Source organism: Amyelois transitella, chromosome 20 (assembly GCF_032362555.1).
Source record: "Amyelois transitella isolate CPQ chromosome 20, ilAmyTran1.1, whole genome shotgun sequence".
In the NCBI taxonomy this organism is placed as follows: domain Eukaryota; kingdom Metazoa; phylum Arthropoda; class Insecta; order Lepidoptera; family Pyralidae; genus Amyelois; species Amyelois transitella.
The window spans coordinates 4,283,371-4,344,625 of NC_083523.1; the positions used below are offsets into that span (position 1 = coordinate 4,283,371).

The 61,255-nt window shown below is 34.9% G+C and overlaps 2 protein-coding genes and 1 non-coding gene across 4 annotated transcripts; 2 read left to right on the plus strand and 1 right to left on the minus strand.

The window, feature by feature from the left end:
* Positions 1-9,215: 9,215 nt before the first annotated feature.
* Positions 9,216-50,470, plus strand: LOC106131644 (semaphorin-5A). The gene is made up of 20 exons (XM_013330805.2): positions 9,216-9,642; positions 17,028-17,135; positions 20,280-20,382; positions 26,823-27,030; positions 28,080-28,234; positions 28,703-28,862; positions 29,193-29,392; positions 29,838-29,999; positions 30,970-31,252; positions 31,481-31,691; positions 31,879-32,037; positions 32,456-32,659; positions 33,079-33,327; positions 33,706-33,782; positions 34,259-34,472; positions 37,382-37,543; positions 37,975-38,121; positions 45,446-45,568; positions 46,632-46,777; positions 47,537-50,470. Exons 2-20 carry the CDS (start codon positions 17,036-17,038, stop codon positions 47,771-47,773), a joined length of 3,300 nt encoding a protein of 1,099 aa, XP_013186259.2. The 5' UTR covers positions 9,216-9,642; positions 17,028-17,035; the 3' UTR covers positions 47,774-50,470.
* LOC132902977 (piggyBac transposable element-derived protein 4-like) lies at positions 40,348-45,136 on the minus strand. 2 transcript variants are annotated; one of them, XM_060950091.1, is made up of 4 exons: positions 44,845-45,136; positions 43,350-43,484; positions 43,184-43,270; positions 40,348-42,991 (listed from the first exon to the last, which is right to left on the minus strand). In XM_060950091.1, the coding sequence occupies exon 4, from the start codon at positions 42,375-42,377 to the stop codon at positions 40,791-40,793; it is 1,587 nt and encodes a 528-aa protein (XP_060806074.1). In that variant the 5' UTR covers positions 42,378-42,991; positions 43,184-43,270; positions 43,350-43,484; positions 44,845-45,136; the 3' UTR covers positions 40,348-40,790. The 2 variants fall into 2 exon arrangements, with proteins under 2 accessions (XP_060806074.1, XP_060806075.1); XM_060950092.1 differs by lacking the exon at positions 44,845-45,136 and having other exon boundaries at positions 43,350-43,696.
* Positions 46,365-46,454, plus strand: LOC132903010 (U6atac minor spliceosomal RNA). The gene has a single exon (XR_009657299.1). It is a non-coding gene; the product is annotated as a U6atac minor spliceosomal RNA (small nuclear RNA).
* Positions 50,471-61,255: the final 10,785 nt, after the last annotated feature.

Here is a 61,255-nt window from a genome sequence, read left to right on the forward strand (position 1 = left end):
CTATTTATATATTTATTGGATAGATATGTGAACAAGACTATTACCATTTTCAATGTCCAAGATTAAATAAGTATAATTTTAATTAAATAAAATTATTTTTGGCAACCTCATCAGTAAATGAGAATTTAACTATGTACTAAATATATAACACTTTCACAAAACGCATTAGATTTATTACAAGTACACGTAAGAAAAATTCATTCGAATGATGATGATCTCGATGTTTTTGGAGTGGATAATAACTATAAATTTGGTCCATTATAATGGTCATATCACGAACATAATTTAAATCTAAGGGTCATTTAAATAACTTTCAAATTCAAAATAATGGCATCCATTTTGGAAACTTATTAATTCGCTTTGCCTATGAAAAAATTAATAAAATATATTTTAAAAACTTCTTTGTATTTAAACCTACTCTATAAATTGAGACAGTTATATGTAACTTAGCCGGGATGATCTTAAAGATTATAGTTCTGTATTTTTTTTTCTAAAACGTTGTGTATGCACATCGTAAAAAATACTGGCTGAATTGAGAACCTTTTTCCTTTTTTAAATCGGTTAATTAGATTTATTTGCAATAAGGTCCATCCGTTAGGCCACGGGCTAGCAACTGGTCACTTTATCTGAATCCCAATTCAGCTTAATTGGCCTTCGAATCTTCTGTCCATTGACTCTTCTACCCTGTAAGGGATAAATAGTTGTTATACTTATAAAGTAGTCCGTATAATGAGTACCTACACATATTTACATACACAAATGATTGCAGATTATAAATAAAATTTGACTCATTTTAATTCATATTTACAACCAATTAAAATTCCCCATAGTGGTCAGTAGTCATAATCACATAATTATTTTTAATTTATCATATTTAGGCGCCGTTTTAACGATATGCTCCACACAGTATAAAATATTTAATGAGCTACTGGACACGAGACGCCATGCCAGCGTGATATGGTAACCTCGCTACTTTCTATTACCAATTAAAACCAACATACTCTGAACCAAAATTAAGGATTACCACAAACATATTATCACTGATAGGCTACGTCCAGCCGTATGGTTTAATCGTTGAATTGAGATTCAAAAAGAGACAGGTTGTCGACCCATCACTTAAAAAATAATCCGAAGAAGCATTTAAGTACACACTTAATTAGTTGCATATAAAAAGCAAATATGTAATTGATCTCATGAATTAAATTCTGCACTTTGGCTAATAAAATCATATCGTCTTGAATGTGAGATAATAGTTTGTAGGATAATATCTGCGAACCTTCGTTCTTTTTATTTCATTTAAAAAAAAAATTAGGTACATGCGATTGTTACCCAGCTGGGAAGTGAGAGATAATTTGTTTGACCGTGACTCTTGAAGTAAATTACTTGTATGTTTCCGTTCACTAATTGATTTCATATAACCAGTTCAGTAACAAGAAATATTAAAACATACGTTCCCGTGGGATTCTCAATAAACGACGTGCGGGAAGGTCATGACGAACGTCCCTTGATCAAATCGGGGATGTTTTGGTAGAAGTTTGTGTCAAGAGTTCCCTAAACCGACCCGGAAAAGATCGATGTATGTGGATGACTTGAATGAAGAAGTATGCAAGGATCATGGCAAGTGGAATACATCTGTATTTGCGTACTCCTTCCGAAAATAGATGTGGATGTGATTTCAGACATTACATGGATGCATAGAATAGTAAATAAGTAATCTACATTCTTACCTACCAATACTCACCCGCCACCGGCTAAACGGTTGTGTTTGCAGTTAGACATGTTTTGAATTGTAAGGATGAATCGTAATCAATAGAAGAACATCATATAATAAAATGTGGTGTGGGTTGTAAATCACCATTGTTCAAAGTGCAGCTGTTGCACATTTCTTGTAAATTGTATACGAATATCGTAATTCCTACATTTCCTACTGATATTATTAATTTGAAAACTTATATAAGTACAGTACTCAAAGTACGCCCACGCCTAAATCAAAAATTCCGTTAATCTTCTTTCCCGTCAAGGGGGAGAAGACAATACCGAGACTAAAATAAAAAATATGTTAGTTTTCTAATTGACTTTTTTAATGAAATGAGTAACTGTACAATACTTTTTAAAAGTCCTTAATACCTACTTTTATATTAATTAAATTGAATCATTAAAATTATTCTTTTTCTGCCTGATTTTAGTCCCGGTTGCATCCTCACCAATCTGAAGAGTCGCACGGGTGTGCCTTTGACAGTGGATCCTGGATTGGGTGGATTAGGTTTTTACACGAAGCGACTCCCGTCTGACCTCCGCAACCTTTTGCAGGTAGACCTAACCCGTATTGGATCGATCATGGTTACACATCCAGTTGCCTGAATGTGCAGATTTCCTAACGATGTTTTCTTTCACCGTAAGAGATCGTTAAAATAATTCCCTTGCGATTAAAAAAAATATCTCGCTGCCTACCCAAATAAATTACAAGAAAACTATAATTCCATTGCCAAATAATTTACGAGTTTAGTTGAGACAGACGATAAATCTTTAGATTACAAAGACTGGCGACCTGTCGGCGTCCAAAATTGAGTACCTACGAGGAAATGGTTTTATTTTATTTAAATTTATTTCTACACCTACTTAACGATATGAATCACTTTAAAGCGAAATTGGTTGAAGCTTACCACACATCAGACCATTTATTAAGTAGTGGCACAGAACTATGATAACAAATAGCTACCTATGGATTCTTCAAGTTCACGGATTACTCGACCAATTTAAAAAAGTATCTCTATTTAGTTTGTGTGTGGGGCACGTGGAAAAAGTAAACTTCTTTCAAATTATATGACATTTCAAAGGTGCACTTTTTCGCACTCAAAAAGCAGAGGCCTATCGACATTTCTCACGACTTTTTTCGGTTCAGCTCAGTTAACGTAAATATACAATGGTCAGTAGAATTTAAATTTTCACTTGACCACCGATTCTCAACTTTACGATTAGTTTAAGGATCTTAAGTATATGGGTTAGGTTCCGCTGCAACGGTTGTGGCGGTCAGATTGGTCTCCCTCGGGCTGTAGGTATAAAACTGGCTTTTATTCAAGGAGGTGAGGATGTGAACGGAATTAACGCCAGAAGGAAGAATTTGTCTTTATGAAACTTGTTTGCAATATCATATCATACTGGTATACAGTAAGTCAAAATGAGATCATTGTTTACATTCTATGTTTGTTCTGCAGTTCCTGGTATATATCAGGCAAGCCATGCATGTTATCACAATCTTATGCTTGAGTACATTATTGTACATATGTTGTAGTCGCAAAACTGATAACAATATTATTGTTCGACGGCCTTGTTCGACGGCCTCGATTACTTTGCTAATTAAGAGGTTCAATTGCATTGGAAGACATTCTTTTAGATCCTGACAGAAGTATCAAAAGATTATAAGGTACGAGTATATTGTGGAATGACATAAAAATCAAACATGTATGATTTCTTCATTTTGAAAAATTTTATGGCTTTTATGAGTGATCCATCGAATCCAATTTATTCGGTACTTAATACGGATTATTCCTTACATAAAAATTTTATTTTACCATAGGTAATTCGCTTTAAAGTACTTCTCTATTAATAAGGTATGAATTCGTCAGATTCTAAACACACTGAAGGTTCCAAACCATCAATCAAATAGAATCCGTTGTTTTAAGTAGCCAATTAACTCCATCGGAAGAGGCACATAACGTCAATGCTATGTGAATGATGTGAATGCCATTCAACCAGAATCTAGGCTTCGGAATTTCTAGTTCGTGTACGTGACCCTATGTTTTCTATACTTTGATGCTAGAAAATGGCGAACGGATGTTGACTAACCGAGACAAACGCCTTTTAAAGTGGACGCAAAAACTAAATCTCCAATATCCTGTAGGTCATTGGACAAGTCGTATTTATTTAGTGGGGTAATTAGGTATCTACAAATTTTTTTTAGCGCCGCCTTTTATATTTTCATTAGAATTCCTGCTTTGGATCTTTTTGGGGGGTGACAGGACGGACGGACAGAAGAGGAGTGGTTGTAAGGTTTTTACTCGAACCGACTCCCGTCTTATTGATCACTGTAACTGCAGAGAAACATAAACCTAACTGGGCATTGTTTGCATTGTTTGTTTATTCATTCTTTCACCGTAAGAGCATCTTTTTGTTTTCAGACTAGGAAATCTATTACCAATAATTATGTTCTAGTTCTAAGCTATGCAGTTTTTAATTTTACTCTTCAATAATATGTTCGTGTGAGTTCTCCGTGACTTAACTATTGTACTGATGAGTTTTAACCTTTGGCTTTGCCTAGCATCACAATTAGAAGGCAGCCTTGGCTTCCCTCTTGTTGGAAATATACTATGCACGATGCAATGAGTATTTATATACAAGTCGTCAATGTTACTATACATAAAATTCTCAAAGATATCTTAAACAATTATTTCAACAATCAGTATTTTCAAACATTTGCCAGCATACATTCCAACTTTTAGTAGTTTTTTTTTTAATTTTATGGTCGATGACAGACTTTTTAACTGTAAACACATTCGTTATTTTGCAAACACATAAAGATTTGCTCTCTTTTCATGTTTGTAGTCAATAATGACTCAATTACTAAGTTTATTATATATCAGAATAAGCAGGTAATATTTAGGTAAGTACTTGTTTCTAAGAGTAATCTAAGACTTATTCTGTGTCATTATAGTCATAAGCAACAACGTTGCAACTGTTGCAGATGCAAAAATAGGTGCTTACATTTTTATCGTCGTCTCTGCGATAAACACAAAAGGCTGTTGTGTTCAAAACCGGCGCACGCGCTGAGTGACGACTGCCCACGTACAGTCCCGTTATTTATGAAGCTCACAAACCTGTCTGATTAGATTGGCGTTCTGGATCATTTCTATTTCGTGCGCTTTTTGTTCTTTTTTTGTATCATAATGTTAAAAGGAAAAAAAAAAACTATTTTTTGGGCTCTTAGTTAGTAAACTTCGTAATGAAAGGAGGGTTTGAAGGCCCTGATGGTGTGTATAATGATCACTTGATACACAAAGCAAAAGCACTGGAGGACTCCACATCCCATGATTATAAAATCATCCTCCTAACCGTAGTAAAACCGAGATAGGTTCTCTTGGACTCGTATCTCTTAACGTTCACTATAATTCATGTGGTCCCGTGGTCCATTTTTCGAAATTCTTCATTTTATTTTGTCCGATCTTCAAAGATTGTGGTTACTAATGGTACCTACCTTCTGTAATATTAGTTTTCGTTATTTTTATGACAATATAAAAAAAATCATAATTAAGCCATCAGCTGAACGTAGCCTTCATAAGATTGTTGGCTCTGTCTAAACTGTAAGGGATAAAGAAGTGTGTCAATATGCCTTATGAGTACATAGGTTTAAACAAAAGAACGTTAAAACCGAATGTTACAAGATCGTTAAACATTCTTATTAAAATGCGATGCGCATGATCGCCCATCGAAAACATAAATTTTGTTCCAACAAATTGGTCAGTGCCTCACAATTATCTCTCAATCTTATCGTATCAAAATGTCAGCCTCGTTGATTGTACTGAGCGCGAGACCTTGATATGGTTTTGAATGTTAAGTATACAGTAGTTAAGTACCTAAGTAATAAAGCTTGAATTCCTTTATGCCAGCAAATGACAATGACAATAAAAACCAATATCCTGAATACCTAAGTTTGCACATTTGTCTAAAAATGACGGAGTGATTTTAGAGACAGTTGCTGTTAGTTATAAACAAGAATTTCTTCCGCAACCTTGCGGGGAACCAAATCCTTGGGACATGGACAAGTGTGCTGTTCCCTAACATTATTTCCCTCATTGTGACAGCTTCGGTTTACTATGTAATTAATGATCGTATATGAAAACGCTGTAGCGTGGTTGGTTCCGCCGCTTCTGCTTCATATTTGCTTTGTTTAGTCTGATTGTTGTATCCTATTTAGAAATGACGTCATCAATTTCAAACGACCTACTTAAATCCAAAAAGTCATTGGTAGTTTTGAACTTGCGACAATCAAACGGCTACCACCAATGCTCACATTGATCGCAATGTCCCTCAAAACAATATACTTATATATAATCTAAGAAACATTTTAGAAATCCGTGTGCATGGGCCAGCGCCATACAGTCTGTTGTAAGTTCATAATCTAGGATAAGTTGACCGGTGCGTGATAAGATATGGATGTACCGTGTATGGCCCTGGCTGGCGGAACTCTGTAATCTAATCAGCACCAATAAAGTACCTACTACTTAGTTACCTAATAGCCACTCCTCATATCTCATTGTCGTCATCCATCCATAATAGAACCATAATATATTTTATTTATATCAGTTAGTTAAACGACAAAGCTAAGCTTCTTTAGGTAGAATTCCTCATCTGAAACCTAATAAAGAGTTAGAGCTGTTCTAATTTAACTCTTTAAATGAACTTTATCTAAACATTAACGACGATAGTCCCCGACTTCCAACGATGTTTGAAGCCGAAGTTTAAAAGAAGTATTGACACGTTAGTACAGACAAAAGAGACGATTTCATTTTCTATGGACCCACTGATAAAATAATAGTCACACAACTCAATAGTCATAAGACTCACATTTAGCTACATGTTTTAATTGGAATTGAGATGTTAAAATGACAAGGTACCAAACCTATTGTTTAAATGAAAAATCCTAACTTTGCCATCCTTTCTCGAGACTTTTACGATAAGCAGTGAAAAAAGTGAGATACTTTTCGCTATCGGAATAAGTAGGTTATATATTACGCTGAGCACCTTGAAAGCTGTCCAGACTACTATCATGGCGCCGCTCATTAATTAAAAATTTGTTAAAATGTGGCATGTTGCAAACAAGCCTAATCTTAAACTGATAACCCAGCCTTGATCGTTCCCTGTAAATTTTTGGACCACCGGCAAACGCATCACGTATCACACAGTATATTATTGATAAAATAGAGTTATCTACGAAATAGATACTAATTGCGAACTTATGTTTTTTATTGGAATTAGACCACCCAAATTTTGCCAAATTATTCAACTTTGTAAATCTCCCTATTTATTTGTACAGAGTTAAATGTAGCTCTGACCAAGGTCTGTTATCGACATACGATATGCCATCTTACATTAGTGTAAAACAAAGCCCTAGGTTGAGGTTGTGCTTGTGGCCATGTTCAGCTTTTATGCAAGGTTTAATTATTTTATAATCAATACTTTGCATAAATACTGTATGCTGTAAATAGTATATTAATTTGTTACATCGCAGAATTCAATATACAGGATATCAAAATTTATTATGGGTAAGTTAAGTACCTCAATTCTATGGTGCGTTTTATACTTAGAATTAAATTTAAATTTACGTTAGTAGGTAAACATCGGTTCATTACGTCAAGTGAAATAAAGGAAAGTCTTACAATTTATCTGCAGAGGGATTATAGTACACTAGTTGTGCCCGCGACTTTGTCCGCGTGAAATAGTTATTTTGGGTATCATTGAAGCTCTCAAGTATGAATAATTTTCCCCGTTTTTATTTTCACATTTTCCATTATTTCTTCGCTCAGTTACAGTGTGATAACTCGATAAATGGTAATTTAACACAAAAATAATTTTTCAATTCGTACCAGTAGTTTCTGAGATTAGCGCGTTCAAACAAACAAACTCATCAACTTTATAATATTAGTACCTATAGATTGAAATAATACTAGAAATTCTATTTATACTAACTCATTTTGACATGATAGTAAAAATATAGGATAGGAACCAAGCAGCCAACGCCAGCAATCATAATTTGCATACATTTGCAGGAATTCGATGTGTAGGCATTAAAAAATGTAAAACGTGCATAATTTTGCATATTTCATGAACCCACGTGGAAATATTTTAAAACACTAGGTATAGATGATTTTAATTTGATAAAATCCTTTGCTAATCATTTCTGGTAGGTATACTACGACTCCGAGTCGCATAAAGTGAAAGTTAGGGTTTAGTTTGATTAAACATCTCGGAACGCCCTCAAAATACCTACAACAAAGTATGAAACATTATATTGGATCGAAGATTCTTGATTCTGGAACAGTGAATAGTTGAAGAAGGAATTTTAATAGGTTTCTTTCATTTTATTGGCAGCATTTTAAATAATGGTCACTTTAGTTTAACTTGTAACAATTGCAAAGTAAAGACGATTAAAATTTTTGGACAAGATTTTGGGCTTTTGGATCTTGTCCACAAAATCTTACGAAACAACTAATGTAGGTACGTAATTCAATATATTTCCAATGTGTGAACAAATAAAATTACATAATTAGGTACAAAACAGCTCCCTGTGACCTGCGGCTTTGTTGTTTTTTTTTTTACAATAGTCAAGCAGGTAACCATAACTTCGTCGTCTTGCGGTCGGTGGCCCGTGGCCGCAAGGACGTTGGTGCGCGGGTGGAAGCGGTTTTCGACGACTTTTGGGCCAATAGGATCGCCCATATCGATGTTTGCGTGATTTGTTTGTGTACATACAAAATGAAGTACTGTGTTGCCTGTAATTATAATTACCCATTTTAAGACAAAAATCTACATGTGCCTGTACTAGGCCCCGTCTTTACATTTTAACAATATGAATAAGGCTACGAGAAAGAAATATTTAACTCCGAACTTATAATGTCAAATTGTATGTTATGAATGAATATTTAAAGTAGAGACAAGACATCTGGAAACGGTTTTATTTGTCATGTGGAAATAGTAATGCTCTAGGTAGGTAGGTATTTGACAAACCGTATAATTGTTACCTGACTGCTAATTTTATACCTTAATAAGTTTACTTATGTAAAAATAAATAAAACTCATAAACTTTTCATGTCTGTGATTCATGTGAATTAAATTCCGTTTCCCAATGAAAAAACATTACATACAAATCTGCATATAAGTAAGGTTCTTCAAAACAACTTTTTGGTGTTTATAAGTAAGTATGTGACCGTTTGATTTTTCATATGAGTGACTTGGTTCCATGGAATCTTTTCTTGGTGGAAACTTAATGTTGTTCTTCATTCAATTTTGGAAAAAATTAATAAATATGTACTCTGAGTGTATTTGTTTCTCTTACTTGATAAACAAGAAAAAAGTAAGTAGGTAGAAATGAAAAGTATTACTGGCAACATTAAAATTGCTGTCACTTCGCCCTGCCGCCCGCAGCTGCCGCTTCATTTTCTTTCATTCACGCACACTGATGCGTTAATCGTAGTAGTTGAACGTGTTCGGCTAAACTTTTTATTTTTTTCGTCTTGTGTTACGCCAAGCTCTAACCTTATACCACTTGATTTTCTACCCAGTTGCCCACCGCTTAGCTACAACTTGAAACTGAACATTTTATCAGACACTGTAGGTATATTTGTTGCAAAGTGTGAAGTGAAATCTCTGTCATCTAAAGTCCAGATGCTGCACCGAATGACAATAACCTCGGTTAGTGTCAACAAATCATAATAAACAGTGATCAGACGAGTTTGCTAGTGGTTTTGTATACAAAAAGTTATGTGATGAATAAAACAAAGCCCTAAACTGGATGTCTAGAAGGATAATGGGCTTCGTGCGATCTCAGAACTTGAATTTTGTTGCGACTTCACCCACATAACATTTATGGTAAGTAAAAAGTTTCAAGTTTTGTTTCGTAACTTACTGCTTTTTGAGGCGTCTGTAGAATATTGGCTCGTGCCTTTTTTGTATTAATTTGCCGATAATTATGAGTGATAATCTCCGTTCTGTGCTGAGAAACTTTAACAGAAATTAAAAATACAAATCCCAAATTATTTTAGTTCTTAGCGCGCCAAGCAAGCAGTGGGCGCCGATATTAACAAATACATAGCCTTCACTTATTTAATAGTGCCCACATTGTTACGAAATATGATTATTACAGATAAAACACCTTAATTAGAAGTTTCTCAGTGCTACAAAACTTGTGGAAGTATGTAGTTTGTTAATAAGAAACCTAGGTACCTACTTACCTAGTTAAGTTTAAGGTTTTAAAAATCTTACAGATTTTTTTTTATTATGTATCTTTAGGACCTTTCTTTAGTCTTTGAAATACATCTTTTTTGAGACATTCATATGATATGGTAATGCAATCAGTATTCAAATGCACAGGTGCATAGATCTTCTCTGTTATTTTCATAATTTAAATAATTTTAATTATTATGAAGGTACCTTTGCAGAAACATGACTTTGGTCATAGAAATAAAAAAAACAAAACTATGGAAACTTTGTTGGCAGGAGCCAAGAAACTTAACGTCTATGACTACTACCGACCTAGTTTTTAACCAAAAAGCACTTACTAAGAAGTTTTGCATTAAAACTCCTCATATAGTAGGGTAGAGAATGTGTAAAGTAATACAAACTACATAGCTTTTAAGTCAGTGGCTGAGAATCCATTAAGATTTATACTAGGTGAGTCTCACAAGGAAGATAAATCATTATATATTTTAAAATAATTAACAACACTCATCTTCAAAATCTGCATGTAATTACTTCATCATCACACGGAATTACAGTTTATGTTGCCTTAAAAATTCAAATGTCTGGAATTAATGTAAATTGCTGAGCATTGACTACAATGCCGAAGCAATCTGGCAGTGTTGCAATGCAATTTAGACGAGGCCAAACTAATCATTGATATTGCTGTGATTGTTGCCAATGGTGGCTATGAAGCACTTTCTTTTGTCTCGTGTGCTTTGTCGGATGACATTCATTAATAAGCATAATCATATCTTTAATGCATGCTGTGTGGATGCCGGCACTGCGATGTGTGGTTCCCTGCACTTTAGAATAGGGCTACTCCATAGCTTTTCCATGGATGTTGTATTAGGCGAATAAGGGAAAGGTTGATGAACTTACACAGTAGGTTAATTATTGTTTGAATATAAATTCCATCATTAAGCCATACAGCTAAATGTGGCCTTCTTTTCAAGACTTGGCTCTATCTACCTTGCGAGGGATATACAGTATATATATATGTGTTGAAACATGTTGTAGGTAGATACAATAAATAAGAGTCGAACACTATTTATTTATCTATTAGACTGCTCAGAGCTTCATTCTTTAAGGAATTTCCAGAAATAAATGTATGTGACAGTTTTTCTGTGTCTAATTTCATCAAAAAGCTTATTTATTATAAACAAAGATACAAGAAAAATATTCTTTATTATCATGTTTCAAATATTGTAATGTTGTTGGTATTGGCTCCTAGACAGTAGCCTTAGTTTTTAAACAGTATTATTTAGAGGTAGTATGTAACATTAGTTCTAGTAGTAACCAAGGTTGCAAAGGGCAGACACTACTAATGCTAATAGTAAATTAAAATAGAATTAATAATTTTAGCATTTTTTCTGCCAATCACGAGAACAAGAATTTTTTATTTTACGCAACTATTGAAACAAATACATATAGCTACTACAGAAATGGTTTTGCATAAGCCTAGTTAACTACTATATAAAATTGTTTACATGCAAATTATATTCATTAATGTAGGAATGCATTTATTGAGTGGGTGTAAGATCAACTGATACTTGAATACCTAGGGGCTTTAAGTTGTTGTCCCAGTGGCCGTCTGGGGTTTGTGTCGTAAGAACTAGGTACTCTACATTAGTGCCCTTGATTTGGTATTGATTCAAAGCTCTAACACCATAAAGCTCATTATCAAAGCCTTCCTCCTAATGTTTAAGGACAAAAAGTCTTTTGTTATCTCTTGTTATACTACTCCAATGGACCTTAAAGCTCTAGACAAAAGGCGACCATATTGCTATTCAAGTTCGTGAAAAAATCCCCAGCGGGGTAACATGGCTCGCACGATGACTTTTTTGTCGCGCGATAAAAACGGCGATATGCATATGCATTCGGTAGAAAAAGAATTACTGTAATGATAAAATGAAGATGCAGTAAAAATGTGTAACACAGTAATAAATTAATGCTTGGATAGTGTGCAAAATTTTAGTCTTGACGATTCGAACCTACGTCTATACCTCACTTTTCTTCTAACTTTTTGACATATACCTAACACAGAAATTGTTGTAACTTCACCTGTCCCGCTGTCTGTTTGTTACGATCGCTTGTACATAAATTATATTCTGGGGCGTTGTAAGTTGGGTGATAATACAATGTTAAGAGCTTGAGGCTGGTTAAATATAAATTGTTGGTCAGAACCTTTCTTTTAGTCTTAAGAAACTTTAGTTTACGTCGTTTTCTCAGCATTGCGATCTTGTAAAATCTTATACTAAACTCATCGTTCTACAGTAAAGGGTTTGTGGGTTTTGAGTATTTATTGACCTTGCATTGTGTGCGTGTGATGTATGGGTCTCATATCGCTCGGGTTGCGTGATGCGAACCAGTCCCACTCCGACACAGTGGGTTCATTGCTTGATATTCTGAGAAACAGGAGCTTGTTGTGCCCGCTGCACTCAGACGGCCTTTGTTTCCATTTGTTTACATAATAATAAATAGTTATGCCTCAGTGTGTACAAGCATACTGAAAGCCTACATGCGTTCAGGCACGTAGCCCTAAACGGTAACACTAAGTCGGACTTATCGGTACAATCGCGATAAAATTGACGGCCTCTGTGGCGCAGCGGTAGTACGCTTGCCTGTGACACCGGGGGTCCCGGGTTCGAATCCCGGCCAGGGCATGATGAGAAAAGAACTTTTTCTGATTGGCCTGGGTCTTGGATGTTTATCTATATAAGTATTTATTATAAAATATAGTATCGTTGAGTTAGTATCTCGTAACACAAGTGTCAAACTTACTTCGAGGCTAACTCAATCTGTGTAATTTGTCCCGTAAAAAAAAAAAAAAAAAAAAAAAAAAAAAAAAAAAAAAAAAAAAAAAAAAAAAAAAGTTGTTTACATGCGATATTTTCGCTTAATTTACTTGCCGACCTTAGATAAATTTACTTGTTTCGCAAACCCTCGCGTAGCTTGTGATATAAATTAAATTGTATTTTATTTATTTGTCCGTTTAAATCATTGAAGTATTTTTGTACCTATTAAATATTTTATACTAAATTAGTCTTCAATTAAGGAAATGTTGTCTGCCTTGTTATCTAGATAAAGGTACGTAAAATTGTAAATGTAAAATTTATCTCGTTGACTGTACTAGGTATTTTATTCCTATCCTACTTATATTATTAATGCGAATGTTTGTCAAGATGGGTGTGTGTGTTTGTTAGTCTTTCACACAAAAACTGTAGAACGGATTTTCATTAAACTTTGCAGTAATATAGCTAAAACATTGGAATAAAATAGTAAGTTAAAATTTATTTAGATATATGTACATTAACGAATTATAACTTGGTCGGTAGCATCTTAGCTATAAGCTATCACACGTGAATTTGCCTAATAGCTCTCCAACGACAAGTAATTTTTTACCCGACGGTAGATAATTACTAAAGCGTCTGTTATCTAAAGAGTTTCACTACCATGTGAGTAAACATATGTTATCAAACCAGGTCAATCGATTCAAGTCACCTATCAGTCGTAAACGACTTAAAATTATTTACTATGTACGTGTCGATATCTGGAAGTTATCAGGTACAAGTACTTAAAGGTTTACAATAACGTTTGCTTGAAATATACGAGTAGGTGTAGTAAGTAGTTAAAGTGACGCCGCGTTAAATTAGAAATCTCAATGGAAACACATTTCATAAACGAAAATTTAGTTTATGTTGTCTTGTTTAAAAATTGCAAATATACCCATTTCAAACAATATATGGACAAATTATACTGTTTGTCAATATATATTTAAACTTTAGAACCCTAATTCTTTCCTCGCTGTCGGTAAAATTAGAATTGCTCATTTTATTAAGACATTTTAGATGGAGAATTTTGTGCTTAAAAAAAATGTTGTCTACACGTTTTACGCTATGAACAATTCGTCTTAATAGGACTGATTTAATTTGAATACTCAATTGGAGGCAGAGGTTGATAAACCCCCTATATTGTTCGTTTATATATAATGGATAACATACATCTAGATAAGATTAAAGATAAACTAGTCATTCTGAGAGCTCGACTATATAAAGCCTAAAAAGAGCCTGTAACCCTATTAACCACGCCAGTAACTGATAGTTTTAAAATTTTTTGAAGCAATTTAAAAGAGGTGCAAAGTAACCAATTTACTTAAACGGTTTTTAAGTTTAATTTAAAGGGAACTTAACAACATAATTATCAGAACCTTGGTAGGTATATGGTACGATTGCAATGATTTTTTATCTTTATTTGTACGAACGATTAATATTTTTGTAAATATAGGTGTGATATAGTGTACGCCACGCCTAGGTACATGCTTGATTTGTGTTCGATAAAAAATTAAGACGGGTATGTTTGTTTGTTCGAAATTAACTCACTTGAAATGTAGGGCGGGCTAGTTGAGCCTACTTGAGTTATTTTCGAACGATAATTCAACATTCAGGAGGTTCTTATGTGAGGTGCATGTGTTTAAATCGAGAGTTAGCTCAGTCTATCTTATATGAAGTTTCCACCTAGATGTAGTATAATAATCGTAATAAATATTATATTGAACTTAATCGGAAAGTTAACCCTTTACTAAACATTGACTCATTTTTTATTTAGATAGAACTTCGCGCTATGGATGTTATAAGTTTTTGTATTATATCAAATAATAACCTAACCAAATTTTCTAAAAATTCGCTTCTATGACCGGGCCATAGAGATCCATACTGAGTAACTTTGTATGCGGTTGAGTGTACATTACATTGCGCATAGTTAATAGATAACCTGGATAATTTATGCTACACTAATATAATGTTCAGCATAAAACTACATTAAAATTGTTGAAAAAGAAAGTTAGCAAGAGTTGAAACAATTTGTTGATATTATTTATTTATTATGATTAAAGACAAACCAGTAACTAACAGACTTAAATTTATAATGAACCTACAGAGTTCATCTAGACATCATAACTGCGTGTGGTCCCGACGACAAGATGAAATGTTTATTATAATTTCATTACTTAATTGATACTTTATCGTACATTATTAACGAAGGAAGTTAACTTCGACCATGGTTGTATGACTTGTTCCCAGTTGTTCATGGCCAAGGGCATTTTGGTGAATGTAGATATTGAAAATTGTACTTATAGTAGTCCATTATATGCAGCAGCTTAAATTTAAAATACTGGGAAGGCATCAAACAATGAGCATAGAAAAAAGAATTAGACAGGATTATTTTTAAGGCAATAAGACTGAATAATCAGTGTCTTAATAGCTGGTGTGTGTTGAAGTTCTTGCATGATTAAATCGCCCCGAATGTTATTGATGTATGAATCAATAACTAACTTGCAGGGTTAGAAGCTATGCGCTCATATAGAATGCTTGCTTTATTGCAATTGAAATGGAATAAGAATTGAATAATGCAATTTTATTACTTGCCATAACTATAAAATTTCCGAAATATTTGTAGTTAAGTAACGTCTATAATTACTCTCTTTTAACTGTTCTGAGATAACGGCAGGTGACATGCCGCAAGTCAATACTGGGGTCTTTAATGTGACGAGAAACCCCGGCGATGGCCTTTAAATGGTCGTCGTGCCTATTTACGGAATGTAGGAATAGGTCTCATCAATGCTCATTCCGTTTTGTTTTACCGCTAAAATTCCAGACCTAATACGAGAAGCTTCAATGAAATAATAATTCGATGTATGACATGAAGTTATTTTCCGTGAGGATCCCGACCCCATGACCCCAAAAATTCTGAACCTACATAGACATGCGCATGCAATTTTTAGGACCTGTGGTGGTTAGTAATATGAAACAATCTGACTCTCCAAGTACTGAGAAACTCCGCTGTAACCCACCCGGTCTCTTAATACGCCGAAGTTCCCGGCACGTTTTAATAATATAATCTCTTATCTCGTGGATGTTATAAGAGGCGAATAAGTGGAAAAGCACTTATACCTAGGGTTAGAACCATGATTAAAGCTTCTTTACCTTCTTTTTGCTTACTGTCTCCTCGATCGTTAGCAAAGGCGGCCCGTGGGCCTCTTCGAAAACGTTGCAACAGGGACAAACGCTAGAAATAAGAAAATCTGTCGGCACTACATACTTACTAAATACGAACCGATAATAAATGTTAAGTAAAATGTCATTATGAAATTCAATAGGTTATTTCAACCGGTAAAGTAGGTGTAAACATAGCTTCTAGTGTGAAATTCCCTCGTATTTCTCGCCGCAACCGCGGTTATAAGTAGCGATGTGGTTGCGTACGTGAATATTAAGTTTGCCATCAATATGCAATGCCTGTGGGAAAAATCGTAATTATAATTAACTGTTAATTATACATAGGCTCTTGGGGAACCATGATCCTGCGTTAGGTTAACCTTTAGGTTATATCTTATTTTATTTTATTGTTATTGTATTTTTGATTGATATTATTGGAAGAATTTGTTACAGTGAAGCTGTGGAATTGAAGGCTAGTTTTTGCTGAAGTAGCAAATATTTGAGATTTAAGATTGAAATTTTTATATTGTCGGAAGCTGAATAGCAAAATGCAATTAGGTGATTCAAATAGATAAAAATAATTAAGATTGCGTTTGATTTATGGCGGGAAATGACAGTTTAGTCGTATTTACTTATCATAATTTTTCCCTTACGCAAATTGGATCCGGTGCATTAAAGCTTGAATGTCTCATAAACTATGATTATTAAAAGCTGTATATTTAAAGCTACCTAGCAAAGGTTGACTTGGTATGAATTGCACGATAGCATTTTGGTTAACGTTTTCGTCCAAGTTAACTTGACCGCTAACAATAATGGTGACCCATGGTGACCAAAGTATGGAAAACAAAAATCATGTAAAACAAGTTTGACCCGCTTGACCAGAGATATGAGAGCTTCCCTAAGAAGTTATTTAGCTTCTGAAATGTGTAGTATTTCCTTATTCCTTTGTCAAAAAGAGGTACTTAGGTTCTTTTATTTGAATGTCTAACTTCATGTTTTTCATCTGTTATTATGTATTTGTTGCAGTTGTAAACATGCTGTGGCACATATACAGAGTCGCTGCCCTGGTTTTGCTCAGTGCTCTCAGCAAAGGAGAATTACCGGAAGATGACTTCAGGATAATACACAGACAAGGTAAATCTGCAGTAGAAAATGGCGCTATGACCGGTATATTAGGTATAAGTGGAAAAGTTTGAGAGTATGTTTATTAAAAACTTCTAATCATAATAAGATGAAACTTAGATCAATATAAAAATCTGACATCTTTCCACTTATTACGATCTATTCATACTGCTTTCTCTTCAAACAAGCTAGTCGATTAGTGTATACGATGAAACTTGATCTTAGAACATAGGATTTTTCATATTACAAATGCAATTTTATTAAAATTTGAAAACAAACTCAACGATATTTCTTATATAATAAAAACGTTAATAGATAAAGATCCATGACCAGGCCAATCAGGAAAAGGTCTATTTCCATCATGATCTGACCGGGGATCTAACCCGGGACTTTCGGTGCAGAGACGAGAATCCGACAACTGCGCCAAACAGACATTTTATCTTGTTTTACAATTTTCCCCGAAACGTAAGACAATCATGAATAATGTTAATTTTATTTTTACATTCGTTCTTTAGTCTTACACCATAAACAGTCATGGCATGGTCACGACTACCGACGCTCAATGCTTTTCCAAAACATTGAGTCGGACATAATACGACCTCGTTACCATATTTGTAGAAATCATTTATTTCTCATATTAATTAAATGTATCAACTGATCAAGGGTAACCGTGGGTATTGCACGATTGTATAAAACAGTGGATCACATAGGTATCTACTATTCTTGAAGCTACTTATAATTGCAATCAATTAATTTACTTACTTTGCTGAAATTTTATCTAAATACATATAATGTTTCATTTGAAAAAAAAAATATAAAGGTACATTTGTGTGAACTTAGCGTACATGGGATTCTTTAGCTGAGTAGAACTTCATTGAAACATTCTGCTCAACCTACGATCTTTTAAAATATGCTTTGTGTTAGAATATAATAGGTAGATAATAACAAAAATGTAAACACAATGTTTTTGCCTATTGAGTACAAATCGAGGAAGTGACGATATTACTTAAATAGTTTTAACTAAGTTGCATAGAAGGAATTTGTGCTGATAGGGAGCAATGTTGTAAATGTTGTAATCACATTTTCAGCCCGAACTATTCCACCAACGTAATTTGTCGAATAATTTACATTACAAATAAACAAGCTTTGGTGTTCTTTCATGTTCAAAGGTACATGATATTTAAGAAAAAATCTGGTAATAACAAAAATTTAACAGATCGGAATATACCTATATTTTTTTCAGAGGGATATTTATTATATTGGCTTATAATCGATGCTTAAAACGTTCTTAGTTGTAATGTAAAGCTTAACTGCAACGTTATGTCATAATCCTTTCATACAAACTTATCTCGAAGTAATGTTGCTAAACACCACCGTTCTCTTAGGAAAAACAAAGATATGTATGAAAAGGATTACAATTATAAGACAATTTTTAAATGAGAATCAAGGTTTAAAGAAAGGCATCAGAAATACTTAGTTTGTGATGTCACCTTTTTTTTTTAAAATCATCGATGTACTACGCCTTTTGTTTAAACTATTTTATGGGGTTAGCATCCAAACAATCGTTTTGAACCCAGAATGTCTCGTTAATCTTATCTATAAACAAGTTCCTTCCTTTGAAAGTAGCAGTGAAATCATTTGACTCTGGTTGACTAAATAAATAAGTATCTCTCGACTCGGGCTCTTGCAATGGTAAGATAACATTTATCAATGTGATGATAAATCAATGTGTTACGCCTATAGTTTTATCGAAAAGACAGATATGCGTTACTTTTGCAAGTACACTCATGCTTAGGATAAGATATTCCACCTTATTATACAGTTTCACTAATATTAACGAAATTAGTACTTACCAAGCAGTATTTTAACTTTGTAATTTGTTTTACTTATTTATACTCCAATCAGTTTAAGGTTTTACGTTCAGCAATTACCACATACGTTTATGAACGTAGTTGAGAATTAATTAACAATCATAAAGACATTAAATATTTACCGCAAAATGGCCGTTGAACAATATTGTAATGTTTGCCCAGCTAACAAAAAGTTTGCTCAGGGCGTCCGTCTGAGCTTTAAAAACATATTCGTATAAGTGACATCGGGTTTTCAAGAAATGACAGTGAAATGCAAATTTTGAGCGCGTGTGCAATAAAGGAGAACTTATTACTTTTCTTATTAATTTTACATTACGAGAGATGCTTTTCAGTTGCATACTTCCATTATTATAATTTGAAGTTTTTGTTACTATGTCAATTATCATACTCAGTTTTTAAATTGTGGTCTAAATGAAATTACTTTGTATTCGCTTTATCTCATGGAAAAACTTTCTTTATAAAATCGGTAATACTAAAAGAAATATTTACTTAACGCTGCTTGGCGTGCTGAGGAATTAAAAAAAAGTAATTACGGAGATATGATAATGAGACGTAGAAAGTTAAGAGATTGTAAACACTTATGGAAGAATCCTCAGTAAAATCGATTTGTTTGGGTTACCCTAAGTGTTTATAGTTAAAGCAATTTTCGCTTTCCTTTTTTATGTTTTACAAAAAACTTGTTCTTGCAAAGACAATACTAGCTCACTTAAATCTGCAATTAATTGAAAAACTAATCATCGAATTAAACCTTTTTGTGGCGCCAGTTGTCATAAACAAAGCATCTGTAGAAATGCATAATAACAAGCGGCATTCAGAATGTATACAAGCCTTTGTTTCTATGAGAATTGGTTACTTCCTAATAAGTACGTGATAACTAAGTGTTATTTCCCTATAAATAATAGTTTACTACAATAAGTAGAGTTTGAGCTATGAAACAACAGAGCTCAGAATGTATTCGTGAACACACCCAGATGATGCAGAAATCTTTTAGCTACTACCGAAAATCAAAATATAAATAACTGACAACTCAATGGGTTCCAGAAGGGTGTAGACCTAGAGCAAGACCTCAGAGGAGATGGTGGTAATTTCATCGAATTTTCCCCAGTCAATGTCAAATTATGCTTTTAATAATAAATGGAAAGAGCAAAGGCAGACACTTGCTCAGAAATGGACACAAAAAAAAGCAAAGATACTTCCACTAATCATATAGCCATAATAATATGTATCCAATGTAATAATTTCACTCGTCTACATGTAATTACAATAATATTTCTCGTTTTTACAGATCTGTTGGAGACAAACACCGACGTTTTCGAGGATAACACCAGCATATCATTCTCGCAACTGTCTTTCGACGTTGCGCGGGACCAAGTCATTGTGGGCGCGAGGTGAGTGCCTTCACACAAAATAATTACATCGTGGATGTACATCGTATACGCGGCAGGCATGGAAAGTAGTACTCTGTATTCTGGGGTATCAATAACCTGATTATACTGTTCTTGAACAGAATACGAAATCATATTTGTTTAAGAACATCTGTAAATTTTACAGATGTTACGTTTGACATAAGCATGAGCTTAGTATATTTTTTGAATATTAAATTCTCGAAATTCTTATAAGTGCCTCGAGAATGTAACATATTGCATGTGACACTTCTGTACTAATTTTCTTTTGTGGTGTAGCTATTTATATCTCCAGCTCGGTGTTTTGTAATATAGGTATGGCAGAACTACTTCCCTTGTTTAAGGTTCTGTTTACTTTTCACATTTGGGGGGGAAGAATTTAGCTTATATTTGATAATACCAGAAAAAAAATTACACCCGCTAATTGAGGTTTTGGATCCACAGAAGTTAAGCACCGGAAAATGTATCAAAAATTTATATACTTACTGACTGAAATCCACCGTCTATGGTTTTTGGCTATGCATTTTATGGGACTGATAAAATGAAAGCAAACCGAACAGGTTTAAAATATGCTGTTTTGTGTACAGTCGGCACATCCAACTAGTACATACAAATAAGTGACATCTATCTTTATCTGCGGCGCCATGCTACATAATAATATGCTCTTGACTGTACCTGTGTTGAGTAATGATGAAGTTGTTATTAAATACTTGTAGATGATGTACGAGAGCACTCGAATGCTCATTACTACCGCCTCGACGCGTATTGTATTTACTTTTACAGAAGTGTGGAAGGCGCTTTTGAATCAGGTTAAAGTCATAATAATCAGTTTATTGCACAATCATGATCATTATTTCGATCAATAATTATTATATTTCCATTTTAAAATCATTCGTATATTTCTTTTGCAATTTGTTAACTTAATTCCATAAGCGAAATGGGGTTTATTACTTACGATAAAGTTGGTTTATGTCTATAAAAAATCAGCTTTGCTTCCTTGATTGAAATTAAAATACAAAGTAGCCAGTCTTCCGTCAACATCTGCTTGTTTTATTACGTTAATGTTTACAAAGGCCACGTGATATGTAAGTAAATCATAAGTCATAAAAAAACGTCGTATGTAATCATAATAATTTTAATGGAGATAACAGTCGCAACGTCAGGGTTGTACAAGGACATTTTATAGGTACTTTGTTAAACTTGTTTTAGTAGTTTTTTTATAATTTTAAATAATACACGAGTAGTCCAGTATATTAAGAAAAATTATTTATTTTTAAGATTTGTTTTGATTAAAAGTAAAAGACGTAGGTAAATTGGATTGAACAGGTTCTTTTCGTCAATAGAAGGTAATCTATACAACACGAAGCGTGCACAGAAGAACCACTTTTACAAAATTACAGACCCTTTGTTTTTTGTTTCTATAAAATTCATATTACGCCTTTATTATATGAAAATTATTATATGTATCACATTTAACAAGGTTGCGTATGAAAAAAAATTAATAAAGTAACGGTTTCTTTTAACTTCTTTAATTGCTATAATAATTTTGGTAGAATTCCACAGATATGTTTCATTTAGATAATAAAGAGAACCTATAAAATTTTGATATAATTTTCTCTGATAATTTTATACTTAACTTGACAGTAATGTCTACTGACATTACATAATCAGTGACTTATCAACTGAAGCTTATCAACCCTAAGTTGTTGAAACGGGCCGGAGTCGTTCACCTGTTATCCTGATATGAGATAGGGACTGTAACAGGTAACGGAATGTTACAAATGATTCCTTGTTCCTTAATTGACTAATAAAATGGCCATTTATTCTCCTCGAACAATTTAATCATGATTGAACACAATCTTGATTGAGATGTTACGACATATTTTTATCCATCCGCTTCATGTAAAAATTCTTTGAAAACCACAAAGGCCTTTCTCGTTATTAATTTAACCCTGTTGGTTGTGTTATGCTTTGTAACTAAGGGTCTGCTTTAGTTAGTATAAGTGATACTTAATAATCTGGCTGGTTAACAGTTAATAATCTTGACATCAAACATTTCACCCAACTTTTGCCATTTAAAGCAAAAAAATATGATAGTTATGGTTACACAAAATTTTGCAATGCCAGAAATTAATTGCATAGTAATAAACCTAAATTATGTGTTTTTATTTAAACTTCCCAAGTTATCAGACAATCATGATGCAATCAAAATTTTAACCTGTGTGATATCTTAATCAAACCTTAAATTGACCCATTATAAAGTGATTTCGCAAATTTAACGGACAATTAATTTATCTGGTGAACCTATGTAATTGTGCTAACGACCTGAGCTCGCACAAATGTTTCTAGCAATTCTGACACTATAAAGTCGGACTGATAGTGAAATTATTCAAATATTCCGATTTGAATTTAAATGGTTTCATTATTTTTTAGATGATAATACAGTTTTTATATGATAATGAGTATAACCAGTATATTAAATGAAAAGTCTTTCGAAGTAATACTACTATAATGCAGAATATTATTAATCTTGTACTATTATGATGATGTCTTAATTACCATTTAGATACACCGAAACCAATTTTGATTTAATATCAATGCATGTATTCGGGTGTTGAATACCGGACCAGTTTCACTAAATTATTTGATAATTTTCTCCACCACGAATTATGAAAGTTAATATTAGTCATTAAATGTTATGAAAACTATTTGAAATCGTTCAATAATTATCATTTAATAACATAGCGCACGCTTAAATTAATTACTTTTGCAATATCCTGAATAACTGATATCGCCATTCTAATCCTGTTATGTTTCGTTCATGCTTTCGTTCGTATATAAATTAACTTGTCAAATTATCAGCTTTCAACTGTTTTAAGATTTCGCACGGTTACATGGCTGAGTTGCAAAATAATAAAATGACAAAATCGAACTTTTTATATACATCTAGAGATGGAATTAAAAAAGGAAAGACATGAAATCTTCGAACTCCAAACTCTTAATTTTTGTTTGCTTACTACTTAAGTTGCATGTTAATCTTAATATAGATAAGAGGAACAAATATAATTTTAATAAACATATACGAACCGTTTCACACTCTGTTCCCTCATTATTTTGTGGCCGAGTCAAAAGAGGAAATATTGGTAACCGGTTTATTATAATTCCGCCCGGCGGGTTTCACCGATGATAGTATCTTGACGCCATAAGAACTCCTTGTGAGGAGCAAAGTCAAGTTATTGTTCCTCCGCGAAATTACTAAGGTTATGTAAGGGTGATGAAAACTGCGACCTAGTCACCGTTTTTGGTTGATTAAAGATCTCCGCATGTTTTTTATGTCGAAATATGCCTTGATTGGTTATGGGATGAAATTATATTTTGGATGTCAGTCAACAGCAGAGAAAGCGTTATTTTCAAAAGCATAAGGACGAGAATGAGAACACCAAATTTGTAAAATTATTATTTGAATATTAGTGTTAATATTATTTAACTTATACCTACTTATAAATGCGATATTCATTGGAAAGGTTTGAAATTCGGTTACTATAACATCCATACTAATAAATATAAATATGAAAGTGTGTTTATTAGTCTTTCACGTCAAAATCCCTGAATCGATCTCCATGAAATTTTGCACTCAGACAGGTGGAGTACGGAGAAGGACATGGGTACTTATCACGCGGGCAGAGCTAGTCAGTAAATAAAATAATCTTTAGAGCAAATACTCGTTTAATAAAATGGTCATGCTTCTTACAATTTGAAGGCTGAACAAGTTCCGTACAGCCGGTACTCGGTGCCGTAACGGATGTGCATTTCTATTTACCACTGTCTTTATTCACACAGGAACAAATAATGAATGTAAATTTGTAGCCCTATAATTATCTTCTCTTTTAATTTTTTTTATTAATTTCTGGAATAGTGGCTCATGTTGCGTCTTCATATTTTGCGTATGTATTTTAAATCATTTTAACTGTTGGTCTGATGTTGATGAAATTTAGTAGGATCTGTTAAAAAAGAATTATTATTTTATTTTCTATTGACGACCATGTTACCAGTAATTACTATGCCATTGATTGAAAGCTGCAGAAGCTTTCGATTCATTTAATCGTGAGTTATTACCAAGTTGGAATATTTTACTGTTATAATGTATGGAATTGGAGCGTCCCATGCAAACGGAGCGGGCGCCATCAAAGCCTTCCACCTAATGTCAATATACCGCGACACTTGCCAGTTTGTACAAGTGGTTAGTGCATATTAATGCTTATCTAATGGAGCACCATTAGACTTGAGTGCTTTCATTGCTTACTTGGTGATGAAATCATAGATTTGTTTTTTTTATAGAAAGCTACATTTTTTCAGGGACTTCGCTTTCGCTACTGTGTGTCCGGAAAGAAATGCTTATTTGTTGTATCAAATTTCAGTAGTTTTATTCTCAGCAATACAGACCTTTTCTCGTTTTATTATGGTATTGTTACGAATGATGTCACCACCTTCCAATTTTTGAAGAATGCTCCATCATTTGTTGAGTTGTTTTTAGGTGATACACAACACAACATAGCGATGCTCTTTGTACAGTAACAAGTATACACAATTGTTCTCGGGACAAGATAACCGAATGCTCTTATTTTGTCTAGCCCACTCAAATCGTGACACGAGCTCTTTTACAAATTATATAAATTATACATATACATATGACTAGAGACATGTGTCAATTGTATGTTTTATCATACGTTTTTTTTATTAAATAAAAAAAACCAGTAAAATATTTTTTATCTTTTGCTTTTTTGCTATGATGTTGAAATTATTTTTTTTAACTGTATCGTAATGTCATGATGATAGTCGATTTGTTTCTTCAAATGGATTCATTTAAAAATTATTGATTTGTTTAAACTATGAGGAGCATTGCTTCGTTTTCAATATGTTATTACTAGATTTTGTTAAGCAGTCACCAATGAAGGGTTACATACGTATGATATCTTTCTGTTTTTTCAATATGCTGTACTTCTGGATGTATGTTGAAGATTCTAGTGTGTATCTATTGCACATGGCTGATATAAATCATGCCTATCGCGTTTCCGTATCATATTGGCAGTGTATCATACCAGAGCAATGCAGATATTTGATACAACCACTACCTATCTCATTACATAGTATTGTTGAGATTTACTACCTTGTCTGACTAAAGTCTCGCGTGGGTTCGTTATATTTTTTTTTATGAAATTAATATTTTATTTCGACCAGTTTCAATTATAGTAGCGGCATTTATAAAACAATTAGGAAAAAATAATTGGGTTTGCTTGGATAAGGTTCGACCTTGCAGTTTTACACAAAAGATCTTAGAATGTTATATTAAAAGTGTATAAAGGTCTTATCCGGGTCACGATTGCAAAATGCGATAAAATGGCGTATAAATAGATTGCAGTTTATTTTAAAAGTGTATTTTTTCTGGCACTCTACTGCTGCTCCTCAAAAAGTCTTTCTTCCTTCATTCCGTTGTTTAGGTCTTCTCATCAACTGGACGTACATTGTTCCCTTCGTTTCCTGGCTGTACACAGCTCTATTACATCTTTATCCCACTAAGGGATAATCCCGCTTTTGTATTGTACTGTTACATTGTCATATTTTTAATGTGGTCTTCTTTTGATCAATAAATCGTTTGCTTACTTGTATTTGGTCTCCTTTATTTGTTGACTATATTTAATAGATAACCATTATGTATGTCAAATCGGAAGCGGAAATATATAATATCTATTAAAAACGGCACTGATTGTCATTGACATTACTCGTAGCTCGTAAAATTATACGGAGACATGCAGACATCTGACACCGCAATGCACCTATGGCTTGCAATAATTTCGTTGTCGTGTTCAGAGAGTATTCAGAATTATCTATTACAACGATGTTTTATCGGTCGTCTGTGCACATTCTATTTAGTTTTCTCGGAAAATTATATTTAACATTTGCATTAAAATCACAGCTAATTTATATTCACGACTTCGAAGTACTTGTGCTCGTTAAGATATTGACTGAGGCTGCGTGCGAGGCTGAAATGTCCGGCTTCTCGTATTAAAGCCCAGTTTTCAATTGACTTGACTCGACAAGTCAAGTGGAGAATGGATGGAAATGGCCGATGTGCAAATCAAGCAGATCTAGTTAGGTATGCGAAAATGCGTTGAAGAACGGATTATATGGCTATGATTTGGTATTTTTTAGTTTTATTTGTGTCTAGATACTTGTTTTTTTATGGGGAGTTATAGTAAGTTTAACTTTAGTGGTAGGCAAGGTTTAAGGTGGTAGGTACACGCAATCTAAAATAATGCCTATTCACTCTTGCCTTGAAAACCCTAAGCTGTAGGCATTAGTGAACACTTTGTAGGACTTACTTTGTAGTCCGCACAAGACCTTATTTTATTTTCGTTTTTCTTCAGGGATGCCCTCTACCGGCTGTCCCTTCGCAGCCTCAGGCCCCTGGAGCGCGCTGAATGGCCGGCGGACCCTAACAAAGTGGAGCTGTGCCTGGAGAAAGGACAGACTGAAGAGGACTGCCACAACTACATCAAAGTGTTGCTGCCGTACGAACATAGGCTGTTTGTTTGCGGCACCAACGCCTACAGTCCGGAATGTAGTTGGAGAGAAGTGAGTATTTTTATTAGAAAAATGAAGACGTGCTTTCTATATTTACAGTTAGCGCATTACCTGTAAAAGTTTAATAAAAATTTAATTTGCATACCTCGAGATAAATGAATATACACGTCATTGGGATCATCATTTATATCTTTATTTACATTTTACATGGATAAATATTATAGAATAAATGATAGGACATGAAGACGAAACATAACAAACCATGGCTTCTTAGAATTTGATAAGGCAAATTAAAATGATAAGCTATTCTGTAAACCCGCGTGATATTCCATTACACCTTTTTAGTTAGCTCGCTATTAGACTCATTTGTTAGACCAAGGAAAAGCTTTGTGCAAGCCGTTAATATTTTCTCCGCAAACATTACAAGGCTCCGGTCGCGGTCAGCAGGATAGCCTTTATTACCCGGCAAATACGACCGAGTAACCTTGTTTCATACTGTTTGCTAATTACACACTATCACCTTAATCTTGCAAGATAAGCAGCCTCAATTGTTTCTAACTAGGCCGTTACGAAGTTTTAACGAAATTAATATATTTATGGGTGCTGTTAATGTGTTTGCTGTCGCGGATACCGTTGGGGTTTTAATCTATTGAAATAAATTGATCATGATCGTTTTGTTGGGCAGTAAATGTGTGAACATGATTTGAACACTAATATAAAACATGATTACGGAATAGTAAGAGGCAATGAAATAGGGTTAGTTTACAATTTTCTTGCACGTAAAAATATTTTATATCATGGCGGTAGAAGTTCTGCAGCCATGTTCCAAGAAAAATTAATTGACTTTGCATTTTTTTGTAATAGCCTTTGCCTCTTAGACAGCAGGCCCTTGGTTCGAATCTTGGGTAGGGGATGTCGTCATGCCCTATCCAGGATTTGCACCCGTGGGACGAACTTTTCTTATCGGGTCTTGGATTTTTATCTAATTAAATATTTAAATATTCCTTATAAAATATAGTGTCGTTAAATATAATATTTATTTATGATTCCTCTTTATTTTATTACAATTTTGATATAATTCACGATACATTTCTCAATAGATCGAGTCAATCAGCAACGCTTCGCAATGGTCGACGGGTGTAGCGAGTTGTCCATACAACCCCCGCTCCAACGTGACGGCCATATTGGCCAGTGGGGGGGAGTATTACGCGGGTACACCGACTGACTTCAGCAGCACTGACACAGCTATTTGCAGGTACATATATTTGTATTGAGAATAGACCTGATTTGACCTGGTAAAAGTGTAAATTAAAATAATAGGTAACACTTGGCATGTACTCAATCTCTAACTTACTTTAATAAGGTCGTCGGATCACCTTGGTGATTTCCCTACATTGCGCTTGGTACCGGTACATAGTTCTAGTTCGGTAAATAGTCTTGCTTGTTCCACAGCAACTAATTAAGGTACCGTTCCTATTCTTGCTTTCTTCAAATCTTATTCTAAAAGAGTAGTTTTGAATATGACCACTCCACAATAATTCTATAAGTGATTTCTGTGGATATTATAAAAGCGACTGACCATAATCATATTGAACCATGATTCAAGCCGATTAAGGCTAACTGTTATCAGGAACTGAGTTTTCCACTGTTAGATCGTGCTCATACAAGACACAACAGGGATAAACTCCAGAAGGTTGATGACGGCAGCAACTTTTATTTTCAGGAGTCGCGGTTCAGGCCCACGTAATGTGACTACTCTGCGTACAACGCAGTACGACCAGAATTCCCTGAACGAGCCGCAGTTTGTGGGCAGCTTCGAAGACGACAACTACGTGTATTTTGTGTTTAGAGAAATCGCTGTGGAGTTTATGAACTGTGGCAAGGTAAGCCTGAAAATCTATTGAATGAACACTTCAAAAGTTAGGTATATGAACATATGTTTTATCAAAACAGACAGTCCATCAGTTGGTATGAATAATTTCTTTGACCATCTTCAATACTACTCATTATTACTGCTTCTGGGTTTAATAAATACGAGGGTCTCAGTTGTAATAGTAAATTTCACAGCGAACCCTTGTCCATAGTCATGAGGTGTGTTGAGAGTGGACAAGTCAACAATTAATTATTGTTTGAGTGTACCTAATGTAAGGTTGTGTATCAGAATAATAAGTATGTATTCGTCTATCACTTTACAACACATTTCATTTCAACAGATAATCTACTCCCGCATCGCCAGAGTCTGCAAGAACGACTCAGGCGGCCATTTTCTACGCAAAAACAATTGGAGTACGTTCCTGAAGGCGCGACTAAAGTGCGCGGTACACGGAGATGTGCCGTTTCATTACGACGAAGTGCAGAGTGTGGAGTTCTTATCACAGGAGAATATTTTAGTGGCTACTTTCACCACGCCTGTGTAAGTTCTTATATTGTCAAGATTTTTTTTCACATATTCCTTGATTAAAACAATAGATAATACATGCTGCACAGAGTAACTCCGGTTCACATGCAAAAATTTAACAGCAAAATCCTTAGGAAATTTGAAAATTCGAATGTAAAAAGCCAGTGAAATTTACAAAAATTTAAAAAAACAAAATAAACTCGACTACGGTTGATCGTAGCGAAAAAGACAGTAACAATGCATTTTTTAATTTTAAACATCGAACATAATAAGATTAGTTGTTACTGAACTTAAATATGTTTCTCATGGGCATAAAAGTGATCAAAATTGAAGTTGTCATGCGCAAACCTCTCGACAAATATTTAGAATCAAAAATTCTCAGTATTTCTCAAGGTCCTAATTCTCAGTGTTTTTCAAGGTGTTAAAAACTTGTGTTATAATTCCCATTTTTCGACCACAGTAACAGCATAGCCGGCAGTGCAGTATGCGTGTACAGTCTCGCGGACATCCACGAAGCTTTTGAGGGCGTGTTTAAGGTGCAAGACTCTCCTACGTCCAGTTGGGAGCCGCGATCGCCTGACGCCGAAACTAGAGACCATTTTAAATGCGTGCCCGATACTAGGTGAGAAATTTTGTACTTTGATCGGATTTATTTTTTATTTTATTTGTATTTATTTATTTATTTATTCTTTATTGTAACAATTACAATTTGTAAAGTTCAATAGGCGGACTTAATGCTAATAGCATTATCTAACAGTCTACCATTGGATTAAGCAGAGAACCTTTGTGTGGGTGATAATAAAAATTTATAATAAACATACTTACTATACCATTTATACTATAAACCTATACTTAATATATACATGTATATACCCATAAACTACACTACACATACATACATATATAAATATATATATACATATATATATTTGCAGCAGATTACATACAGAGATTATTTACTCTCTCATGACTGGGTCAGAAACAACTGGACCACGTGCGACTTAAAACTGGCGCGGCTCGGAGAAGCTTGAACGGAATCGGGAAGTGCATTTCAAAGTTGTTCCAAAGTTGTAATTTTATGATTTTACATACATACATATCGGCACGTCAATATCCCTTACGGGGTAGACAGAGCCAACAGTCTTGAAAAGACTGATAGGCCACATTCAGCTTTTCGGTTTGATAATAGAATTGAGATTCAAATAGTGACAGGTTGCTAGCTCATCGCCGGCAAAATTTTGATTTATTAAAAGAACCAATGTATGCCAAAGCCAGGTCATATTTATTGACGCTAGGAGGAAGAAATACAATTATACCAAAGACTAAACTTAGTGATGGAATAGATGATAGTCTATTTATTTTTTAACTTTACTAATTAAAAATACACGATAATTTTCCAATTTGTGTTCTCCTTCAACTTCGTTCGTGCCCTGACATCAAAAAAGTGTTAACAAAAGCATGTATCAACCATCTTGAAATGCTTAAGGAATGTATAAAAGAACTTGACACCAAGGCGTAGCAAGTAACTTTATTAAAACCAAAAAAATAATCACGTTCACGCATACAGAGTTAATTATTACCTTTTATTACAGGCCGTTGCAATCCATCAAATACCTCGACTACCAACTAATGAACAACCCCATCTTACCCATATCCGGGGAGCCGGTCTACAAGATAAACTCCGAACGCCTTACGCACGTGACCGTTGACGTCACTAGTAGCAAAGACGTGCCTCAGCAGTTCGTGCTGTACGTGGCGACGCAAACTGGTGACGTCATGAAGTTGGCTGTACTGCCAAGGTTCGATGGAGCATGTCTGGTAGAAGTGTGGAGGTTGGGAGTCAATGTGCTGGCGATGCAGTTTGTTAAAGAGACGGTGAGTGGTCTTTGAACTGGGCACTGCTTGGCTCTCATGGTCTGCAAAGCCTTTGATACCCGTAACATTGTACCTAATAGCCTTTATAATGTACCTTTTTTAACGATGAAAATAACTTTTATCGGTTTAGTGTTTACAAAGATTATCCTTTACAAACATTATTTATAAGCTAAGATTTTTTTTTTAAATATTAAGTATAAACATTTAATGTATTGATATTTGTCTCAGATGTCAGTATACATCGGCGGCGACAAAGGCGTGATGCGCATCGGCAGCTCCCGCTGCGCCCGCTACCGGAGCCGCGGCGGCTGCGTGGGCGCGGCCGACCCGCACTGCGGCTGGGACGACGCGCGGGAGCGCTGCGCGCGCGCCGCGCTGCACCGCCACGAGCCGGGCTTCGCGCAGGCCACGGCTGCTTGCGCTTCTGCTGCTGCCGTAGGTTAGTATTCCATTAGATCAAACTTTTTTCTTTAAAGTTTTATATTTTAAATTTGCTTGATCCCAACTTTACTAAGATTAGTGAAATCTGTTCTTCTTTCATTTCTTAATAGGTTTGCGAAATCTTACGAAGTTTATTTTAACGGGGAATAATACAAAACCATATCTATTGTTTTCTTCTTTAACAGTGGATGGCGGTTGGTCATCGTGGTCTTCTTGGGAGAAATGCGTGCAAGACGGTACTTCTCGCACTGTGTATGGAGATGACAAACCTGAAGACATGTGTATGTGTCGCACCAGGCGATGCAACAACCCCGCTCCGGCTAATGGAGGGGAGCCTTGCAAAGGTAGGCTTTTGATTGGTCAGAATAATGTACGGCACGTACAGTGTAAGACGGTATCTCGTGTAAAATACTCGTATACTGTTTCAAAGCCGGCAGGTCCTTTTTAGAGAGTTTAATCTGGATATTCTAATATCTGAGGGATTAGTTCGAGTTTTACTCGATCAAACGCGTCGAGTAAGTAAACGCGAATTTGTATGGAATTTTACTAAATCACACAGATATTCGCGGTTACTTGCTTGACCTTTCGAACCCTTGACGAAAACCCTTCGATGTGTTGTTTTGTTCGTACTTCTTTGGCACGCCTTTGTGTACGGCAAAATAAATACTTAATAATTTTAAAAATGGAATGCTGCTATTAAAAAAAATTACTTAAAGCCAACACCTGTTCTGTAGGAATGCTAAGAAATTTGTCTGTTATCAGGTGTGAGCATATCCGTGACGAACTGCACGGTGCACGGCGGTTGGTCGGCGTGGGGCGGCTGGTCGGAATGCTCGGCCACGTGTGGAATCGCCCTAAAGTCCAGAAGGCGGACGTGTACTTCTCCAGCGCCGAAGTTCGACGGACGAGTGTGCGTCGGCCCTGACGTCGATCATATGTACTGCTCTAATCTGCCGCCTTGTCCAGGTAAATATACGCACTGCGTATTTTCAGGTGACCATTCTTAGAGAAACCGCGTTATATGCTCATATAGGGCGCCTGGTTCAAGTAAATCAAAATACAAATTCGTAATTGAACTTAAAAAATTAAAAAATCATGATCACGCCGCCTTTTGTATAAATTAGTTATTAGTATAGTATTAAGATTGTATAATACAAGACAAGACCAGTCAAGTGAGAGTAAAAATTCGCGTAAAGTTCTACCACCATACCATTAACGTTGTAAACAGTACTGAGTTTGAAGCTCTTAATTTTGTATGTTAACTGGGAAAACCTAAGTTCAGTCTAGTACCTGTAGTATTCATTCATAGTATTCATACTTACTATTCTTTATTATTTTTTAAATGTACTTGTGATTATCATTTTAAAATGTATATTTAATTTCAGATCCGGCCCGCATGCCAGTAGACGGCGGTTGGACGGACTGGTCCGCGTGGTCGGAGTGCCAACCAGCCATTACTGGCACCGACTGCGGCGTCGGATTCCGGGAACGAAGGCGCAGTTGTTCCCAACCCGCCCCCAAACATGGCGGACAGCCCTGTGACGGGAATAATAGGGAGAGACAGCATTGTGAACTGCAGCCTTGCAGCCATCACAGGAAGACTACAGCGTGGTCACCCTGGGTTCAGATACCTGGTAAGTTCTGGCTAAGGAGCATATAAAACATTTTTAGATGGCTACCAATCGATTCTCAAATATGGCGCCCAGCCCAGTGACAGGTACAATAAAGAGAGTAATGTATATAACTAGCTGTCCCGGCAGACGTTGTATTGCCATATAAATATTTTTTAAGTAATTTAAAGTTTAAAAAAATGTTAAGGGTTGTCCACCCTTAGCACTAAGGGGTATGAAAAATAGATGTTGGCCGATTCTCAGACCAACTCAATATGCTCACAAAATTTCATGAGAAGATGCAAGATAGTCGTAGCTTTTTTCGTAGCAAGCACAATGTCTAGTCTTAGGAGCGTCTATATGTTAAAACGTAGCATTTATATTTTATGTTTTGTTACGTAGGTAACTCATCCGAAGGCGATTATTCGGAGAAGCGCTTCAAGTTCCTATGCAAGGCTTCGTCTTCAGAGCAGTTAGAGGTAAGTTACCTAAAATATTTTACTAGTACTACTTTCTTTTGCTCCTTTGCCCACGTCCTCCTTTTGAGTACGTCGTGAATCATAAATCCCACTGAAATAACACTATTTTCTTAGGATGAAAATGCTTTCAATGTCTATCTTGGTTCGCCTATTTAAGAAAATTTTCAATAACTTTTGTTTGAAACTTTACGAAAGTTATGTTTAAACTCTCATACGTTCCATGCTATTAATATTATTAGTATTATAAGCATTTGTTTACAATAGGTAGGTAATGAGGTAGTCTCTGCCTACCCCTCCGGGAAAGAGGCGTGATTTTATGTATGTATGTTTACAATAATATAAAAAATTTTCTTTCCAAATACGCAACGGATTGCGACGCAGTTATCACTGTCGACAATCTACTCCCGAGCCGAGTCGCGAGCAGTCGCGAGCAAACGATCTACGATAACTAACCACACATTATTCACTATCTGCAGCTATCAATAGCCCGGGAGGAGGTCCGCTACTGCAACGGCGCGGGGTCGTGCACGGCCAGCCCGGCGGCGGACGGCTGGGACGCTTGGTCGGCGTGGGGCGCGTGCAGCGCGGCGTGCGGCGGCGGCACGCAGCGGCGGCGGCGGCGCTGTCTGCGCGCGCCCTGCGCCGGCGCACCCGACATGCTGCGCGCCTGCAACGTGCACGCCTGCGCCAGTCAGTGTCACCACACTACTGTACATACATATCGTCACGTCTTTATCCCTTACGGGGTAGACAGAGACAACAGTCTTGAAGACTGATAGGCCACGTTCAGCTGTTTGGCTTAATGATAGAGTTGAGATGCAAATAGTGACGGGTTGCTAGCCCATCGCTTGAAAGAAGAATCCCAAGTTTATAAGGTTATCCCTTAATTGCCTTTTAGGACATCCATGGGAACGAGATGGAGTGGTCGCTACTATATCTAAGTGATAACATAGTTTAACCACTCGAGTTTAGAACCGAAGTGAATGTGTGACAAATTGCGATATTGACAGGCTTGTAATAACTTAACTTTACTGAGATGCCAAGATCGAGAGTTTTGAAATTTGGTAAAGGTTCCTTATCTAGAGATGCACTAAGAGAGGATATCGCGTTTTTCCCTCGAAATAAGAAAAAAGCGGTGTTTTGTGTTTCATACGAGCAGAGTCGCTGGCGAACTTAGGAAAACTAAAACCTTATATAAATCTATACATATAATAAATCTGTAGAAAGGTCAATTCTGTACATTGAAAATATTGAAAAAATAAATAGTAGGGGGTGTTACTGGATCGACACCAAACACAAATATGTGATTAAAAAATTTTTGTCTGTCTGTCTGTATGTTCAGGCATCACGTGAAAACTAACGGTTCGATTTTGATGAAACTTGGTATAATTATACCTTATTATCCTGGGCATAAAATAGGATACTTTTTATCCTGGAAAAATACGAAGAAAAAAAATCTTAACTTAGACGTTGTTCTGTAGAACCGCGAACACACGTTACGTTACCCGCAGTGGATTCAGCGCCGTAACCTGTAGCGCCGAAAGTCGGATTTAGCATGAACCGTTTGCGGCACACGCGGGCCGCTACTAATTACTATGAAAAAATACTTTAGTCCGGTCAATCTAGACATTCGAAGCTACATTAATTCCCATCAAGCTGAAAATGAGTATAATTGTTTAAAACACAATCAAAAGCATTATTTCAAAATTCCCCATGATTCCGGTTTAAGGAAAAAAAAATTCCCAAGGTCAAAGGAAAAAATGGGTGTTTCGCGATTATCTTCAAAACGGTAAGTTTTTCAAATCGGAAAAATACCTCAAACATAAATTGTAGATCATAAAGTTATCTATAAAAAGGTATCAATATTTTTTTTCAATAAAGCTACCGTTTCTGAGATATAACGATGCAAAAAGTTGCAAGCGTCATAATATGCACACGTTACCACGCCACCTCTGAGGTAGTGTACTATTAGCGCGTTTTTTTTAACATTTCTATTATTAAACTTGGAAAAGTTTGAAATAGGTTAGAATAAATACGTGTTTTCACTAAGCAATGGCACTCAAGACTAACTTTCGCATTTATTATTAAAAAAATTTAGAATAACCCTAAGTTAAGAAAGTCATCTTAGGATAATAATAGAGATTACAATTAAATCAAATTAAAACTAAAACTACTTATAAAAAGAAAGAAAAAAGATGACTACAAACTAAAATTTAATTTATAAATTGAACAGTCCTTGCATAGTATTAACATGCGGGAGTGTGCCCAGAAGACTGGCAGCATTGCCAATTTGAATGGCAATGCTGATTCTCTGAGCCAGATAATTTCCAGCCCTCCGGTCAAGAGATACCTCAATCAGCTTTTTCGACAAATGTCGGAAAAGCTGATGGGCAGATAGGCCCCCCGGTCCCAGAGTTTCTACCCCAAAACGTTCAAAAGTATAGGTATTACAGATACCTACATATTTGCGCCTTTTGAGGTTTTTTACCTCATTTGAAGCAGAACCGGCCTTAGATTTAGTAACCTGAAGATGAGACGGCGCATATGTGTCGACACGAGTAGCATCCCACACCAAAGGCCGCCCCAATCTCCAGGGTACCAAAATCATACCATCCAGTCTCTTGGCATCATCCCGAGCCAGACCGTTTGGTTCTAGAACGGCTGGAACATGGATGGTGGCAAGAGCACAGAGGATTATATTATTTAGGGCGGCATGGCGCCCTAAGCGGCCGGCACTCCTAGGGCATGAGAGGCCGTGGTGTCCATTGCCGTCAACGGTATCCCCGCAAGGACTACTATTATTAAAGACTAACGGTATTTCATGTTTTGAGCATTCTGAGATAAAGCAGGTATACGACCCTAGCCACGTACACAATTAAACAGAGAGACAGATGTTATGATGATAATGTGATGTTACAGTATAAATGAAGGGACTGGGTTTCATTATACTTATGTGTATTTTATATTTTGAATTCAAGTTAAAATTACCGACAGAACAATATTTTTACTTATATTACTGCTACACAGAGTATACACGAGACGTGCTTATGCATATTATGACGCTTTCAACTTTTTGCATCGTTATAACTCAGAAACGGTAGCTTTATTGAAAAAAAATATTGATTCCTTTTTATAGATAACTTTATGATCTACAATCTATGTCTGAGGTAATTTTCCGATAAAACTTACCGTTTTGAAGAAAATCGTGAATAACCCATTTTTTTACCTTTGACCTTGGGTATTTTTTTTTCCTTAAACCGGAATCATGGGGAATTTTGAAATAATGCTTTAGATTGTGTTTTAAACAATTATACTCATTTTCAGATTGATGGGAATTAATGTAGCTTCATTCTTATTTTTTGGTCTAAATTGACCGGGTTACTTACTACAGAACGCGAACTCAACAGCAGTAGCTCAATAGAGAGATCTCCTTAATTATTATAGGCCTAGCCGTAATTGGGTCCAATAGATATTTATAAGATGTCATTGTCAGAGTTACTCAAAATGGAAAAATAAACCATCCACACGAAGACCGACATCCGCGCGGACGGAGTCGCGGGGGGAAGCTAGTAAATAAATAAATTTATAAAAATTTCCAGATTCCCAGTGGTCCTGCTGGAGCGAATGGAGCGAGTGCAGCGGCGGCTGTGTGTCCGGGAAAGTGATGGGTTACCGCAACCGCTCGCGCGCCTGTCTCTCGCCCGACGGATGTGAAGACGCTGCCGCCGCGTTGGAGAGGAAGCCGTGTGTCAGCCATTGTGGTTAGTAAATACCACAGTATTATACAGATTGCTAGCGTACAGTATGAACTGGTACTGTACAGTACTGGTTGCCCCTTTAAGAGTGATCTCCACAAACTTGTTATACTACAACTGCTTGTTTTAATGACGCCGCCGCCCTGTGTCAGCCATTTTGTGGTCAGTCTAACATTTTCTTTTTCTGTTTAGCGATAGTTCCAGTCACATTCTCATTTCTCTAAAGTAGAAGTTAGAGGTCTCTTTTGACAATAATCTTGGCTTTAGTAGAAGCGATCTCCACTATATTTGCAGGGGAAACTTATCCATATTGGATCATTGTTACACATTTAGCTGCTTGGATGTGCAGGTTTCCTCGTTTTACGAACCTCACCGGAAGAGCATCAGTGGGCAAACGAAACTTATGTATAAAATAAAAAAAATTGTTCGTCTTTCAGAATCATCGGAGAGCGGCTGGGGCGAGTGGGGAGAGTGGTCCCCGTGCGCCAGCGGCGAGCGCGCGCGGCGCCGCTCGTGCGCCGGCGGCGCGTGCGTCGGCGCGCAGATGCAGGTGGCCAGGTGCGACGGGAATGACCTCGACAATGGTAAGCTGGTTTTTTTTTGAGTATTTTATTTTTTTATTTTGGGTTAACAGCCAGTGACATGAAAACATTATTTTTGTTTTTGCTAAGATAATTTAATATCAAAGGCATTTGACGGCCTCTGTGGCGCAGCGGTAGTACGCTTGTCAGTGACATCGAAGGTCCCGGGTTCGAATCCCGGCCAGGGCATGATGAGAAAATAACTTTTTCTGATTGGCCTGGGTCTTGGATGTTTATCAATATAAATATTAATTATAAAATATAGTATCGTTGAGTTAGTATCTCGTACCACAAGTCTCGAACTTACTTCGAGGCTAACTCAATCAGTGTAATTTGTCCCGTATATAATAATATTAATATATCAAACATGATATGGCGTTACGCGATTAACCCTTCAGCTGCGGCGGCTATACGCAAACTGCGCACCTCGTCTGCGGCGTTCAAGCGCCGCGGCGGACGGGCGCGCAGTGTCTTAGATTTTGTTGTATATCTGTATATAATTATTTGGGACCTACCCAAAAATTTATTTTTTTTTAAAGATATATAAATGAAGAATCATATGCAATAAATTTTGATGCGAAAAAACACTTGCGTTTATTATATTTAGGTCACTGAATTCAAAACTTACCGAAAAATTATCCATTGTAAATATTTTACTGATTTTGCAATTTACATCTTTCATATATTCTGTTTTTGTTTACTATTCCACAAAGTCCAATAATTGAGGAATTTAATGGTGCCAAAAAGTTATTATGTCCCAAGTAAAATTCTCTAAAATCGTCTTCACAAATAATCCAGTAAGAATCACGATTTCGCCATTTTGCAACTTCTACAACGCAAACTTTATACTTCTATTACCATGAAAATATTGAAATGTAGATTTATTTGAGGCATTGTAATCGTAAATAATGTATTTGGCTTCACAAAACAACAAGTAAAATGTATCTAAATGTCTTAAAATAGTATATTTCTACTAAAAACTGAAAACTTACCTAGAAAACTATCATTTTTTCAATTGGCTCGTTCATTCACTTACATTTGTCTTTGCTCAACTGTAAGGGCAGTGTGGCAAACACGAAAAATTGTAGTTTCGTTTTTATATCAGACATATATAGCTTGCCTAGAGAAAATGAGCGAAAAACCATAGCCAAAAACTAGAAAAATGTATGTCTGTGTGCGTGACTTGTTTGCCTTGCTTGTCTGCTGATGGCCGTATCTGGACAAAATGGCGGCATGTGGTTAACGCCTAACTGCTGATGGCCGTATCCGTCCACTGTCAATGTTTGTCTAACTGCTTTAGGTCGGATCTGGGCATATCTACAGGATGTTTGTTTTTAGTTGTGCACGTTAGTAATTTGGAAAAGAGTGTCTTGTAAAAATAAAAATAAAATGTTGATTAAAATGTTTCTTTTATTGGAATACAAAAATGTACAATGTTTATTGGTTTCCACTACTCTAAACCTATTCAATTCATAGTACATACTAGTAATTATTTTTACCAATGATTCATAGTACATACTAGGAATTATTTTTACCAATGAAAAAATAAAAATAAAATTACAATTTTGTAAAAATAATTACTGAACTGTTTTTGATAAGTTTTTTTTTTCAATAAATCTATAATGATAAGAACTATGTAATATATAAAGACTTATTGAAAAAAAATACTTTCATCAAAATCGGTTCAGTAATTTTTGAGATAGGGAATAGTGTTGAAGTCGGTTGTTTTGTAAAAAAAAATACTTATTTTTAATGAATTATGAATTCAAATTAAACAAAAAAATTTTGCGTAGGAATCGAAATTTTAGATTCCCATCATTTCACTTTACTGATAACAACAACGTTTTAAAAGGGTGTTATTTAAACAGTCTGCAGAATATTCATATGCAAAAAAGTTTACACAAATTCAGAAGCGCAAGTGAAGAATAGGATAACAGAAGAATAGGCACCAAACTGCACTGCAGCAGTGTCTCTAAATGACGTCAACTTAAATTTTAAACAAAGCATGTTTGGACTCAAAACACGCATGCGTTCGATCGAGCTCAAGCCGACTGTAACCAAACTCAAACGTTTATTCAGAAAATAGGCCTTTGTAGGCACTTTTTTACGTCAAATTACATGTAAAAATTATCGATTTAGATAAATTAAATAGATATGTATTCAAAACTCAAATTTAAAATTATTAATTCTTTCAAAGCTAAAGACTACTAGCGCTTCGTAACCGACCACTGCAAGAGAAGAAACGCCGAAAGAAACTCTTTTCAACAGTATTGGTCGCCTACTCGCCTGAAGGGCTTTGAATTTTTTTTTTTTTTATTTTATTTGTATATTCATTCTATGTATCTTATAACCCGTAGACCAAACCAGTGCAGTCCTAAGAAAGAAGGGATCAAAGAGAAAAAAGTATTTTTAAACAATAATCCTAATATTAATATTTAAAAATAAAATAATGTATACATAAATAGATAAACACCCAAGATCAGAAGTCAATATGAAAAAGATAATTTACCAACTTGACCTGACTGGGGATCGAACCCGAGACCTGGAAGTAGCAGTCTGGTGTGTTGACTACTACATCACACATTTTATATAAATATATAACTAATATAAATAAATAGATAATATTTAATTATATATTTTATATATATGTAACTACAGAAGTAATTTACAAACTATAGATTTTCTAAAGTATGATACTCAAGCCAACATTGGCCAACACAAATATACACCGTGCAATGACTGCACGCGATGTTACATTTTTGCCTGCATCTAACACAACGTCCCCTCTTAAATTTATCTTGTTTTTTGGTTCGCTCCTCGGTCACCTCATTATGAACAGGGAAATGATTAAAATCCCTGTTCAGCCTGCTACAGGTGGGGATGGGGACCTGGCGCGAACGTGAGGAGACGTTTTGTCCGAATTCTAAGCAGAGCTCTTCAGCAAGCTTGAAACGAAATTGGCGGTGAGTCATTTTTTTATGCTGGCCAATGTTAGCACAATATATAATATATGCATTTAAAATAGATATATTTAAAAGACGTCTAAAAACTTTAATATACCATTTGATTCCCCTCTTTCTTTCTAATAAATACATGCTTAGCTTTTGATCTTTGAGATCGACGCCTCCCATGTATTTATTATATTCATGGACCACGACTGGTTTGGAGCAGGGTTGGCCAGCCCTGTGCCCTGGAGCCATATCTGTTTTGTGGTAAGTAGATACAGTGGTGACAAGCTTCACATCTTTCCATGCTATGACGGATACATCACCACAGTGTCTACTTACCACACTACCCCTAGCCATCCTTTTATCCTGCAAATTTTGGATTTCTACGGGCGTGTCTTTTCGGCGACGGTTCAGAGTACCGACTACGTCAGTTTTATGTTTTTTTAGAAATTGGGTCAGAGGAACAGAATTATAAAAATTGTCCATGAACAGGGTATATCCCTTGCCTAAATAGTTCTTGAAAAGCTCAAGGACTATTTTGGCAGTGGATGTAGTAAACCCGTAAACCGTTTCTGCAGTTGTCGTGCCTTTGCCGGCATACAAAATTAAATTTACTACGTATCCAGTTACGGCCTCACAGAGTTCATAACTTTTGATACCGAATCGAGCTGCTTTGGAACGAATGCATTGTTTCCAGCTTAAATGACCCTTCCAAAGCAGCAACGATTCGTCTATCGATACTTCTCTGTGAGGCACGTAAATGGACTGGAATTTTTTATTTAAATAATCTATAATAGGTTTTATTTTAGCTATTTTCTTATCACGCCCCTGTACATGTATGTTGTTGTTATCAGTAAAGTGCAAAAATTTTAAGAGCATTACGTAATGATCCCTTGACATCAGTTTTCGAAACTCCGGCATACCCATCACACCCGTCATCCAATATTCCTCTAACCTACTTCTTACACATATTGACATAAATATCATCACACCTATAAGCCTATATAGTTCGGAAACCGAAGTTTCCACCCAGTCGTTCATGCGAGATTTACTTGGCATGGAGTCTCCGGTTTCAAAGAAACCGGTTATTGTTTCCCAAGCGTAATGATTCGTTTCGTGGACAATAGAATCCATCAGAGGCTGGTCCCAAATTTGAGTAAACAAGCCTAAAGGACTTGTTCCCTCAATTTTAGGACCAGCTTCTTCGTTGAAGTCCTCCCTGACCCCTCTAAATTCGTTAAAATCAGATGACCAAGTCAATGGCTCCTCACTAACTTCATCTTCAATAAAATCGTCATCTGATTCCAACATCTGCTGTAACTGATCGAGAGTCAATTCTTCCTCGGCATCCTCATCACTTCCAGAGTCGATGGCTAATTCTTCAGCCAGCTCAGGATCCAGTATGTCTTCATCCTATTAAAAAAACCAAACCCTAAACCACATGCAAGCATACACACAAACATAACAAAAGCGGGTATTGTTAGAGATGCCAACCACAATATTTTTATAAAAAGGAATAATTAGTGTATCCCAACGATGAACAGGAATAGAGATTCCTGTTCATTTTTATTCAATTAACTTTCAATATATTCATGCCATATTGCCAATTTCGCTGAATTACGTTATTGAGCATACACCAAACACCTTTATATCAATGAAGTTACAATACATTCATACCGCATTGCCAATTTTAGCAGAATTGTGTTATTGAAGCACAAACCAAACACCCTTAGTTACATTACCTTAGTTACTGGATGGACTAGATTTCTATCAGATAGTCCGGTGCACGATGAGAGCGGCAATAAATAAAAATCCCTTTCTCAATGCAAGTAATTTATACTTTCAAAGAGTGTTATGAAAATGAAACTTACAGGTTCTCGGCCAAAAAGATTACGCGGCTGACCTTTCGTACGTTCCTCTGGTACCTAAAAAATAATTATTTTGTAAATAACATTGCATGTTGTGATAATAGGTAATATTTTGTTTCGATAATCCTTACAATAGACATCAATAAGTGAGCAATAAGTTAGTATACATCTCGACATATTATTATCTTGGTAGTTAAAAAAAAGTTGAACATCTACTAAAGTTATCAAAAAAAAGAAAACCATTCTTACAGCAGCTACTTTTTCGCCGCCATGGACCAACTCATCCACGATCTCTATGGCTTCGCCTTCCACAGATAAATTTTGGGGCCGCCAAGGCTGTAATAAAATATACGAAATAATCAGTTTTTGTTTTTAAAGTAAAAGGGAAAGTTAACAAAACTGGAAAATAACATACTCTAATCCTCCCTGATCCAGATGTCTCCAAGACTACATCTCTGCCCCGAATAAGGGATCCCTGAGGAGTTCTAGTCACCTCCAAGCCGACAAACATGCTTCTGGAAGTACTTGGGGTTTGGGGTTCCATTTTAATCTGTCAATAAAATAAAATTATTAGCATGTATTCAAACCAGACATCGATGTCATCAGAAAGTGCTCACGGAGACAAAACTAACGAGCTAAAACACAGCGCGATACGAGTTACCGGAGCGTAGATCCTGTATACCACCTTCCGACTGCATCATCAGACCCTCGATGTCACTTCATCAGAAAGTGCTCACGGAGACAAAACTAACGAGCTAAAACACAGCGCGATACGAGTTACCGGAGCATAGATCCTGTATACTGTATACCACCTTCCGACTGCATCATCAGACCCTCGATGTCACTTCATCAGAAAGTGCTCACGGAGACAAAACTAACGAGCTAAAACACAGCGCGATACGAGTTACCGGAGCGTAGATCCTGTATACTGTATACCACCTTCCGACTGCATCATCAGACCCTCGATGTCACTTCATCAGAAAGTGCTCACTGAGACAAAACTGACGAGCTAAAACACAGCGCGATACGAGTTACCGGAGCGTAGATCCTGTATACCACCTTCCGACTGCATCATCAGACCCTCGATGTCACTTCATCAGAAAGTGCTCACGGAGACAAAACTAACGAGCTAAAACACAGCGCGATACGAGTTACCGGAGCATAGATCCTGTATACCACCTTCCGACTGCATCATCAGACCCTCGATGTCACTTCATCAGAAAGTGCTCACTGAGACAAAACTGACGAGCTAAAACACAGCGCGATACGAGTTACCGGAGCGTAGATCCTGTATACCACCTTCCGACTGCATCATCAGACCCTCGATGTCACTTCATCAGAAAGTGCTCACGGAGACAAAACTAACGAGCTAAAACACAGCGCGATACGAGTTACCGGAGCGTAGATCCTGTATACCATCTCCCAACTATCATGACATCATGTCATCAAAACCAAACGACATTTTGACTAAAACCAATAAAATAAATTTCGTAGATTTAGTTTCAATCAATGAATAAATCACAGAGGCTTTTGAAAGCATGCTGTATATTAGCGTCGCGATACAATACACAGACAGTGTACGACACAAGTAAGATGGCGGACATAGTGCGTATGTGTGCGTGTAACGGATTCTCAGTCTTGAAAAATATAAGATATTTACAAAATCCATGTATTTATTGTAAAAAAGTTAGTGTATTTCAATAGTATAATAAATTTACTATCTAAAACCAATTATATCCATTACAGAGGTATTGGATATAATGCATAAACTAACACGAAAGAAATATGTAACACACTCCATCTACTTTTGAAAAAGCTAAAATCCTTCTTTTTTTACTAAATCTATAAACTTTTACACGTAATTGCTTCGAAAGTAACTATATAATAACGAAATAAAAACATTTACATACCTGTTTGTAATTACAGCCAAAAAAGACGAGTTTTCTCACACGTTCTTCAGTCACTTTGCAACACAACGAAGTCACAATTTGAAATGACTTGGTTAGCTAAATGAACGGATGAAATTCATATTTGACAGTTGTCTATGACGGCTTCATTCGTTAGAAATACATTTCAAATAATAAAACACCTTATTTCTTGTTATTAGATATTATATTTGTGTAAAAACTACGACGAGTGCATTTGGACGGATCCGGAACAAAGCATTCCTAGTACATGCCCGGATACGGCCTAAAGCTTACGAAGGGTTAAAAGATTTGACAACATACTATCTGTATTAACATATGCTATGAAAAATATTTAAGGGAGCTGATAAAATTGAAAAGCAAAATAAATGTTACTTACAACTAAGGGAGTTTATTAGGCTAATAAGGGTCATCGGCTCTCAAATTTCCAACATAAAAGGATGATAAAAATAAATGCCAAATACTTAAAAATTCCCCTTATCTATTCTGAGTAAAGAGATCCTATTTTCAAATTTGGTAGAAATCTATTCTCAGCAGTAATTTTTAGTTTTCGCAAGATAGTACTTATTTATTTGATGTTTCACAGATCTGTACGCGATGCCGGCGTACAGCCAAAACGTAGAGATGGCATCATTCGTTACCATGGCGAATGATGACAAACTCGGCGTGCCTAGCATAGTCGGGTTCGTCGTGGGTTCATTTGTTGCCGGTAAGTTAATTAGAATTAGATATGATGAACACAGCTTCATCAAATCAGGGACGTGATGAAGTATGCAGGAATCGAGCCCAATAAAAAGATCAAGTCTCTGCCTACCACTCTGGGAATGAGGTGTAATGTATGTATGTAAGGTTGTCTTTCTCAAAAAATCATATTACCTTATTGTTTTATCTATGAATCGCAATTTTTTTGGAATCTTTATAGAGTTGACAAAAATGAATTCCGCGGCGTTACCACACATGACATGAAAATAGTAATAAGTACTTGAATTTAACGTAATAACTAAAATTTAATTTGACAAACATGAAAATTTGAAAAATTTTAATTTCAAATATAAAAAAAAAGAACAAGACCACATGTCTTGTTCTTTTTTTAACCAATATTTTTTAAATAGGCGTCAGCTCAACATTATTTAAAAATGAGATTTGTTATGCTTAGTTAATGTTTTTGACATGGTTTTGTGTCAAGTAGCACGTTTATCGTTCACAATGTAACATCATCTGCATACATAAATGACTATTAACAGTTTCAACTATTGATCGATAGATGGCGTTGTAGTGCTTTGTAATCGCCTTTTTAGATGTTTTTCATAAAAAAATAGGCTACTTAAGAGTTTTTGATTTTGTGTTGTTATTTAGTACATTCGAATTTTATTTTCCTGTAGATATAATGATTCAGTACTAGTATAAGATAGAAATAAACAAATTTATAGTTAAAAATACTAAATTGCGATATAAAAACTTTTAGGTTGTGTAAGTATATAAGAATTTATTTCGACGCCATGATTGTGTCTATTGAAAGGAGAGACGGTTAGCACTCCCCTTGATAAGGATGGAACACACAAAATGGTTAAGGCACAACTTGACCACATTTTTTTTACTTTCAATTTTTAATATTTTTCGCCTTACTGTTAAATGTTACTAAAAATATGATTGTTAAAAAAGTCTTTTTAAACGAATATGTTTTATGACTAACATACATAATTAATCACGTCTTACTTCACTTACTGGGTAGACAGAGTCAACCGTATTTTGACATATACATTTTTTCACAGGATGTCTAGTCTGCCTAGCGGTAGTCATATTCTTCCAACGGCGCGGCACATACTTGCCTTGTCGTCGGCAAAACAGAGTGCCTTCCAGTCCTCACTACATCACGGCCAAACCTAATAGCTACGTTTCTGTTCCGCTGAAGGAAGTGGTAAGTGTTCATATAAATCTATACTTATATTATAAAGCTGAAGAGTTTGTTTGTTTGAACGCGCTAATCTCAGGAACTTCTGGTTCGAATTGAAAAATTATTTTTGTTTTGAATAGACCAATTATCGAGGAAGGCTTAAGGCTATATTTCATCACGCTGCAACTATTAGGAGCGAAGAAATAATGGAAAATGTGAAAAAAACGGGAAAGGTTATTCATCCTTAAGGGCTCCAATGATGCCCAAAATAACTATTCCATGCGGACGAAGTCGCGGGTACAGCTAGTAAAAAAATATATTTTTATGTAAATGTAATATAATATCTCCTAGAACAAACCAATGATGTTGAAATCTTTACAGACATGTTTAAATGACGTAAAGGTATTTGTGGACATTCTTATGGTAACGTAGCCCCAGGAAAAGCTTGTTAATATAAATTCTATATTAACAAATTTCTACATGACCCTACTTGCCGCCAAGCATGTAGTGGTTATATGTATATGCATGCAAAGTACCTATATTAAATATAAAGAAGTTTTTCGCGGAATAAGAACTAATTAAAGGTCGTTGTTTCATACTATGTAAACATCCATCCTCTTCGGGTGATTCCCGGTTGAGTTTTCACCTCTAGAGAGCAGCCAATTCTGGAATGGTTGATCAGGTTTTTACACGAAGCCACTCCCGCATGACCTTTGAAACCTTGCAAAAGAACCTATTGTATTATATTACTATTCATATCTTTTAATTTGCTTTACATTTTAGCCCCGAAAAGCGAAACGCCAGCCGTCATTCACAGGCATCGGCGGCTCCAGCGGCATCCTCCTATCCAAAAGTAACAACCTATCAAACCCGAACAATCATAATAACGGCTTGACTACCCCAAAACTGTATCCCAAAGCCATAGCCAATGAATACGATTCCATGGGAACTTTGAAAAGACATTCTAACCAACCTAATAATAGGAGTAATCTGGATTTGGAGGAAGATAAGTTTTATTGATAGATAGAGGGTAGGTGAGTGGTCTGACTATGGATCCCGAAGAAACAGCCAATTAGAACCACTCTTTGGGGGAACCCTTAAGCCATTCCAATCGATCTAACTACAGAAGTAATCTGTATTTTGAAGGAGAGTAAGTTTCATTGATACAGTGGGTTTGACTATTCGAGAAAAATACGATCCTAGGGGAACCCTCGCATGACACTTCAACCAACGTTACAACAGGAGATGGAGAATTTGGGGAACATAAGTTTGATTGGTGGAAAAGTCATAAAATGGAATGTACCCAGATGAAAACCACTGCGGCCGCGTACCAATGACTCTTGAGTCACGTACATTTCACTGAACGATCCTCTTACTGCACAATGTGAAACTGTATTACATGCTGGGTCAGAGGAATTACAATGCATATGTCCTTCTCTCTCTAGATCTACGATTGACTACGGACAGAGAGAGAAGGAAAATGACATATGCCTTCCTTTTCAACGTTAGTGAGTACCGTGGGTCATAAAGGAGAGATGACAGTAATTTCGTGTAATTACCTGACTTGCCCACTTCTGTGTAGTGCGTAAAGAGAGGTAACACACGGACTTATTTTTATAAATAGTCTATAAGAATGTGATGAGTTCAATATTTTTGATTCTTATTCATGGAAATTGTATGCAAATTCATGCAGTTGGTGTAAAATAAGAAGTTTATAACATTTATCTTTTTAATCGTTCAATAATTTCAGTTTGTTTTATAGTTCATGTAATTACATGACATTATAATTATGTTACAATGTTGTGTTATGAATTTAAAATTGGCAATACAATTTTAATAGTAAAAAAATCAAATGTCTGTAGTGCCTTGTATTTTTTTAGTGATAAACGTTGAAGGTTTAAAATTATCATTTTCTGAGTGAGCCGATAAAATGATGTGGAGAAAGTACTTACGAAAATTGTGATTGTGTATTTAAATAAGTAGTTAAAAGTCCAGTGCCATTCTAAAATGTAGAATAATGATTTATAAGATAGTAAAAAAAACGATATTTTTATATTAAAATATATAAATAAATAAATGAATTAACTAAAAGCCAAGAATGTGCCATGTAAATTGAAGATAAGATAATGTAAATAGCTATTTTATATTAACACATATATATATAGAAATCAAAAATTCCATATGGCAGTTTTTATAGCAGTACAAAATAGGTGCCTTCGTGTGAATATTTACAATATAGCTATATTTACTATAGATTCGACTATATTTTGTTGAAAATAATTCAACATTTACGTGACTCATGTTGAGTCGAAATTGTTATTTATGTAGGAATGTTATGCATAGATCTCATAGTTGCTAGACAAGACAATACAGAGGATGGGAATGAACATAATTTTTATGACTATAGATTTCATTTAGCATGGTTATGTGATGTTTAGTAGAGTATACATACATACATATGATCACGTCTTTATCCCTTACGGGGTAGACAGAGCCCATAGTCTTGAAAAGACTGATAGGCCACGTTCATCTGTCTGGCTTAATGATAGAATTGAACAATTAAAAATTAACCTGGTTGGTAAGAATTTTAGGTACAAAAGTAGAAGAAAATGGCTGATTAAATGTTAAACTTTAGCATTGGAAAAAAATCATTCATATCATATATCTAGCAACTATGATGTCCATGTCATAACCAGGTTTTATATTTTTATACGTGCAAAATGGGGTAATGTATGGAAATGGATAATAATTTGAATTTATTAAGTGAAATGTATGAGTTTATTAGAATATTTAATATATCATTCCTTCAAACTTTAACGTTCCAATTTAAGTTATTCCTATAACTTCTTTGTGCATATATGTATATATGAGCTTTCTTCAGGTTTGTTACACCGGATTAAAGTAAAAGAAAGCCACTTAAGAAAACTGCAAATTGAGACCAGTTGGTATTTTAAGTTAATTTAATGGGGCATTTTTGTAAGCAATTTTATGGGGCATTTTTATTATATTTACTACAGGAAGAGATCTCAAGAATTGAGTTAATTTTCTTAAGACAAATTTTATAGCTCCTATAGTTGAAATTAAATTTCTTAAATTTCTCTTAAATTTAACTAAAATGGAAAAGAGTAGGTACAAATTTCTTAATATTTTAATTTTGCTCCTTGCTTTCCCCTTCGTATTAAATTGAGGCTTTTTTATACTCACCGATAGCATTTATGTTGCTTCTTTTTAGATTTGTTTTTGTTAACTCTAAGAAAAACGGAGGTGTGTGAAAAATCACTGTAAAGGTGTAATTACTTCTACCTTAAATGATTTGACGACGAGAAATGTCACGGAGAAATTGCAATTTTACTTTTTTTAACGGAATAATTGGCAATACATTTTTACCAATATTTACTTAATTGGTAAATTTAATTTATTGTTTATATTAACATATAGGTATTTAACGTCTTGAATTATTCTTAGATTATAATATAATATTTACACTTTATTGACATCATTTCTTAGCGACATTTTTCATCAGTTAAAATCTTAGCTAATATATTTATGTGGTATGCGCAGAAATGTAGTTGCATCGCATAAAATGAATTTGTGATTAGCCTGTTGCGAAAAAACCTTAATTAAACTGTTAATAATTAATTTTGTTATCCTATACGAGTGAATCTAAATGCTGTATGTTATGAATTAATCGCTAAATGTGAATAAAGACTGTGTCTATTAAAAGCTTGTTTTATTTGTTCTCAAAATGAGAAGTGGAATCTACTGAGGATATTACTGATAACACGATATGATGAGAACCCTTTACAGAATACATTCCGATATTCAATCCCCTTGGATATTCAATATTAAACCTTCAGCAAAAAATACCTAATTCATAGGTAAACGATGTTAGAATGCGAAACTAGGGCTTGACTTTTACGAACTATTCGGCTGTCTTGTATTTGTATCACGTAGTCGTTGTCAGCATGTCTTTACTAACGAATATTACACGCATCTCAGGGGGCCTTGTAATGTGAGAACATGGCCTGAATACTGAAGTAAATCCTTAGACTAGAACTAGTAATAGAGGGGTTATTTAGTGATAGACGGATTAGAATTTTTTTTTGGACAAATTACACGAGTTGATTTGAGATTGAGTTAGCCTCGAAGTAAGTCCGAGACTTGTGTTACGAGATACTTACTCAACGATACTATATTTTATAATAAATACATGCATAAATAGATATACATCCAGAATATGTGCTGAGATATTTAGAATACAACTAAACACAAATAAATACAAATGATAGAAAAAAAAATTCTACATTACATGAACCCTAAAATTTTAATATATTTTGTAGGCACATAGGCCATATAACTTTACAAAACCAATACCAGTCAGTCGAAGTTAATGTTTCTCGAAGTTTCCATCGCAGGCTGCACTCTGGCGCGGGCACTACCGTCAAACTTTAAGCTGATTTGGCTGCAGCGGGCGCTCGGTTAATTGCTGTGACATAAATACTAACAGCTAAGTTTGTATCGAATCATAGACTCAAATATAATTTGCACGAAACTTGCAGGAAGTAATACTAGCTGCAGCTATTATGCTTCGTAGTTATTTGCGAATTGAAAGGTTTTACTTATAACTTCAACAGGATTTACAGGAAGATGTAACTTATGACACATGCCTACATTAATATTACTCCTTTTGTCAGAGTCTCGACTATTTATCTTTCTACGATATTCTTCTTTCGCTTTAACTATTCATTCATAAAATCCTTTGCATGCATAAAATTCCCGGAAATTTCGCATAAAATTAATTAACAAATTTCGCTAATGCTCGCCTGTGCTCGCTCGTGTAAATTGTTAATTAAGTTTAATCTTTTATTAACACGAATAAATAACAATAACAAATAGTTTAAAATTTACCTGTAAAATGTAAATTCACCTATTATCATTTAATTTCGTATTCCGCAATCGTAATTAAGCTGCTTTGCGCATGATTAAATTCACATTGGCAAAATTTGCATGGTTACATTTAACTACATAGAGAGGCGATAACCAAGTCTTTAGTATGGATTAATCCAACGCGGCATTTCCCGCGACCATACGTGTGGAAAAAGATAATTCCACAGTAAGGTTAGGTACCCGTAAGATGAGCAATAATACGAATACTTGCTTGCATCTTAGCTTTTTACTCAAAATGTTCTGTTATCCGTTATGATGATATAATTACAACGTGAAAAACGTGCATATAGTTACACAAAAGCAAATGAATATTTAACCTTATTCAAACTGGTTCAGGAAGCAGACTCCATGATGAATTTGTCACTCCTGATTATACCTATATATATTATTATAGGCAGAGGAAAAAGCACCTGTAATTTTTACGCTTATTTAAAATATTGGAATATTATTGGAATGAATTTCAAATGCCTGTCCAATATTAGTATTATTCAATAGTGCCCAAAAGTGCTTATAACTTAAAATTCAATAAGAACAGTCAACATGTAAACAAAATAAAAATGTCGGAGGTAATAGAAAAAGGTAAATGACGTTCAGTTGCCTGGATATTTTAGTAGTTACGATGGAGATGTTCCCGGAAACAAAAGCTTGTTTCCATTGCTGTGTTACTGCAAGGCACTTGTAATGAAGTACTTTCTATAGTGTATACCTATGTCATGTTCATACAACGGGCTAAGTTGAGTTTTTAAAAATCCCTTTATTTTTTCTTTAAAAAATATTGATTGTTGGATTTTTAAATTCATGAAAATAAAATCCAAATTTTTTTATTGTGTGTTTTTAAGTTTTGCTTAGGTATTAAGTTTTTAGTCGCCCTCCGAGTAATTACGAAAATTACTTGTGAAATAAGATCGTATACCTATTATTAAGACTATTTATTGAGTTATTTATTCTGAAATTAAGGGGTTACCAACATTATGTTCAGTAAAAGCATTTAATTATGATAACGGTGAAAGATATTCAAATTATTAATGAAATATAAATAATGGTAGAACTATATAACAAATAGCTGAACGTGGCCATTCAATCTTTTCAAGACTGTGGGCTCTGTCTACCCCGCAAAGGATATAGACGTGACCATATGTATGTATGTATATAAATAATAAAATTGTTTGGATATTAACAATAATTTAATAATCAATAAGAGAAAATATGAACCTGGCTAATTACTTAAATATTTTGTCGTAAAAGTAAACGTTCCGTTTCTAGCAGCATAGTATAGGTAGTTATATCTTTCACAGCATGTGAACTAACATGCTGTTTTTACCCAGGACCCAGAGCTGCTGAGAATGCAATCGTTAACACGTTTAATAAAGGGAACATCAGAAATTGCCATACTTCTTGGCTAATCGCCAGAATAGTTGCCAAACGCCTAATCAGCATTCAAAAGATAACCGACCCAATAAAACACTGTAACATACTCGTAGTTTACTGACGGAATTCTGGGTGTATTTTTATTCTCGCTTTTTTATGGACCTTTTCTCTCTCGATCAGTGGGAAGTAAAATAGTTTTATGAGAGGGGTTGTTTTGTTAGGCCATGAAGAAAACATGACTCCACTACCCTTTTAATGTATGCGTTGTGAAATATTGGTAGCAATGAATCGTTTAATTTGTATTTTCGTATGAAATTAACATAAAAGTATTTCACATTTCTGCCGTCTTCTAGCTATAAGGTGGCTAAGTTTAAGAACCTTGTAGGTAGGTTAGTCACCTTTATAGTTTGAGGATGGTAGATTTTTGTATAAATTTCAATTATGTAATTGCACAGTAAATATAAACAAGAGAACCCTTTGATCTGAGACGTTACAGTTGACTGTTAATAGCTATTCGCATTAGGTCTGCCCTTTGACTTTATTTATGTTATTTATTTGTAGTAAAAGTTTAAATAAATAAAACAGTCGAACTTGCAACTGGGCACAAACATGGATGAGGATAAACAAGAGCATGTTTTGTTCATACATGCTGTAAAAATTATTTAGTAGAGCTTGTCCTTACTGGCAAGTAAGCAGGCATACTAAATATCAAGCTCCAATATTTACTACTTTTTATGAAACTGCGAATTTCCCTATTTCATTATACTGTGGTTATTTGGACCAATCACTGGAATATAATTAAGTTTCCGAGTTCAAAGCCGTCAGGAAGAGGAAATGGGGCAATGAAGGTGACTTGTGGACCGTCCCCGATAAATTAGAAAGTAGATCATTTCAGGAGAATCGGTTTCTTGAATCTATATCATATTTATTTTAAAGAAGAATTTTCGCAGTTTCCATTCAAATTTAAATAATATTTTTCCATTGGTTACAATTTGCTTGTTTTTAAAAAGTGATATACATATAAATTAAAGTAAAACTACTTTAATTTATAAATCACTTTTATTAAAAATCATAAACCCTGGATCTATTCTGTTTTGTCTTTCAGATTTATAGTTTATGCCTAATATAAGATAAGATTGATGGAAAATATTTTCAATTTCTATAAAAAAATACTTTTCATATAAAATAAATAAATCGCTAAAAATAAAAGATTTTAAAATATATTTTTAATAATATCGCCGCCCCGGGAACGCTACGTGTCTGAAAATAACGCGCTAAAATTACATGGAAATGTGATAAAAAAAGGTGTATGAAAATAACTTGATTGAAGACCGCGCGGCCGGGAAATGATTGCCGGACCGGGACAAATAAACACGCATTTTTATGGCAAATTCAAAAATATTGTTCGAAATCATACAAATATTTTGATTTATAAAATACTAGCCACTCGTTCCGGCTTCGCATAGGTACATTTATAAATTGATACCTTACTCAGCGACCCCTTTCTTCAACATTTCAAATAGGAGTAAAGTAAAATCTGTTCACAACTTTCAGAGATTACCGCATACAACCAGACAGAAAAAGAAGAGGGACTTTATTTTATAATATGTTGTGATAGTGAAGACGTCGGCCCAGGCTGAAATGAGTTACTTAACGGCAACTACGAGTTCAAAAACTGGCCAAGTACGAGTCGGACTCTCGCACCACGGTGTCCGTACCATTAACTTGATGTTTAATAATAATTTACAATTAAAAAATGTATTGATTTCAATACAATTTATGTATGTGTCGAAATTTTTGATTTCATACATAGATTTCTTTAAAACCAATTTGCGTTTCAAGTTTATGATACCTACTCATTTCTGATAAATTTTCTGAACACATTCTAACATCCTACTAATTTATATTTATGCAGTGTTCTGAAAAACTTCTTCAGTACCTACCTATGTATTTCCGTGTTGAAATATGTTCGTGCCGTACTACAAATAAATACTGGCACGTTGGCCGCTGAAGTACCGGCATGGTGATTAAGACCCGCCGAGACGCCTCGAGCGTTAAGTAATGAAATGCTGTCTGATTTATGTGACCTCAAATATTGCAGGTATTGTAATGATGAAAGATTCAAAATATAGTTATTAATAATTAAATTATGATTATTAGTTTGAATTAAAAGGAAACTTTGAAACTAAAATAAATGATATTAAAGTTTCGAAGAAACATTACTATATAAAATCAAAAAATCCCATATGTAACGTACGTGATACCTCGTTTATGACATTTCAACATGAATTAGGACTTATTATTTTTCAATACTTTCGAGAGGTTTCGGAAGTCAGATGGGATGACTTCGTGTAGTGATTCACCAAATACGAATAGAATCATGTTCAAAATGCACACCCCGAGCTACTCTCCAGAAAGGTGAGGATGTAACAGGGACTAACGCCAGGAGGACGAAGACTCTTCTTTGGAAATTCCCACGGGATCGAACCCCCGAGCAAAAGCTAAGGTTGGCTCAAAGTATATTGTCGACTTAGAGGTGTATTTTCAATGTGCAAAAAGCAACGGCATACATTAAAGTTTTAGCTTGGTTCGATAGAAAGTGCTTCAAAAAGCACTCTTCATTGAATCTAGATTTACAACGTCTAGTCTAGACGCTCAGGCATGGAGAAATAAACAAACGGAGGATGCATTTGAAAATTCTCGTACGGCAAACTTTAAGCTGCTTGTAATGTATGAAATTTTGGACATTCGGTCTAGTGTATTGAGTTGAGATATAGCCGTAATAGGGGTAAACTAACCTTTACAACGTGAAAAATAGTTAATATTTTTAAAATTATGCAATGTTCCATAAAAATGTTATTTTGTTATTGGAAACAAAATAACGATTCTAAACAGAAAAAGAAAGATTTACCTACTCGTTATTTTCTGAATTATAAAATATAAATATATAAAGTAGTAATTTATTGTTGAAGAAAATGCAGTCTTCAAGCTTTGTGACTATTGGTTTTGTCTAGGCTGTACAAGATAAAGACGTGATTATTGGTGTTAAAAAAAAATTTAAATAAGATTCTCAGTGTACAACATCAATTTTTCAGCTTTAATAAACAATCAATTATGAATTTTTACAACATGCACCACTCTAAACCTCTAAATATTGTATGTAATGCCTCCAAGTAAAGGCTCATCGATCACGTGACAAGCGTAGCGCCTCTACGAATGCTGAGAGCAGTCGCGCGGTGCCCGTAGCCCGTAGCGCCGGCTCGTAGCACCTCTACGAAACTCCGTACGTAAAGCGGGAGAGTGAGTGTTAGTGACTTTTTGGGAGTTTCCCGGAGAAAATCGTAAGTTGTTTTATTTATAATTTTTTCTTTAAGTTTTAAGATTTTATGAAAAATACATGTGTCTATAGTTTCAAAGGAAATTTGAACACACTAAAAGTATCTCTTGGTTTAACGACCTCCAGCTCTAACTCTTGAGAGACACGGTCTATCCCACTAGTCCCATTGAGTTGTCCCAAAGTCGTACGAGATCTATAAATAATTAAGTTCCCTCCCAGTTAAGTTATGCATTTACCCGGAAAGAAAAAGAGTTGTGTTACTTTTATGCCGCTTCGGATTGTATTTCTATGCGTTTATTATAAAGAATGTCGAATGATATTTTAAGATGAAGTCTTTTAAACAATTTTTAGATATCATATATAAGTAGGTATATGTTAAAAAGGAACTTGTTTACTTGAATTCGAGACATGAAATATAAGCAAATATTATTGAAACAGTTATAAATTAAGAATTTTTGATTGTGATATAATAGAAAGATAATCGATGCTCTTATGGCGAAACGTGCACATTCAGGCAATTGAGTGTTCAACCATGACCCGATGTGGAGGACTTCTCCCTCAACATTTAGCAGGATCCTCTGTACCGGACCGACGGTAGTTGAGTCTTATAAAAACGCACCTCGGGCTCCTCTCCAGCAAGGGAAAATGTAACCGGGATTAGTGATGTTGGTAAAAACTTACATATAATCACATTTTTATTCTTTGCGGGGTAGACAGAGTCAACGGTCCTTAAATGACCGAGGCGACATTCAGCTGTGTGGCTTGATGATGGAATTGAGATTGAAATAGTGTCAGACAAGGCAGCTGTCCCTATCCCATCGACATCAATGGCAGAAAGTTTTAAAAATTTAAATATTTGAAAAATTCTGAATAATTCACTTTAAAAGTATTTTATTGTTGAGACACAATTCCAAATTAAGGATATGAAACAAAACAAACTTCACAAATGTATCCAACTCGATAGAAAACAGGACGGTTTGAAGTTGGCCCTCGGAGGCAGGACCGCGGAAGTAGGTCAACGACCCCATCGGCGTCATTTGATCTCGTACGTGGACGAGATGTTAAGATAATGTTTGTTACATTGTCGTAATGGCCGATATTTATATGATATCTGATCGAAAACTTTCTAATAGAGTCGTTGGTGCGAAGGGAAGTTGAGGGTATCCGACTCTTGAGATAAACTTATTCTTGTTTGAAACCTATTATTTCGGAGCGGAGGAACCTTACTCATATAAGATCATGTTCATAGATGACTAAATGAATGTGCCTATTCTGATTGTTGCCCGTTATCACATCCATAGGAAAGATATGCAAGTCTGAAATAGACCCAGGATTAAAAGTAAGACCCAATATCTCTCTAATCTCTGTACAGAGAAAACCAAAGCTATTATGAAAAAAATATTTATTACTATTTCCGTAAATTTACAACCAATTCTTCCTCATCTTTTACCCTTCAACTTTCACCTTATCGAGGTCTGTTGGCCCTCAAATGATACATCATATCATATATTATGTAAAGGTTACTAGCAAAGTTTCGACTGCCAGATCATTACGTATAAGTATCTTATATGTTGCGAAACTTTGATATATTAATTTCGCTGAAAGTTATATGAAAGCATTTTTTCGGCGGCGTTATCTGTGACATTAAATATGAAACCTTTTTGGCAAAGTAGAAATTGGTGTATCACGTACACATTTAGTTGTCATTTGATAAGGGTTTCATATACTCACATTTTATGAAATCAGATGAAATATGAAAGAAACAAACATTTGAAAGTTAAAAATTGTGTTTTTAAAAATACATATATTTAAACGAATATTCAAAGGAAACAAAATTGTTGATGATTGAGAAATTTCAATTTGAAACGTTTTCAAATAAATGAAAAAAATTCGAAAGTGAAATTTTCTTGTACAAAAAAAACAAACTAAAATCTAACAATTTGGTCAATTATTCGGTTCTAAACAAAATTTATCGAAATTCAGCGAGCAATGTTAAAATAAAGCAACTACAGATAAACAATAGAATGGAAATTGGAGATTGCAAATTCAATGAAAGGGTTCAACTGTTTTATACAATTAAAATAATGCAAATATATTGTGATCCCACAGAGCAAGATATTTCGTACCACAGAGCAAGAAACTTGGTGAAACAACTGGACCTGTGTTCGTCTTATGTTAAGTAAATACTGTTATTATTTATTATTTTATCATTTAAAGTAAAATAAATACCTTGTGGCATTGAATCCACGTGTTTTACATTTTAAGTGCATAAAGTTTAAATAAATAAACATTAGTTATTTTTTCATCGTTTTGCTTGAGATATTTAACTAATATTCATTTATACGGCGGCTATGGAACCCGAGATTACAGATCCGAGAGCACACACTTAATACCTTATTAACTCACAATGATAAGCGAGTTTTAAAATGCCAGAACGCATTATTTGTAAGACCATCTATGCCCAAAGTCTTAAAAGTCGCATATTCCAATCTCCCAAGTATTTATTTCCTATTCACAGTGTTTAAAAAGGCTATAAATTTTTGATGGGAGTGCGTGATAGGCTGCTTATTAGCCGACAACGACAAGGTCATCGAGATACCCCATCGACAGCACGCGGTCACGCCACCGGAATGCGTAATGACGAAAACTGTCTCGAGGGCTGATGATGTAATGCGTTAGACGGAACTTTTTCTTGAAACGACTTTTTGTTACAAATGGTAGGTACATAAAGTATCAGATATTAATATTACTATGGTGAAAGAAGACCTAAAAACATCTGCCTTACTTATTGAACTGTCTGCCCGTAGACATTAGAAGTGTAAGTTTGAATAGAGTAATTAGTAAGGCTTATTATAGGACTGATGATAATCTAAATGATAAAAACATCTGGCTTAAGCTTGGCACAGGAGCCTCGTAAAGAATTGTAGTTTGATTTGAACCTAAATCAAAATTCAGTACACTCTGTACATAAATCTATTCAAAATTGCCAATCTAAAAATATCTCTTGGATGACGTCAAATAAATTACTTAAAATAATTTTACTACCGCTTCCCAAGCGTGAGTGCAGAAGAATCGGTATCAAACTGGCACGGCAGCAGTCATATTGTGTGAAGAGTTGAAACAATATTATGTTCCACGTGTTTGGTAAACTAAATAAATTATAAATAACGAAAAGAAAGACGATGTAAAATCGTTAGTACATAGTGATGGATTTTATTTAAAATCCAAGTAAATTGGGTAGGTACAGGCTTAACATAGTAAGAAGCCTTTCTTTATATGTAGTTCTATCTATCATGCAGTCCCTAGGCGCAACCCTCAAACTTACGAACGGTTCTCGGGTCTAAATCTATCTAATCCATCTCTTTGGTAACATAGAGATACATATTGATAGAACTGATAGGTATTCCGAATAAACTTACGTTTTTTTACTTAGTTTTTTGTAGTGATTCAATGGTAAAAACGTAATAATAGGACAAATTATTGTGCCCCGTAGCCCTTTTGCAACCTATGTATAATCTGATAAATAAATATTTAATAGAAATATTTATTTTTATTATATTCGAAATAAAGTTTGTTACGGGTAAGTTTAAACTCTTAATTCATCAATTATAAATTAATTAAAAGATCATAAAATGAAGTCGAATAAAAATTTCATTCCAAGTTGTGTCATACACTTTTCATAGTCCACTCTTTACAGACATCTGTATATAAATTCTATGTCAACTTCCACAATCTATGCTAGAGGTTAGCAAGGGCGAGCAATGCTAGAGATGATTGATTTTATATTGCAACGTTTTACGACCATATCTCCCATTCCCAGTAGAAATAATCTAATTTTATATTATATATCAGATTCTGTCACTGAAAGTTAATATATTCGCGACTATTTTAAATTGATCATTATCATTCTGGCCTTTATTTAAGCTGCATTATTGGGAATTCCCGGGTCTTTATTTCATTATATAATCCAGGTGTAGAAAAGTTAAGTTATCCTACGAGGCAACAGCTACACTGAGATTGAAAATAATTAAATAACCTTGTTGCTTTATAAATAAATCTTAGTTCTTGAATAAATAGATAAAAGCTTTAATGAAAGTAACCACAGTTTTCAATTATCGACTATACTTCAAAAATAATTTCATGCAAAGTCAAATTAACTAGATCGTAACTTAGTTGGCTTTTATAACAAGAATTTCAAGACTTAAGTTTGCCCTTAAGAGCAGTAAAAGCTAAGTACTTGGACGAAATGTTTACCAACCGAGAGGTGGCTGTATTATAAAATTCAACACCTACAAACATTAAGGTCGCTGTCGCTTAATAAAACACGTGAATGACTGTAAGGCAGTTTACATTTAAAACTTGGTAAGTACCTTTTTTAACGCATTCATATAATCATTATGCGACATCCATCACTTGGTAAAAATCAGCAGGTAAATCGTTTTCGAACAGGAGTACAATTAAGGTATGAAAGATTTATTAAAGTATTTTTATCGAAATTATCCTATAAGTACCTCTCGATTTTGATTAAATATTTTTGTTAACAGTTTTTATAAAGCAACTATTTTTTTTATAATATTTTACGTGACCCTTTTTATAATTAACGTAGCAAATATTTCACAATATATTAGCATAATGGCAAAATTGTTTTAAACTTCCGTAGCATTTACGCACACCTACACACTTCATGAAACACTATTTTTGCCATTGGGCTTCGGAGCCCTGAAATAGAAAGTTTTAGGTAACCTGGTGCGTTATTTGACAGTACCAGTACCTAAATAAAATTAATTAGTGAATAATAAAATGGCTTAGAAAATTTATGAGATAATTCGAAAATTATATCTTAGATCTAT

Excerpts from the sequence above, each read along its gene's own strand:
- LOC106131644 (XM_013330805.2), top strand. The coding sequence starts at position 17,036 with ATGCTGTGGCACATATACAGAGTCGCTGCCCTGGTTTTGCTCAGTGCT. Across the intron at positions 20,383-26,822 it reads CAAGTCATTGTGGGCGCGAG|GGATGCCCTCTACCGGCTGT; the intron begins GTGAGTGCCTTC and ends GTTTTTCTTCAG. Across the intron at positions 45,569-46,631 it reads CGTGGGTTCATTTGTTGCCG|GATGTCTAGTCTGCCTAGCG; the intron begins GTAAGTTAATTA and ends ATTTTTTCACAG.
- LOC132902977 (XM_060950091.1), bottom strand. The coding sequence starts at position 42,377 with ATGTTGGAATCAGATGACGATTTTATTGAAGATGAAGTTAGTGAGGAG.